The sequence below is a fragment of the Haliaeetus leucocephalus genome, unplaced genomic scaffold (assembly GCF_000737465.1).
Source record: "Haliaeetus leucocephalus isolate CR32 unplaced genomic scaffold, Haliaeetus_leucocephalus-4.0 Scaffold566, whole genome shotgun sequence".
Taxonomy (NCBI): Eukaryota; Metazoa; Chordata; class Aves; order Accipitriformes; family Accipitridae; genus Haliaeetus; species Haliaeetus leucocephalus.
In genome coordinates this window covers 5,534,452-5,604,412 of record NW_010973002.1, presented here as the reverse complement: position 1 = coordinate 5,604,412, position 69,961 = coordinate 5,534,452, and the positions used below count along the sequence as shown (strand labels likewise).

Below are 69,961 nucleotides of genomic sequence, written 5' to 3'. Positions count from 1 at the left end.
GGCTCCCGCGGCAGGGCAGCCCCGGTGCCCGGCGGCCCTTCCTTCCGCGGGGGCCGCTTTCTTTCTTGCCTTTTTATGGCATCGGTCTGTGGGGTGTTTTCTTCCAGGCAGGAAAAGCTGTTTATTCGGCCAAAGCGGCGGAATAAAGCCCTGCTCGTGTCACGGCATCGCGTCTCCGAAAGGAAGCGGGCTTTGATGAATTGGGAAGGGAAACAAGGCGTTCGGGGTGTTCAGAGCGGTGCCTTTTGTTAGCGCCTTTCTAAAATTAAACCGTCGGTGGAAAAATGATCTTTGTTACGGATCCAACTTTCCGCTCCTCCAGTTGAAGCTCGGTAGGCACAGGGATGATCCTGCGGATCCCCGGCAGGGGACAGAGGCAGAGGTTTAACATCCTTGATTTCTGCGTGTGCTTGTAGGAGAGAGAAAAGCAGAACCCTAGTACTTGGTGCTGACTTTTACCCTCCTTTGTCCAAGTCTTCAGTGTATATTTTTTGTATCCTTTCTTTTAAGAAACCTATTTTCCCCTGTAACTAATTTTTTGAAGGCATAGCTTTATCAGCAACCTGATTTTTTTTTCTTAGGACATGCAGGTCATCTCGTTGCTACTTATATATCGGAATCTCTCTCTCAAATACTAATCTCGTTCTCTGTTTTCACGTTTGTTAATTGCTTGACTCACTTTCAGGTATCGTGAAACCCTGTTGTTTCCTTCCTGGCTCATAGAAGAGCATGCTCTCTGAATGTAGTGTATCTTCATAACTATTGGGGTATGAAACCAAAATGTGATGCAATTTTATTTTAACAAAACAGCCAAGCTCTGTATGTTTTCCTGATTTTAAAAATCATGGAAATACAGGGATGTACCACCATCTAGTTTTACTTGAATCAACAAGTGTAAACAAGAGAGATTGCTTTGGACTTCAGATTATAACAGATTCCCTTGACTTTTTTTTGTGGGAAACCAAAAATGCCTTGAAGGAAATGCCCTCAAGACAAAAGTGCTTTTTATATTCTGGTCCAGAAATATATCCCCGTGTAGTGCTACCAGAAGTCTGTCACTGGCTCAACTGTGAAGGCCGAATTTAGAGTTTAAGTGGCCTTTTGTTGGTTCACTGTAGGGTCTGAATTTTACCCGCTGTGAACAAATTTTGTGATATTATAGTACGCTGATAATCTCTGTGGCACTATTAAATAACAAGAGCCTACAAGCTTCCTTTCATATTCCAAAAAAAACCTGTGAGGCATTCAGTGTACGAAAGCATGCATATTACGTTCCTTTTTTTTTTTTTTGATGTGAGAATGTCAGTACTGTCATTGCACCCTAGTTCACAGAGTAAACAGGCAAACACAATTTTTCCTTGGCAGCCTCACTGGAGCTCACTTGGTGACTAAGGCTGCAGGAGTGCTTCATCTGCAAGGGTAATAAAATACTTTAACACTAGTTAAAAGTGTTTCTTACTCTTACCTATGGAAGGCTTCTGTATGACCTTCAATCCTGTAGTATGCGGACATTTCACAATCTTTGGTTTATCCTTGTGAGAATGCGATGAGGTAATGAAATGGCATTGCCTCCATTTTATGTATGGAATTTGAAGCATGGAGGCAGCAAATGATTTTTCCAAGGCGGCGTAGGGACTCTGTGGCAGGCTGTTATTCTGTACCTTTGTGTCTTGCCCCTTAATACATTTTCTTTTATCTGCTGTATCTGTTTGTTTCATGTGTTTGAGTTGTGGTTATTACTGTGTGGTAATTAGTAATTTAAGTTTCGCGTATTACAGAGGGAGAAGGAAATGTTAACCTCACTGTGATTCAATATATTGTTTAGATTTCAAATGATAAGTATTACATAAAAAAAAATTCCCTATTTCCTCATCAGGTGATACGTCTGATACTTTTGATTTGTGAAGCAGGTACCAGGGGTGACATTTTTCCCCCGCCGTTTGCTGGTTCTTGTGTGTGCAGGTGTGCTCCTGGGAATATATGATGGCTCTTGTAATCAATGTATAGGTGATCCTAAACACCTGATGTTTTCTGCAGTTGTTGAGAGCAAGATTCAGCAAGAAAATAACAAGTATTTCTTTAATTGAGTAATACTCAGTTTTGGTGAATGTACAAAACAATAAGCTTTTTCTTGGGTCAAGCTGGGGGAAAGAGAGTGCCTTATGCCTTGGAGAGTGCACCATGAAACTCTCAGTCTTTGGACATGGAAGAGTGGAAAAGGAGACGCCGAACTGGTTTCAGGCTGTTTTCTCTCAAATGACTAACCTTCACTTCTGGAGGCTTGCCTGAATTATGGCCATGTACTCTGCTGCTCTGCTAATGGTAGCATGGGTCAAAGATCCTATAGCCTCTTTCTGTGCCTGGGCTTGGCATGATCAGAAACTTGGTCTGACCCACTACATTTTATCTAGGGAAAAATAAAAGAATAGGTCAAACAAGTACTGATATTCCTATGACTTACTCTCCTAGCTCCCATCTCACTGGTTCACAGCTAAGGACTTCCTCAGCAGAAGGCGGTATCTTTGTGTTTGCCTATGTATTTGATAGCCTGCGGTGGGATTTTCAACTTTAGGTAAACTTTGTGTCTGCAGCATCCTGTGATTATAACTTTCACAGCTGCTTGAAAAAGGACCTCTTTTTATTTGTTTTTGAACCTGCTACTTCATGGTTTCATTTGATTCCCCACCCCCAACCCCCAGTTCCTGTTTTGGGAGACGATGAAGAATTGTTTCCTGTTCACCCTTGACGTGCAGTCATGCCTTGACAGACCTGTGTTATCCCCTGCCGCTGTCTTTTTGTCAAGCTGAAGTCTTAGGTCTATTTAGTCATTCCTATATAAAAGCCATTTCATATGGTTCTCAAGCGTGGTTTTGTAAAATGGTTCTTTCTTCTGCATGGCTTGGGCTGTGGAAAATCTCCTTCACGTGGAGCTGAGTCTTTCAGGCAGACCTCCACTGGGTTTTGGTCCTGCTGTCTCCAATCCTTATAGTTATATGCTGGCTAATGTGAGGAGTATCAAATAGGATTATTAATTTAGATCAATTCAAGTTCATGCAAGTTCAAGGGGTTTTTTTATTGCTAGAAACATCCTCTGTTTTTTCCTCTCAGATCTCACAGATGCTCCTCTGTGGATAGGTTACTCCCTCCCTCAGTTAATGGGCATTGCATAACTCTTTGACTTCCTTAAATATTTTTATTTTATTCTAAGTGGGTTTTTTTTAGGTTTCATCTGTTTTTGGATCTTGGGACAGCCGCTGGATCTGTGATATGATCTGTCAACATTGCTAAGTCTTGTTTTGTACCAGAAGGTAGATTATAAAAAGACCACAAAAGAATAACTGAAAGCAGCCAGGGACTGACAACCACGATACATGTTTGAACACAATAGGTACATGTTTGAATGACAAGGTATTCCTATAGCCAAGGTGCTCATCTGAGACATGGATAGAGATCTCCATCTGCTACCAATTCCCTGTTGGGACCTTGCACAAAGTTAGGCTTTCTCTACACTTTGAAATTTAGGAGCAAATCCCAGCACTTGACTCTAGCTGTATCCGAAGTCTGGCAAGATGAGACCTGTGCTCACTTCATCTTCTCTTGAACCCTGACTTGAAGGATTCTCAAGCATATGGGACAGAAGGACACCAAAGTATCCTCCAAAAGATTGTCTAGTCCAGACTATTGGGTAAGCAGGGTTGAGGTGAGCAGTGTCCTCCAGTGGGAAATAACAGGACAGAGCTGTGCGAAAGTACGGGTTTGGGACCTGAAGGTCCTCCTGACAGGGTTTATTAGTCTGATTTAGCACGAGTGTTGGTGGTTTGCTCCTAGACGTGATCTGACTGAGCAGAACCAGCTTTGGTGTTTTTGCACCCAGAACATAGCCAGCATAGCAGCCCTCAGTAGAGGGTTCTTTAGAGAAAACTGCTTGCAGGTTTTTTTGTATAGGCTGTAAAGTGCATTTTTGAGTATATGCTTTTATATTTGTGTATGTCTTTAACTGCTAATTGTGCAAGGGCAACCCGCGTAATCTTTCCACAGACAGTGAGGGTTAATGGTGCAAAGAAGGAATGTTGAGGCACTTGGGTATTGTGATGATGAGGGCAACGTGAGTGCCTTAGATAAATGTGCATTTGTACTACCTGGTTAAAAGCTTCTTTTCAAAAAACCCCCAGCATTACTGTCATAACAAAAGCAGATATGTATACCCCTTGCTCCATTTATATACTCAACATTGGATCTGTAATTTAGGGAAAAAAAATTAAATTGGTCCTTTGCAGGTTGATTTCATATTCTTTTAATTGTTCTAGATGGTCCTAGTATGAACAACTTGCTCAGACAATACATCTTTTTTGCTTTTCATATGAGGCCTTAAGTCATTACTGTTCTTTTTGATTAAGAGAAATCCAAGCTTTAAACAAATTGTTTTCATGCATATGAATTCCATGTAGGTAGGTACTTTAATTTTTTGTAAGTGTAATAGAAGAAATGGCATACAAGCAGCTTTTTGCTGATAAAGGACTGAGATGTGTTTAGTGACCGCAGAGCAATATGTGTCAGAGGGCTGGCTGAGCACCTTTGCAAGTCTAAGTTCTTTCCCACTTAAGCCTTGCAAGTGTTACTGTAAGAGTTGATTTGCGATGGCTTTTCAGACAGGTGTTGCTAAAATAAATTAAAAACTTCAGAGACGTAAAGTAAATAAAATTACATAAAGCTGCAAGGGAAATACATCTCTGCGTAGAAGGACATTAAAAAACTTCACAGCACATGTAGACCCTGCACCAACTTTGGGGAATCATGAGTGCGGTACCGGGAAAAATGAAGACCCTGGGAGTATCAGCAGCAGTTAGTGACAGTTAAACCTTTTCTCTGGTGAAGAATGGTGGAGGCAGTTAGGTTAAACATATCTAATTAGATCTAATTTGTGACTAATTTTTTAACCTAAGGCAAGTTTATTTAAGCTCTGCTTACAGTCATCTACAGATATATGTACGTGTTTGCAGGCTTAAGGTGATTGTTTAGGACAGAGGAATGAGATGATGTGTTGAATGGGTATGTGCTGTTAAATTCAGATTGCTTTAAGAGACATCATCTTTCACTCCTCAGCTTATTTTCTGTCCTCATTCCTCCTGTTCAAATTCAAGAATTCTTACGGCTGTGTTGCACATAAGGCAATAGGCTGTCACATCTGTCTTGCTGCCTGAGTCTACAGGTAAAGTAATTCCATTCTGATACCTCATGTGCAATAAATTTCAGCTGCGAGCTGCTGTGGTTGCCCATTAAACTGTGTATTTGATTTCTGATACTGTATCTTTTTCCATGTGATCTGTTGTTGATTAAATATGAGTCTTCCCCTCAACTGCAGCAGTACTTACTTGTTAATTTAAAATGGTAATTATCTGTTGAAAGATAGCTAAAATACTCAAGGATCACTCAGAGGTGATGCTGGTGTGTGAGAGGAAAATTGACAAATGGAAAAAATCTATTGCTTCTCCCTAGAGAGAAGTCTGTGGAGTCCAGTAATATTCTGCTGTGCCTGAAAACCCTTTTGAACTTGCTGAACCATACTTCTTAAATCTAGCTGTAGATCTTGTAAGATACTGCAAAAGTCAAAAGCTATTCCAAAATAAAGAGAGTCCAGTGACCGAAGGGGTGGGTACAGTGGTGTGGTGGCCATATTTATGGCACTGTAGTGCTCCTCAAGATTCTTACATGCTGTGAAGCTGAGAGCAGAACAAAACACTTGAGTTTCAGGGTTTAACAGCTTTGGTCTTCTGTAAAGTGTGGTTGTGTAGTGCAAGCACAATAAAGGGAAGTCATTTATTTGTAACATACTGCTGGTAAACCTTCCGACTTGGATCACAGTTTTGCAATGGGGTTGGAGAAATGCAAGTGGCAGCTCATGTAGATCAGACTGCAAGACTAGGATGTGCTTGGTGCATACTTCCTAGGCAAAGGGAAAGTAGTTAAGGGGTAATAAGCTAGTCATGAGTCAGTATGGAAGCTGAAAACCTGGCTAGTGGCTGATACACATGGTAAGAGCTTTTTTTTCCTTTTGTTCAGTCTCGTTCCCAGTCCATCTTTATCACTAAGTACATTTTAATATAGTAAAAAAACTTCCTCGCTTGCCATAGAAAACAAATAATCTTTTGTTGAGTTACGTATTTTGGTTTTTAACTTCCCAGAAGTCAGGAAAATTTTTCCAGGAAGTATATCAGTAATAAGTCCTACCATAATAGGGACTTTGTAGGAGCTGTTAGTTGCTGTGTCTAAGAACTTTTGAAATTAGAAATGTGTTTTTTCCTAGTATGGAAGCTATAGAATTTTCTGTAGGAATTTTAAAATTCATTGAGTACTTCATACATAGGCATGTTTTTGAGTCCTGTATAAGGATTTGCTCTTGAAAATCTGAGTTATTCTTAGGTCAGGTGGAGAAGTTTTGTACAGAGGTTGCTTGCAGTTACTGCAGACTCATAGTAGCAGACAAAGATTATTGCTTTTAGTCGGCCTCTAAGAAGGATGGATTACCTCTCGTGAGAATTAGAATTGAGGGCAGACAGGTCAGACAAAGAAAATGCTAGACACAGTCTGGGACAGAGAGGTTGGTCAGGGACACAGGAAGGAAGCATCTCCTGTGATGTCTTGAATCCCGCGTTACACCCTTCTACAACTCGTTCAACTACTGCAGGCAGAACAATTAAATATGGCTTTGGGGCGGTACTTCATTGTAATAACCGCTATTTCATGTGTTTTCCTTAAATGTGTTTTCTTTTCATGCAGAAAAAGAAGTCTAAGCAGTTCAAGAGTTTGTAATTTGCAAGCTTAAGTGATCCTTTCATTTTAGGTCTTGTTTCCATAAGTCCTCTACTTCTCTAGAAATGTTTTTAAGAGGGAAAATTCATTCAGTGCATTCAAGTTATACATTAGTCATTTTTCTTCTGATAAGGCACAGGGGTGAAATCTTAGGAATGTGTTACTGAGTATTAACATATACAGGCCTCGTCATTTATTCTCACTACCATTTCATGCCTCGAGTGATAGAAAATTAGAAAAACGAAGTATGTTATTTGTTTTAAATACTCAAGGACTAGTAAGCCCTTTAGAAAGAAGAGGGGATGGTGAGTTTCTTTTCAATCTACAACCTTCTCTGTATGCACCAACATTGATAGGAGTTTGGTTAGGGTCTTGTTGCTGGTTTTGTCCCATGTCTCTGCACCTCTCTGAGGGTGCTCCTGAAGCCTGTGCTGTTAAGTCTCTGACTTAGGTGTGCTTTGACTATATTAATCTTAATGCATGGTTTCCTGTGACCAAGACCTAAGGATCCCCAAACCATCAGCCAGTGCTATGGAGGAAGCTTAGTGTTGTGCTGTTGAATGCCATGTTCTGCCTGAGATGGTTTTTTTCCTACATTTTGTGGCAAAAAGAGGCCCCAGTCAGCAGGTCCCTAGGGCCGCCTGCATCCTTGGCTCTGCCCTTGAGATTCATCGATCGTCCTGTGTGTCAGTCTCAGCTCCCTTCCCAGCATAGGGAAACACCTGCTCCTCCTGTGCTTAAGTACATGGATGAGGTCTTTTGTGAGGTTTTGAGTTTAGCTATCTTGTTTTGTGGAACTTTATTAGAAGACTTTTCCTGGAATTAGAGAAAGGAAAACGTACTCATAATTTACTTTTCCAAAGGAGCCAAGGGAAGGGCTTCATATTTTCAGTTGGTTTATTCCTGTTAAAATGTTGATTTGTGTATGCTGAAAAGTGCCTTCTTCCCAGTGTGCCCTGCTATCAATATGTCAGTTTGTTTGCATTGCTGTTGTGCCTCCAAGATCCTTCGTTATGATAGTGGACTGGTTGTTTAGTGACCTACACTGCTAAATCAACTAGGCTTCAGACTGTCAGGGCTCTCCTGTGATGAAGTTGTGAGATTCTTGAACTTTCATCTGCAAGCAGTGGTCCACAGCTCCCTGAAGCCAAATGTTTCAAGCCAAAGCATTTCATGGGCAGCCTGTTTGATGCTAGGATTAGTTAGTTAGGTTCCTGGATATAGGAAGGCCTGATTCTTTCCCCATTTTCCTTTGTCTTGTCTTGTTAGTTTTAACAGTTGTTGACCTTTTCAGTCTGACCTGGCAGGTATCAGTGCAGTGTTATGGTATGAGGAGACAACACAAAAAAATCTTTTGAAGCCAAGGGGGAGCAAGATGTCCATGATGGGGAAAAGGGCACTGTCTTCCCAGTGTAGACCAAGATGTTCCCCACTTATTCAACATCCTTGTTACTTTTTTTTTTTTTTGTAATCCCAGTATAAATTACTTGGTTCCTGTTAATAACTAGTTTGGTTATTAGATTACTTGATACCTACCTTAATTAGTGTTCTCAACAGTTGGTTAATAAAGGTGCATATCAACATATTCTTAATCTGAAATATCAATTCTGTTTTTGCAGCATTGTCAAGAATAGAGGAAAAATACCACCTATTGCAGTGCCCCTCATTGAGAGTCATGTTGAATATCTGCTTTCTTTTATTTTAGATTTTTAAAAAAATAAATTTAGATTGGTGCTTCTGCTACATTTGCATTTTATCTTCCATTAGCAAAGAACATATGCCAGGTTTTCTAGTTTTGCAACTCTACAGAGTGTATCAAACTAGGCAGAGCAACATCTGAGGTAGGATGGAAATGTGTTGGTCTGTGTGGGCTTTAACAGTCAGTTCATTGACTTTGAGAATTTGTCTGTATCCATGATTGAACAGATCTACATTCTGAGATTTAGCATCACTTCTCTTCTTAAAATTAGAAATAATTAATTTTTTAATTTTCCTCGTTGTGTGATAGATGCAGTAGCTGCTCTTTGGCTACTGAAGAGCTTCTGTTTCTTTCAAAAAGACAGGAGGTGTAGCACTGAAAGGTGTATGCCTGTTTTCACTGAAAGTTAATGTATTTTGTACAATCCTTTTCTAGATCCACATTAAAGAGCCCTAGGTTAACTGGCATGTCTTTCTGAAGTCCTCAGAGAAGCCTTTCATTGTGTTTTCTCAGTCCAGAAAAAAAGAAATCCTTTAGCTGTCTCATTAGTAAACCTTTTAAATTCTTCATATCTTGCATCCTCATAGGAAGTGAGTTGTAGAAATCTGACATAATTTTATTGGCATTCTTACTCTCTTGTATGTACATATGTATGCATACGCCTACAGATATACATCCAGCAGAACCTTTATTAGGTTATCTGCAGAAGTAGGTTGCTGATATTGGCCTTTCCAGTGCATGAACAATGATGCTGTAAACAAGAAAATAGATTTCCCTATTAATAGTGTCAAATATCATTGTGCCAAGCTGACATTGATACAGCCCAAACAACTGCAAAGCGGATGTGTGCTTCTGCCGAAAGAAGCCAGACTGGCTGGCATAGTGATGTCTTATGCCCATTTGAAAAGTTGTTAAACCTATTCCAGCTAGAAATCCATAACTCCTGCAGTAATGCTTGGCTTCAGAAACTGGGTTGGGTGTGGGTGGGTGGTTGTGGTCTGATGCTGAGCCTATTCTTTTAGCATATTTGTGGTACGCTGGATTTTGAAACGTCTCTGCCAACAATGGAAATTCTGTGAATCATTTCAGAAAAGATAAACAAGCAGGTCTACTGTATTAACTATAGAACTGAATAATATGCCATTAGTAATTGTCCTGTACTCTTAACTATGCCTGAGATGTTTTTAGGTGTCACTAAGCTATAGACTTTCACACAGGTTGCCACCCTACAGGTATGAATTTCTGTTGTAGAAGCTGATGGAGGAAGTTTGATCTAGTTCAAATACCTAAAAAGTGCCTAAAGCTGAAGCTGTGAAGCTGTGCACAGGAGACTCCCGTAAGATCTCACCCTAAAATGAGCAAGCAGAATGTTTTAGATAAGCTGTTTTCTGGAAAAGTTTATGTTTCTCCATTGATGGTGAAAAGAGGCAGGGATTGCAGGATCAGACTTAGGTGTCTGTTGTCATTCATTTTAAAGTTAGGTCAAATGCACCCCATTTTTGGGTTCTGGCAGTTGACTGTTTGGTTAAGGAAAGTGGATATGGGTTTCAGCTTAGCTGATTGCCTCCTAAAATGGTCAACAGTGAAATAGGTAGTAGTCCTCACAACCAATAGCATCACTTAAATTGTTGGGGTTTGCACTGAGCTGAGCTTACCGACAGCTCTCCGTGCTTCCATTTCCAGTGCATGGGCACAAAGCGCTTCAGGAGCTGCTGCAGTGTAAACTGTACTGCCCGCAGGTGGGATTTGCTGTCTCTGTGATGGAGAGGGGTAAAATGTTATATACCTGCTCTGGTCTACATCTGGGTGAAGCGGATGTCTCTCACTCAATAACTGCTTTGAGCTTTTTGTGATGTGATTATGCTGTTAGCACATGACACTAATACTGGAAAATAGATACAAATTAGCAACAGGCTAATTACTTTTTTTTTTTTTCTTTTTTTTTTTTTTTTTTCCTAGCTTGGGTGATTTATATTGCTACTTTATTTGACTTCCTTTTGTGGCAATGTTTCTTAATTCTGAGATTCTGACCACCTGTGTATATAAACGCATTTTTGAGAACTGAGTTTTCATCTGATTGCAATTATGTTCAAAATTGCTTGTAAATATATCTTTTTGAGGAGCAAAACTATCGGGATGCATTCATAGCATTTGTAACAGCTATTGCTTGCAATGCTGTATTTATAGATAGACTCTGAATTCTTTGGGTTAGTTCGATGGACTTCAAAGTCTACTGAATCTGGATTACCAACAAAGACATACTCTTGGGTTTATGCATTTATATTTTCAGATAAGTGTTGTGTTTAGTGTCATTTCTGTCCAGATAGAGCATGGAAGCAGACTAAGAAAAGGGAAACTGAACTGTTGAAATTGAGAGAAGATGTGGTGTTTTGAGCAATTCTGTGACTGTGTCCGTGTATGGTATATCAAAAAAGAGGAAACTTTGCCATACATGATTGCTTAGCATTTCAGCTTTTTGGTTACCAAACAGAGACTGATTTCCCAGTTTGTTCTGATGTGTGAATAGTCTTGGAGTCCAATACTCTCTGACCAGCTTCTTTTAGATATTCCACACATGGAGGGTGTGATGTTTAATATCTTACTTACTTATGTGAAGATAGTTGATGTTACATGGGATTTCTGATTTAGCAGAGTGATACAAAATATACTGAAAACACAATACAAATGTAAGTTACACCTAACAAAGTAAAGCAGTTGCAATGCACAGTTCAATCACAATACCAATGTGATTCCTATTACCAGCCTCAACAATATGCTCGTCGTCACGATGCTGGGCATCCCCAGTCACTGGGAAGAAATCCGTGGGCTGAATCACAATATTCTGTACAGACTGGCTCAAAGCTTTTTGTTTTCATCACTGAAGACATCTAGTTTGAATGTTTTCCCTCATCTTAAAAGAAGCAACCTAAAGTCCTCCTACAAAATTAGTAATACAACATGCTGACCCAGGTCAGTCTTCTCCTCACCTGGCCTTACTGAATTGCCGCCCAGCTCTCAGTGCTGTTGTCGTCATACTCCCAAGTGGAGTATGCTGTCATGGGTGAGTAATGCTTGTCTTGTGTGTTTGTGGATTTAAGAGACAGCCTTTCCTGAAGTACAGAGCGAGAAGGAGCGACATGGGATACATGATGCCTATAAGTTATCTGACCTCATAGCAAAGCTTGACTTACTGGAGAAATTGGCTTTTGTTCCAGACCCTGGTCTCTGAAAGCGGCCTGTAGAGTTGGATAGGTGTGGAAAAAAAACCAAACCAAAAACCAAACCAAAAAACCCAACAAAAAAAACCCAAACAAAAAAAAAACCCAACAACGAAAAAAAAGAGGGGAGGTGTTTGAGGTGGGTGGTAGAAAGGAAAGGATGTGGTGGTGTAAAAATATAGATAGATGGGAGTGCTACATTTCTTTCTTTCATGCTCTTGTCATACTTACAGCAATTTTCAGCTTAGAAGGTTGTATTATCCTTGTGCTTATTAGCCCCTGATAGACTCTTCTTCCATGAATTCATCTAAGAGCTTTCAGGCTTCCACACAGTGGTGAAGAAATGCCTTTCTGAAGTAAGGCTGAGAGTGCTGGTATGTGAGCTGCCAAGCAGTGGGTAGGATAACAAGTGTGTGCCCCCTCTCTGCGTGTTCAATCTGTAAATGCTATTTTTCTGACTCACCTAGGATAATAGTTGATTGTGTAGGCACCCCATGCCATACACTGTTGGGTGGGTTTTGGGTTTGGTTTTTTTTCAACACTCAACTTGTGGATGTGAATCAATTTCTATTGCTATAGAATTATTTTGGCTTGGTTTGAGAGGAATTGTATCCATCACTGCCTAGAAAATAACTATTTGCAGGTTGGAGCAATCCGAGTGTTGACTACTTTTATCCCCCACGCCAGGAATTTGTTCACCAAAACTAGTGTGTTCTGTCAAAATGTTCAACCTGCTCTGAGGAGGAGAAAGCAGCTGTAAGGAACATGGGACTGGTTTTGGGATGCAGAGTGGTACAAGTCAGTTATGGACTCGTTTTTGATCCAAGTGAATGCTGCTAACAGCATAATCAGTGTTCACTGGTATGTTTGGAATAGTTGACATGGTGCAAAGCGTTGTGCATTTCCACTGCTTGCTTTTTGTGCCACCTCTTTTTAGCCAGAAATGTCACAATTCAGGTATCTAGAAGCTGCTTCACTGTCCTGCAGGTAAAAAGCCATGTCTTAGCTTGGTGAACTCCTTTCCCTTGCACATGATTTGAAGAAATAATTAGGGAGTTCTAAGCTAAAACTTGCTTTACTGCTTACAGCAGTTGTCGTTTTATTAAAGCCAAGGCCTTCACCACTTGCAAGTGTGTAGGAGGTGCTGGCTATTAATACATCCCTCCTCCGATTACTGTTTTTAGTTCATGAAATAATAAACTGTTAGCAACTGGGAGGCATTGCTTTCTGGAGAATGCACACTTTGTATTTATTTTTTTTAATTTTAAGCTTAGCCCTTGTAATTTTGAGGACAATTTATGGATTTTTAAATGCTGCAGTGCTGTGTCCTGGAGGCACTGGTGATCTCCTGTGCTTTTGCTGCTGCTCAGAACTTTGAGGTAGCTAGAAAAATGGAAGTGGCACATCTTCTGATTTTATTATTTGAGTTGTATGAGTAGGGTCAACACTGAGCAGAGGAGTGGTACTCTACACAGGAAAGCTGCTCTTTCTGCATTGGCCTTCATTACTGAGCTGTTCTTGTGTTGTCCTGTGCCTGACAGACTTAATTGCTGGGAATGAAGCTTCTGGTAATTTTTTTAGCACATTTTCTTCCAAATACTTGCATTTATTGGTTTATTGAAGACCTGGTTCAGGGGGACCTTATAAAGTAACTCCATTAATGATTTCTTCCAAGCGTACTGTGAACAGTGTCTAGTACAACAGTCTGCCAAACATTAATGAAGGATTGAACTAAATTGCAGCAGTACCTTTATAATCAAGTTTTTGCTGAATTTCGGCTACACCATTTTTCCTTTAGCAACATCATCTCTTACAGCAATTGCTGAGGTGGTTATATTTTTCAGGATAAACAGTGCATCCAGTGTCCCTCCAAATTCAAGAACCCTGTTCTAACATCTGCACAGTCCATTGAAAGTGGCGTTGTACAAGTAAAAAACCTTGTTAGCTTTGGAAGAGTGCTTTTTTCTAAGTTCACCCAACCCTGATCTCTACCAATCCTTTTTATCCCCTTCTTTTTCTAAGAGATTTTCCTGCTGGCAAGGCATGCAATCTTGGAGTTGGATGACTTGCCATCACCTTAAAATAAATGTTAATTGGGTATGAACTGATCTGTAGCAATACACCGTCTCCATTATCTCAGGGTACTCCAGTGAGGGGCACAGCAGCCTAAGAGAGCTTTCAACAGTCTGAGAAAAGCTCCTACTAATACCTTGTCCTTGAAGAATTACATCTAATTCTTCCTCTTAGTTGCTGAAAGAAACCTTGTTACTGAAAGATAAGTTTTGTGTGTGTCAACCCAAGTGTACGATTTCATTTTCTTGACTTGTATTTTCACCTGTTAATGATTAAGAATTCTTTTCTCAGGTTTTTTTTTTCACTGACTGTGCCATGACTCATGCGTTTTTCATATGGTTGCTGATTATGAGACAGAGAGGTCTGTTGCCTTGGTGGTTCAATTTACAGTTTTCTTGACCTTGTGAAGTGCATCTGGAGTGCTTTGGTCATGGAAGGTTTCTGTCTTTCTTTTACCTTGTTATTCAGCTGAGCTGCTTCTGCAGAAGTTCTTGGTTAGTGACCTAAGAAATACCCGCTCTCCTGAAATACGTACAGTGATTTAGATCTCTAATTCAGTGTGTGATTGTATATTAATTGGTGGCAGTGGGGTTTTTTTGACTATTTTTCAAGAAATGTCTTCATATTTAGCAGTTAGGTGATGAGATTTATGGTGCAAATTTTGGTGAGTTTGTCTTCTCATTTTTTTCTGGGCTTACTTATTTCTCAGCTGGATAACTACTCACAGGTTTTATGCACAATTCTTGGCTCGAGAATCTTGCATGAGCACAATTTTTTAATTTTTTTATTTAATGTGTGGTAAGTTTCATTCTCTTGTGGTATTTGTTTGTACTTGCTGCAGAATGACACCAATTCCACTTGCTTTGTCTGTCCCACTAGGCATACTAATAAAGGACAAGTACTTTTATTGGAGTGGACACTTACTCCTTACTGTGGAAAAACACTGTCCTGTGATTAAAAAAAAAAAAAAAAAAGAAGATTAAGTGCCTTAAGAGCTTCTGGAAGGCTCTTTTGGGAAAGACAGGGCATTCAGTGCGTGTCGAAAACCTGCTACAACACTATCTTAAGGTACTACACATGGTAGCCAGTGGTGACTAGGGCATGCTTCCAAGTATGAAATCAGAGGTCAGTATCTAGTTGCTTCGTGTACTGTAATGCCATAAGCAAAATTAATCCATAACAGAAGATGTATTTTTCAGCAATAAACACATGGATTAGCAGTATCCTTTTTTCATGTAAATATTAAAACATGCATTTGATTGTATTTACCCTGTGCATCGTTATGTGACTGCTTAGTCCTTGCATGTTGCCATTGAGGTCATTTGTGCGATAAAATCAGTGAGGGGATTTTAACGTGGCAAGAACCTGGCTCTGGCTTTACTGTTTGTAATGAATGGGACTTTTGGGATAAAGGTTTCATAAACATTGTAACTCTGCTTGTGGCTTCTATGGGCAAAATAGAAGGATAAACCTGGCTGCCAGTGCTGCTCTTCCTGCTGATTTGTACCATGGTTGAAGTTACAGACCTCCAGGTTATTAGTCACTTCTTAAAAAAACCTATGTTTTAGGAACAAAGGGCAAGCGTCGGAAAATGGTGATGAAATAGCACAAGTCAGCCTACATAAAGAAAACCTGGCATGTCTCACTAAGTGTAGGGGCTTGGTCTTGCCGACTCCCCAGATGTGCAATGAAGGAGAAAGGAAAAGCAGCTTCTTAGCACCTCTCTGGTCCCCATCCTCAGCACTTGGCACCCTGGGAAGCAGCAAACAGAGCTTATTTCCTTATTTTTCAACAGTACCAAAGTGAGCTTTAGCAGGAGGTAGGGAGCGTTGCTGCTGCTCTTCATGTTGCAGGCTGGCCATCATACTGCCTCAGTATAAATATAAGTAAATAAAGCGCTTTTCCTTCACACTGACCGAACCTGGGACACGTTGGCAGCCAAGGTGGATTTCATAGCCTTATGAAGGTGCGAAAACTGTGTTAAAGCAGAAGGCGTTTCACAGCAGTCGCGGCAGTGAACGCTGCAGCAACGGTGCGGGCTGCATGACCAATGTGCATTGCGGTCACTCGCCCCTTGCAGCGTCCAGGCGTTGGGAAGTGCCTGTGGAAAAGGAGGAGCTGCCAGAGTCCCCACAGGGTGGGGGTGGAAAGTGGGAAGCCTGATGACGATTTGGTGAGAACCAGCGGCTGCATTGCATCCGCTCTGTCCTGTTGTCCCCTTACATCGTTCTGTTCCTCTGTACTGGTAATGATTTATGAGTTTTCCACCTACAGATTTTGTTAGCTCATAATCTAGCTGCCTGCTGCCTTCCTGGGGAGTGGAGACAGCTGCTGGCTGTGTGCTGACATGTTTCCTCTCCAGCAGAAGTGCAGGGGCAGCTCTTCCTCCATGCTGCTCAAGTTTGGTAATTTGCTTTTAACATAACTCCTTGGCTTGCTGCTGAAAGAAGAGGAAAACCCTCTTTAGGTTTTCATCCTAAGCCTAGAACTGTAACAGTGAGAGGATGAAAATGCCTAGTAACATTGCTGGGTGAAAAAGACCCAATAAAGCCTTTTAACGTCCTGGATATTCCACTTCTTGTGGGGAAAAAAAGATCGACCTTGATATTTGAGTTGGGTTTTTTTCCTTCATAGAAACTCTCCCTATCTATGCTTTTATTTTAATTGACTTTGTGATGAGTGCTCCTGTCTTGCATGATGTCTGAGCAAAGGAATGAGATGGAAATAATTCCTGCCAAGCATCTGTTTGTGTGAAAGCTGGTGGTGCTGTGTTGGTGCTGCTCTGGCAGCTCTCTCCAGCACCCTGTCAATCAAACGCCACCGGCGCAAGTCCCGTGGGGCAGTGCCGCTGGAGCCCACTGTTGGGCTGCCCAAAGGGTCATTGCCTGCTCCCGTGGGCTCCCTCGCTGTTATAGTGCCCTGCGTACATAGAGCCATAAAGTCTTCATAGGGAGTTTTATTAAACAGTTGTTCTTTTTTTCGATGTTGTCTGGCATTGATTTCCCTCTCCAACTAAGGCATTGACGTTTCGCTGCTGTGAAGCAACTGTTCTTGAATTCATCGTGAGCATGTTAATGTTTGAAGAATCTCAGATGATTCTGAGATTTCAGTTAAAAGAAGTGTAAAATGATGCTTAGAGAAATAGTATTGGTTTGGATAAAGGTTTTCAGGTTTGGGGTTTTGTTTGTTTGTTTTTTGGTTTTTTTGACCAATGTGTTTCCAAGAACAAATGTTTCCAGTATTTTAGCTTGGTAGAAACTTCAGCTTTGTCAAGACTTTAAATAATTTAGGAGTTAATCATTGTGAGAATTTCCCTGTGGTATGGATAAAAGACTGCATTTTTCTAACTTGTTAAGCAAGTTCAAACTTGCAGAAGCTCTGAAGTAACTTTTACTTCATCTGTTGCTGGTTTTATAAATTAATTTTATTAATTAATGCTGGTTTTATTAATTAAATCTATTACAAATAAATTTTCATTTATTGTTTGAGAAGGATTGGTCAATTATAGAAACTGCTATATCATATATGTCTAAATATCTACAACTGAAGTGTATCTCAGCTTTATTTTAACTGTTTAAGGTTTTCAGCATGTAAGTGAGAAGCAGCTGTAGAGAAAGCTGAACTTTTGGACTTCAAGCAGTTTTAGGAGACTTTACCAACTCAACAACTTACATATATTTTAAGTGTGAATTGGTTTTGTAGAAGCCTATTAACAAGAGTGGGAGTGGAATTTGGTAAACTGGTTTAAGTCATGCATTTTTTTAATTTTTCTGATGAATTTTGTATCTGCAAGTTAGTTATCAGCAGGCTTAGACGTTTTGAGGTTTGTGCAGAAAATGAGCCCCTTCTGGAGTGTGGTGCCTGGTTCTGTACTGCTTTCTGACATCTCCCGCTTGAGTCAGCCCAGCCCAGCTTCTGACTTACCTGCTTATAAAATAAAAAGTATTTGGGTGTGGAATTTGAACACAGGAGTTTTCTGCAAGAGGTTTTCTGGATACTAAAGGTAGAATCAAGAGTAAAGCATCTGTTGCTGAACTTCTCCCATCTTCTGCAGAAGAGTGGGGTCTGTGGAGGGAGTATGCTAAGGAGCGATCATTTCCACATCTCTTTCTCTCTTTCCTGCTGGCAATTCCTGTGAATCCTGGAGGATGTTGGGCCACACAATATAAGTCTGACTGGTGGTTTGAGTTTTCTTTTTGAGGCTATTTCCTTCCTACCTATACCCATACCTATCCTTAAGATCTTTACTTCCCTGAAACCATTATGACTTCTCTAGCTGGCATTTCAAAATTTGCCTTTGGCTTTGACCTACCCAGATCCTGTACCTTTCAAAATGGAGACTATATGTAATAGTTCAAGGTCTTTTATGATTTCAAGGCTTTATAGATACATGACACCTGAGAAGCAGGCTGCACTGTGATGCAATCAAATGTACTGTGCAAGTTTATATGCTGCCACCCTGAATATGCAACCTTCAGCCATCACTTTTGTGCTGTGGTTGGTGTGTTCTTGATAAAAACAAAAGTAGTTTTTGCATTACATTCATTTTTTTAAATTTTAAACTATCATCCAGGCACCTGTTATGGTGGCAACAGCACATTTGCAGTTGCTAGTGTCATTTGTAGTAGAAATACATCCTGGGCTGGCATATAGATCACTGGGTTGGTTTTGCTCAGGGTCATGCTGCAGTTTTTTGATGAAAGTGCCTGTGTTCTCCCTGGGCCAGTGCTTGAGGGAGTGCCTTATAAAGCCTGACCCTCACTCGAGCAGATTAGAGTGCAGAGCATTTAAAGCTAAATATAGAAGAAGGCAGATCCTGTGTTCCTAGTAATTAACTATTCAAGAGTCTCTTCTGTTGCACTGAACTTCTGGTCATTAAATCTGCCACAAGTGGTGAGTCTTACTTTAACTGCTTTTTTCATCTTTTTCTGAGCTGTCTTAAAGGGCATATTTTATATTCACAGGGAACAGTTTTAAAATCTGATAGTCAAGCTTCAGGTGCGTGCAACTCTTCTCACAATTTAAAAAGACACTGCATCAAAGGAAAGGAGAAGTCTAGTGCTAGAAACTTAGCATATGCGTTTATATCTTTTATAGCAACTGGGAAACTGTACCAGTATGGCTGGGTTGAAGGTCAGGTGTCATTCATTTCATTGCCCCCAAGGCTTCTATGTGTTCATTAAGGAAGTAGGCAGTGTCGATCCCAGCCTGGTGGCATGTCTGTGCTCTGAAAGAGCTGTGACAAGAGGATTAATTCTTACCTGCTGCGTGGCTTGCTTGACACTTTCTTCCAGACCTCATGGGCTCCTCCTGCAATCTCCTGAAATGAACATTTTTAGACCCCGAAAAAGGCATAAGGTATCAGGGCGAAGCATAAAACCAATCAAAAATACCTGGGCAGATATTATATATTGTAGATCAGTCTCTTACAAATAACTGAAGGTCGGAAAGACAAACCAGATAAATATGTCTAATCTAGCTGGTCACTGGCTAGAGGCTGGGCTGTTGCTTATCCCTGTTGACTGCTAGATTATCTGCCGAATTAACTTGTAAAGCACCTCCTGTTCCTCTGCCATCTACACAGCTAAGTGGGGGAAAGAGACTTTTGAGCTCTGCTGTGAAGGGAAGCTTGGATCCTACAGTGCTTTAAAAGATCCTGTGATATGATGGTTTGCCATTTTTAACTCTCTTTGCAGATGGGCAAATCGTTTTTCCAGAAGTCTATTTAGTGTTGCAGTTGTTTTGAAATGCTCCTTGGTCTGTTAAAACCGTAGCTTTAAATCTCAGTGATGAATGTGAACCTCTCGGTTTAACTGCTTGTTGCATCTTTGTATTTTTTATGACTTGCAGAAACGAAAACCAGTCATGACTCTGAACTTTCCTGTCTGTTTCCAGTGCATGTGGGCAGTTTTTGACTGCGGATAAGTGGGAGACCTAGACTAGATGCAGTGGTTTGCCAAGTTAAACATTTGACATGCTGCAGAAGCGGCCAGCTGGCCATGCTGCAACTAGAAGAGGTAGTCTGGTGAATGGGAATATATTGTATAGCTGGAGCATTGTTAACAGAGTGGTTAAATGAACTTGCAGGGGTAGAGAGAGCATTACTAGGATAGTACCGTGTGATTGACGGCATCTTTCTAGCCATAGAGCTTGAGTTTCTCCTCGCTCGTGGTAGGAAGAAGTGTTGGCAAATGTATGTACTTTTAAACTAGATGTGCAGAGTCCACAATGAAGAAATACAAATAATACAATTTTTTTAAAAACTAAAGTTATTAGAAGAACATCCCCAAAGGACAAAGCTTGCATGGTAAGGCTTAATTCTGGATGAGCAAATCATATGTAACAGTGACCTAATGACCTGCAGGGTATGAAGTAGGTGGCCTGTCTTAGCGCTGGCACTTGCTGTTGGCAGGACAGGGGAATGACCTGTGATGATTGCCACATGCTGCAGAGCTTCCTTGTGTTCACTGCTGTTTGCATTCAGCTGTCGGTTCAGCCGAATTAGCTGCTCATTGCGCAAGTTGTGTCTTGTGTGATTAAAGTAATTATATCCGAAACTGAAAAATAGTTTTGTTTTCTTTGGATAAAATGGTATTAATATATGATCGCTTCCCCAATTTTTTAACATTGCATTGAGATTTGCTGTTAAGATTTGAAGGAGTATGAGCCCAATATTTTTTACTGTTGTTTTTACTATATGATGTGCCATGTAGGTCCTTAACTATGTGTTTATGCACAAAGTTGATAGGGGTAGGGATTTGTTTATCTTCTATTATTTTTACAACACCTACATGTTTTTAGGAACTAAAAGTTATTAAGATATAGTGATGCTTGGAAGAAACATTTGAGTGGGATTTGATGGTTGAAACATTGTCTTTGTGGTTAGACCGCAGTCCTGTCTTCAGCAAGACGGTGTGTAGCCCTGGGAGTCCATCTGCACGGTGAACTTGCTGGGGGGCAACACCTGTGCCGCGCGGAGCCCCACCAGGATGGTTCCCAGTCCTGTGCCCTGCTGGCTTCTGTGCCCCCAGCATCCCCCTGAGCTGTGCGGGCAGCGCTGCTGTACCCCTGCCCCAGCAGTGAGGGCAGAGGCTTCATCACCTTCCTGCTCGGCTTTGAACCTTCAGGGTTTTTTACAGGGATGCTAAGAGCCAGGTTTTGAGAAGCACATCTTATCAAATTTATTCTTAGATCGTAGTGCTCTTCATCTTTAATTCACATCATCTTATTCTTTAAGTATACATCAGGAACTATCTTTCCCTTTCACATGTTGGGATTTTACTACACTGAATGTTTATTTTGCCTTTAGGTTAAACTGTTGCCTGTAAATGCCATAGTAAAAATATATCTTTATCTTTTTTTTTCCCCTCCAGAAATTTTATGAATAAGAATCAGAAGCCGGTGCTAACAGGCCAGCGGTTCAAAACTAGGAAGAGGGGTAGGTTACGTTACGTTTTTTACTTTACTTTCCTCTTTGTTAAAATGACTAGAAACAGGGCAGGTGGAATAGCTGAAAGTTCAATAGGATTACGGTTTTTCTCCCCTTCTTTTCAGCCATGTTAAGAGTGCAGATGTTATTTTTAACTAAGCTCTAAAATTTTTATTATTTTCGCTGTATATCTTAGGACTTTCTGTAAAATTTGGGTTCTGTAAAATTGGGTTTATTAGCTGTTAAGTCTTGTAGAAGCCTCAGGTAAAAAAAATAGATTCTAACTGAGTTTATAGTATTTTTACATACAAGGAAGATAACTTATGTTTGTTTCAGGTGTTTCTTAAAATGTCTTTTCAACTAAGAAAGCAAAATATGAGCTTTTATTTAAAGGTTGTGTAAAGAAAATTATCTCACTTTCTTGGTTTTGATTTTTGTTTTTATTTCTTTGACTCAAATCAATGCCATCTCTATAAATTAACTTTTCACATCTAAAAAGGAATTCTCTCATCTTCTTTCTCCATGAGATGGTCAGATCATCTCACTGGCCCTGCTTTCTGCAACAACAGAGGTCAGAAAGCTCCTTTTTCACAAAGATTTATTTCTGCTGTGTTAGTGTAGTTTGATTTTTTTATTGTTAAAATAAAACAGTTACTGTTGTGCAAGTCCCATTTTATTCATTGTGATACTGGTTTTCTGTAAACATAACCAATACTCTCTTTCCTTATGTACAATATTGCATCGATTTTTAAAGAAAGCTAAGTGGTGCTAATTATACTGATCATCCAGGTATTCTGTACAGCAAGTGTCATCCTAACATGCTCGCTCATACTATACTCAGAGTTCATTTGTCATGGTTTAGGTGTCTGAAATGAATGCCCAACACTTGGAAGCAGAGAACAAAAATACATGTAATAAATTATTTTTTTTGTTATTATTATTATTGTTATTTTTTCTGAAAAAATAGTCTTGTTTGTGAAAAAGAAGGCTTAGATTTTTTGCTGTTGCAATAGCAGATTATTATAGCACACACAGGTGGGGTTCCTGTCTGTCGTGTAACAGACTTTTTCCATCTTGTCTTTCCTGTTTCTGATCAATAGCTAACACCTGGTCTTAAACTCTTGTGACAGAAAATGTACATAAGAACATTTTCTCAGTGTGAATGAGAGAAACAAAAAGAGTTGATGACCCTTCTCAGAAAATTACAAATTCTATCACGAGTCTGAAGAGCTGAGTGAGCGTCTTAAGATCTAGGATGATCGTGAAGCTTGGATGAGAATTGCAAAATAGTTTGTTTTCAGTCATGTTAAAAAGCAGTGCCAGCTTTCTCTCATCTTTCCTCCCTTGCACACATCACTTCCTCAGATCGTTTGACTGCTGTGGTCTCTTAAATGGAAAATGTCCTTTCTGTGATGCACATACAACATTTGTAGGTAAACTAATTAAAAAAAGAAACCTATATTGTCTGTGATTACATGTCACAATGCTCCAGTAATTAGTTGGATTAACTTTCTATCAGCATGGTCCAGAACATTATGCAGTAGGAGCTGTACACTGCATTAATTACCAACAGTATAGATGTAGCTAGAGGAGTGGAATTAACAATACTTAAAGAAATACCTCTGTCAGATCAACCAATAAAAGCAATCAGATATGCATACTGCTGGCTTGATCCAAAGTATTATTCAGTCTAGGTCAGTTAGTTATGGTACATATGTTGTTTGATTAAATTGTCTTAGAAAACGTTCTCGCTCTCATAAAGACTTTCTTTTCTGTGCATGTTTTACACTGTATTTGGCATAATGGGTCCTGATACAGATTTGGTCTTCGACTCCTATTCAACAGAGGTAATAATTAGAATAAATAAAGAGGTTGTATTTGTAATTCTGTGCCTGTCTCTTGAATTTCTGTTACAGTGATTGGAAGTGGCACTAGATAACTCGACTACATGGAAGAAGGAAAAGGCTTGGGGGCAGCCTGGAAGATTAGGGGGGTGGGGTTTTTGAGAGATTACTTAAATGGGATTGGGGATATTAAATGGCTTTAATATAGAAATTTTAACATGCAAACACTTCTTTATGTGCTTAAAGCATAAAATCTCTTCTTCAAATATGGTTGGATCCTGGTTGCCTTACAGATACCTGTTTTCTTTCTAGAGGCAGAGGGCCTGAGGAAGAGAAATAGCTTCCTAGCATGTTTATTCCCTTCTGTTTGTATATACTTTTTGTATCATAGCAGTGTCACAGACTGTTGTCTGGGACTTAAACTAGAAGATATTATTAGGGTTTTTTTATGCTGACTTTCAGTGTATCAGGGAGTTATGAAATTTCACCTAGGTAAGACAGAATGCAGTGGCTGTGGTTTGACCATGGCATTTCAGTGGTCGAGACTATTCTTCTGTGGGTAACAGGCAGGCAGGTAGGGGGTCTGAAACACGCAAATGCTGGGGGGAGTCAGCTGGTTGAGAGATGACTGCTTGTTCTTACCAGTTGATTTATGTCCCACAATACTCTTTTTCCCCTTCTGCAGCTCCCAGGAGCACTGCCATCTGAGGAGACAGCAAGGTGTGACATGGCAGTCAGGCATCTAATAAAAATAATTGTCCATGTGAACTCTTATCACTGGTCAGCTAGCTGCAACTAATCTCTGAAGGTCAACAATTTCTGAGCTTTCAGAGAGAAAAAAAGGAGGAAGACAAAACATGGGTTTTTTTTTTCTTTAAAGTTTGAAAGTGTGCTTAGTGTCTAAAATATTTTTGAGAGAGGACTATGAAAGAGGAGCTTGTAAATCCCACTCCTTCCAGTTCTATTAGCTGACCTAATAAAAGGTATAAACCTTGCCTCCAGCATATATAGCAGCAGGCATTAAAATCAATTTTAAAATATCTGAAGGAAGAAAAATGATGTTGTAAAGGGAAGAACCTTCTGAGAGAAGGGGGCATCTCACAGTTCTATATCAAGTTTTTAGCAATCTGGGCAAAGAAAATAGTTTGGTTAGTTCTTAGTATAGTCTCTGTACCTGTTGAATACAGCTTTTTTGCATCTGGCCAGTATTTGTGCTTATGGTGCAGATACACAGGATGTGGATTGTATTGACTCCATGCATACAAATTGATGTCTTTGTGTGTTCTGAAATGGAAGAGGAAGAAATAGGAGTAGCAAAAATGCTATTAGGTAGTAAGGAAAAATTATGTATCCAGACAGTTGACAAATACCTACAGGACAAAAAGCTTCCTGAAGCATTAATAGGAACAGTGTGTATTGTTTAAAGTAAGCTGACAGGCAATACCTGAGACCCAAGTTTGTTCCCATGGTATAGATAACATAGAGTTAATATCTGCTAAAAAACTGGTGCAAAAAGGTAAATGGCAGCATAAAAAGAAGCTAAGCAAAACGATGCATATTACTTTCAGGAAGAAAATTATCTAGTAAAATGTCAGTTTTAACACCTTTACATTAACATGATGTCAGAAGAGGGGCCAAACAGGGCATCTCATTTTTGTTCCACAGAAATACAGTTGTGGGCCTTCTTTTGAGGAGTTATAATTAATTCTTAAGGAGAGGGGTACAAACCTACTTCGTGATTTCCTTAGAAGCAAAAGAAAGGAAGTAAGGATCTGGGAACATGATGAAAATTAAAGCTCTGTATAGCACTACTGCATTGGATATTGTGTGCATCACATCTGCAAGCTACACCTGCCTCCACTAGCCTGTGATTGATACTGTGCTTGTTTAGTAATAGTGTACTTGACAGCTCAATGTACTGTCACCACTTCTTGATGATGGCTTCTTACTCACCCTGTTGTACTACATCAGCATATTCCTCTTCAGTACACTAGCTTGGTAGGAAAATGTTTCAATACAATTATAAATAATTTTTCATCAGTGAGTTCACTTCCTCTTCCTGTGTAAATTTTTAGTTTGTGATAGACAAGAAAATAGTAGGGTACTGCAGATGAGAGGAGGACTTCTGGGGCAGGAGAAGAATCTCTTTAAAATAGCTAAGAAATACTAATCATAGTGTTTGTTTGTACTGAGCACTGTGTACCCATGATACCAAGCATATAACACCTTTCAGTTTAGACATAAACATCTTAAATTTTTAGACAAAATACATTTGAAAAGGTAAAATAGGATTGCTTTTTTTAACTCCTCTCTTAAGACAGAACTCTGTCTTCTTACTGGTTAATGAGTCATCAACCATGTTTTTTACCCTGCAAATAATACATACTTATCTAGTAACCCGAAAGAGAATAATTATACTCAGATACTTGTTTATGGGTGGAGCTGGGTTTCTTGTGCGCAAATAAAACTGCCTGAAGTACACATACTGAAGTACTTATGCTTTCAGTAAAAAGCTTGTTTGTCTGTGGGTTGGTTGGTTTGGTTTTTTGTTTCGGGTTGTTTTAATACTTCAAGTTGGAAGAGAGCTGAAACTGGGTATTTGGTAACCAATCTGATAGCTCAGATGGGATTTCAGTAGTATGCTTCTCTGTAGGCATTCCCCCAAAGGCACGTTCTTCAGTTTTCCCACTTGACCCTCTCAGGCATGCCCTGCAGATAGGAGAGATGGTTACTCAAACAGCAGATTCCAGACCTTCATCACAGCTGAAAGTTGAGGTAACACAGCTGAGACCCTGAATATCTCCAAGGTCTGGGGTGAAGTAAAAGCCTGGGAAGAAGATGCCTGCAGTCCAGAGAAGGGGCATATTGAGTAGTTTATTGGATTACAGGAGCACAGTAGGGGAGAAGCTAGGTTGGCACTATGGGGTTGTGTCCATTGCTTCAGGACGAGCTGGGGTTGGGAGCAGGTGGTTTCATGAGCATATATATGGGTATCCATGGAGTTGAGTAATCCTCAGCTTTGGTCTGAGGTCAGTTTTGGGGGATGGGGCAGCAAGCCATGTGGAGATGGGTCATAACATCAACAAGCCACTAAAAGCTAGGTGTAGCATGGGATTTCTGAAAATAAGATGATGCTTCATTTTTCCAGTGCTTCTGAGTGCTTGACAGCCAGCCCTGGAGCTGCTGTTGTCTGCGTGCTGCCAGGCTCTTTGGAAGGACCAGCTGACTAGTCCCCTGAGCTTCCCAGTGGCCTGGGACACTGAGTGGAAGGGACCGCTTTGTGCCTTTCAGATACGATTGTTATGGGGGAAGGGGGTGCATTGGAAGAGGAGGAGAATGTACAAGTGATGCACTGAAGATGGTAGAATGAGTGCACCCCAGGTACATGCAGGGGAGCAAGAAGAGAGAGAAACTTTTCTATATTAGAAATAATAAAGCCAATAAAAGTAGGCATTGTGTGTAAAATAGTTATTTAATTGCCATAAGACTATTGTGGCAGGAGGAAAGAGATTGGAGGAAGAAAGGCTATCAGAAACCAAGGTCCTCTGGTTAATGACTGGGATAAAAAGCTGCACTATGAGTTCCAGGGAAAGAAAACTTGCAGCCAGAGGATGTGTAAATTCCAGAACCTCTTCTCCCAAAAAGTCTGCAAGAGTTGCAGCTGGCCTGTTTCAGACTGCATTAGCACATGTTTAGACAGGAATTTTACCAGTCCTCATTCATCTTAGTAACTAAAAATCTCCAGATTTATCCTCTTGATAATATAATATGTGCAGGTTTTTTAAGAACTTGTATCAACATTTGTGTCAGCAGGTGATAACAAACTAGCTTTGCTTTTTGAGCGCCACAGAACAGCTCACAGTTCTGTTTCTGAAGTTCAGAGTTATTTTGATGGTAACAAGCATTTTGTATATGCCCTTGTACAAAGCCAGGACTTGTTTTGTTAAGAAGCTTCAAGTGTCTGTGGTAAGCTGTTAACAGCCTGCAAGAAGAAGCAGCAGGAGGTATGGGTAAATCTGTCTAGCTTTATGTGGAGGTTGTAGTTACATCTGTTGTGGCTAATGGCCTTGACATACATAGGGATGTTGTCTGGGGGTCAGACTGTACCTTAATTGAGTTCAACCAGGGACAGCTGTAGAAAATGCAATGTGAGCACTGCTTTTCCATGTTCCTAGTGCTGCTTAGGTCTGTGAATGTGAAAGATAAAATTCTTGGTTACACGATGTTGCCTGGTCCTAGATGTTTATGCAAAAACTATTTTTATTAATACCGTGATCTTATCCTTTCCTGAAGACTTGTCTTTTTGAAAACATTTTAGATACGTGACCATAGTTCTTTAAGGAAAAAATATCAAGAAATGAAAAATGGAGTGTTCCTACAGTGAGATTATGTACACATAACTGACATTCCCTTTACTGTGCTATCAGATTTAGCAATGTATAATGATACACACATCCAATAATATCTTCAACAAGAGAAGTAAGAGTATGAAATTTGAAAACAATTTCAACAGTTGCTTTTCCTCCCCTTTATTTATTCCCGTATGTTTCTGTGTCTTTTGGTGTTTGGGGGATGAGGAGGAGAGGGAAGTGAGGGTAAACACTGCAAAATTTCCAGAGGTAATAAAAGCCAAACAAGCAAACTTTCAGTGTGTTGACCACAATGGGAAGAATATGTTTAGGTGCCATGATCATTTCAATTGCTGGCTGATACGGGATTTTAACAGAAAGTTTAAAAACTGACTCTCTCTCCTTTTCCTTATTTATCTCTGTTCTAGATGAAAAGGAGAAATTTGAACCCACAGTCTTCAGGGATACAATTGTCCAAGGCCTCAATGAAGCTGGGAGTGACCTGGAGGCTATAGCCAAGTTTCTGGATGCAACAGGCTCACGTCTTGATTATCGCCGCTATGCTGACACACTCTTTGATATTTTGGTAGCTGGCAGCATGCTAGGTAACCTGCAGTGTACCTGATACAGAATTTTGATGATCAGCCTTGCTTCTTTTAAGATGCTGTTTTTTCCTTTACAAAATGGAAATTATAAACTGTATTACAATTTTCCTTATCTAGATACTTGTTGCATCTCAAATCATAGCATTGTTTATTGTTTGTAGTGTAGTAATATCTAGGGACTTGATTGTGTGAGGCATTCTGCAAATATTACAAAAAATGGATGCTGCTCTGAGAAGCCTTCAGTCTGAGCTGAAACAGCATATAAATGCAACCGCAAAGAAAAGAAGAGAGATGCTAACTAGGGGAAACAGAGGAATTTATTAGCATAAAAAAGTGTAATACAGCACTCCAGGTCATTAGGTGTTGCAAAGCTTGCTTTGTAGACATTGCAACAAAGGCTAGCAAAGAGGAGAAGTGAAGTATAATGAGGAATGCTTTGTGGATGTTCATGGGGCATTTCCTCCAGGTATCAGTGGCAGCTTAGGCAAAAACATGCCTTTCACCTTCCTCTGTGTTTTGAATAAATTGACTCTTTTTACTGGTCACATTGGTTTGATTTCTGCTTCCTGCTCTTTGGCATGTAAGAAGAAAAGATGTTTCTGTAAGACCTGAGGTAATGCAGGAAACAAAAGCCAATGGAAATATCTAGGAAAAAAGCTCTCAACAAAATAAGCCAGGAGAAAACTTTTGCAGCAGTGTTTTGAACATTTACGTGGGCCTGGTAAGCATTAGAAGGGGTTAGGAGGATGTTCCAAGTCCTCAAATTGCTAACAGAGTGCTAATACTTTTCTCTTTGGAAAGGATTTATATTATTGTGGTGTTTAAAGTAGTAGTTAAAATATGCGCAAAGGTTATGCTCGTACCCATATTTATTTGATCACACTCAGTGCTCTCAACACCAGCTAAGATTCCTTAGTGTGAACTGAATCTCTCAGTCCTGTGAGGTCTGTGTGATCTAAGGTGCAGCGTATCAGCCAGCCGTCCCTTCTGACAGTTGCCACCACAGCCTCGCAAAGCTCCGTCTCTCTCTGTAACCCCTTCTCCCCTGCTAACTAACCCTTGCCTTTTGCCTCCGTGATACTAAAATAAGACTTATTAGACTTATTAAAGCTTGTAATTATAGAACATTCTCTAAAGTGAGAAATTGTTTCTTCCGTTCCCCCCCCCCCCCCCCTCCTTTCTTTTAGCTCCTGGAGGCACACGCATAGATGACAATGACAAGACCAAGATGACCAACCACTGTGTATTTTTTGCAGATGAAGATCATGATGCCATTCGAAATTACGCTCAGGTCAGTAAAGGCGTGGTTGATTACTGTTTTCCATTTGTGTATCAAAAGGGATTACAGTGGAACATGTGCAGACTGTCTAGGCTGCAGTAGGCTAGTTAAGGACAGTTGAAATTCCAGTGAACCAGTAATCTGCCCTAACCTATAAATTTTAGGTAAGAAAATAGGATATCTAAGATAATCTGATCACAGCTGGCAATGCTTTCTTTTACAGAAAGCAGTCTTACTTATTTCAGTCTGCTGTTGGTTCAGCATATTTTTAGACACCATCCTCATTTTTTGTTGACCTTTTCTGTATGCAGCCTGAAAGATTTGTATGAACATATTTTTAGAAACACATGAAGCATATGAATGACAAAAAATATAAAGCTCATGCCTCTAACCTTTAGTTGTGTAACTAGCTAGGAATTGGGCATATAGTCCAAGAGGTTTAATTTCTCCTACGTATGTGATATATAATTTCTTTTTTCAGGAATAAGGCTTGCACAAATAGGCCTATGTGAAATTAACAGAAAAAAGCAATGAAGCCTAAAACATTATTGAAGAGAAGCTAACATTGCATAACTCCTTAATGGAAGATAATAATTATATGAGAAAATACAATAAGAATTCTATTGAAAGTTCAAAGCCACCATGCAATTCTGGATACAAGTAGGATTGCATAAAAATGCAATACCATTGAAACTCCCATATGTCAAAAGTCTGTTGTTAATTAAGTAACATATTTATCTTTTAAAATAACTAGTTATTATTGGGATGCTGGAGACAGTAAGTGAAAGCACAGAAGTCGCTGTCCCTGCTAAGGTGTTGAGGGTGGTCAGTTGCTGAAAAGGTGCATGGCTGATTTAAAGGGTGCTGGGATCAGAGTCTGCGTCGGTAACAAATGTTTGCTAAATAGCAGAAAGCTCCTTTAAAAACACATCTTTGATAATCTGAAGAAGTGAAATATACTTATTTCTGGAAAGGAAGTCAATATATCTTGTGTATCAACTTTATTATCTTTTAAAAACAGGGTGTTCTACTTAAGGAAAATCTCTGTTATTGGTAAAAGCATTGATTCTGTCATCTTGAATTTTAATATTTTACTGGTTTGATAATAAGAATTGGCAGTACCAGTCCTCCAAGGAGAAATTTAACTTTAAAGTAAAAGGTTGCATGTTGGAAAATGGAAATGAAAGCTTCAGGATTTGAAGCAGTGGAATTCTCAATGTATTCTCTGTATTTCAAACCAAAAGCCACCAAAATAAGTCAAGATTTTGTAGTTAATGCCTGAAAAGATGTATCCTTTTATAGACCTCACCAGTTTTTTTCATGAATAATGGGAAATAGAGCACTTCCTGTATTATGAAAAAGTGGAGTTAGGCTAAAATAGTGTTTAGAGGTTCCTTATTTTCTAGGTAATTTCTTAACTTTGACTCCCAAATGAACCAGTAGTGTGGCTATTTTTGTGGTTTTAGTCATGGAAACAATTCAAAGAGTGAAAAGTCTTCAAGAAAAAAGGCTAAAGCTAGTGTTGTATTTTAGCAGATTATTTGCTTATGAAGTGTACTTCTGTCATTTACAGGGACTTACAAAATATACAAAATTTTGTTTGGAAATATGAACAAGATGCTAGCTTACATTTTCATCTTAGACCTTATTTTACACCTTATTTTATTGGAATTCTGTGTGTGTCTGCCTCTCAGCGTGGCCACAATTTGTTTTTGCACTTGTTCTGAGCCAAAATACTACCATTTAGGGTGTTTGGGTGTAGTTTATGTTCTCTGAAAAGTGAATTGAAACTTTCTAAACTTAATTTCTCTCCCCACCACTATCCAGCCTGACAATAATGTCATTTGTTCCCCATATAAACCTTTTTACCTGTGACAGTGAGTCATATGTTTTGTGCCCTTTGTCCAGTAGTGAGAGCAGTGATTTGTTTATTTAATTTCTTATCTCTCCCTTCTTCCATCTGAATGCACCCTGCACCTGTGCTGCTTCTGCTTTCATAATCTGTGGTCACATGATGGGAAACAAACGGTGAAAAGTGGAGAACAAGTGCTTCCAAGAACATACTTGTTGTAAAAGCTTGTCAAATGTTCTTTCTCTTTCCCTGGCAGTAGTGTGTTTTGTAAGCATTCCTGTTAGTGGATTTGACAAAGATCCTGCATCTACTGAAGATGCCCAGCAGTGCTACCTGACTGCCTCACTCCATCGGCTTACACCTGACAACGTCCCCAGAGAGCTGCTTTACCAGGGGAAGGGTGCGGAGTCAACCTCCTGCTTCTCCTCCCCTTTCCCCTGCTTTTATCTATGGATAGGGTGAAAAGTAGAGTAGGAATAAAATTTTGAGAAATATGAAAAAGACGACTCAAACTGCAGTAAATTCTCTGATTCAAACATTGCACTATGAAGCAAGAATTGCAAAACTTGTATTTTTCCACTTGTGAACAGACTAATAGAGAAGGATGTTTCATGGTCTGCCATGAGGCAGAAAACACAACAGATAACTGCAGAAATATCATTCTGCTGGCTGCTTATTTCCTGGAAACAATGTCTAAGGAAAAACTGTGCAGTGGAATATTAGAGTGTGAGAAGCCAGCAGTGCTTCCTACTTTTTATTTCCTGCTGTGGAGATACTAAAAAGGAAAAATTGTCTTATCACGGATTAGTCAAAGATATATTTTTATGGATTCAGTAGTGGCAGTCTTGTTTCCCTTTGCCTTTTTTGTAAAGAAGGGTGGCTGCAATTGTTACATTTTTTAAGTTAATCTGTGTTTATCTTTAGGTCTTCAATAAACTTATCAGGAGATACAAATATCTGGAGAAGGCATTTGAAGATGAAATCAAAAAGGTAATGTTGGTGGCAGTCTCCTCTTGAGCATTAATATTTTTTACCCTATGTCTAATATAATTGTATATGTATAAATGTGGTGCTGTTATGTATTTTATTTAGCTCTACTGGCAAAGAGGATGGAACCTACAGGTGGCACCTTTAGTCTGCAAATCTAGCTCTTTGGGAATGCTGCTGGCAGCACTTGATGTAGCATAATTCTGAATTAATGCTTCCTTTGGTTTCTTTGGCCAAACTCGCCTTCTATCCCAGGCTTTTTTGTGCAGAACTTTGATATGCTTTGGGGAGTAGTTCTTAATGAGAGGTGGTTTTACTATCCTGCTAATAGAACAGCTCTCTGTGTTTTTTCCATAGAATAAATGCAAATCTGCTGTGCAGAATGTCACTTGATGTATGACTATTAAACTACTCTTGCATTGTGGAATGAATCCTAACCACAAGTTTTTGTATTTGAGGCCATAGATATGTGCAAGAGAAAGTCATCACCACTGGCAGAGTGCTCAGGATTTGCCTGTTAGACTGTAGTGGATATTTGTGGGTACTGTTTTGCATTGTGATACTGAATTCTAAGGAGACAGGAGAAAACTGGGTAGAAATTTTTGAAAAACAAAATACTGATTTATTTTGTCTATTTTGAGTTCCTAGTAACAGATGTAAATATCTTTTTCTAATGGCCTGAATAAGTAATAAGCGCTGTGCTGTAAGTTAACAGGCATGCTGATAATGGCAAAACCTGTCCTGTGACTAAAATACAATGTTTGTTAAAAGTGTGTTTCTGTATTATTTAAACATTAGAAAGATTGCTGCAAGGGTCAAATGAGGGTAAGTCTGGAGTATGATGCTTCACCACCACCTCTTGTGGCTGAATAAATTTGGCTCCGATTTATACATTCTTGCTCATATAGGAAATTATTTTTGCACTTGTGGCCAGCATGCCTATTAACTGATGCTGATTGCTCAATACATCATTCTAAAGACCTAAATTTACCTCTATTCCCACACAAATCTAATGTTCTTGCTGTTAATTACTATAATCATTGACATGAGAAGCGCTGACTCATAGCATTCAAGTTTCAAAGAGTGTTCAGCATATTGAGCAAATGCCATGTCAATTCAAGCCACCTCCTCTCTCTTCTGTAACTTGCTTTATTTTGAATTCTCTAAGTCTCTAAGAATTCACTTTGCACACTTAGTGACAAAATGAGACTATGGTTAATATATAGTAATTTAACCCTTCAGTTGAGGAACAAGTGCCTCTGATGTGAAGTTTAGCCATACGTTAGCTTGAGAGAAAGCAGTAATTTGAGGTACGGTGTGACTGGAGTCATGCTACTCATTTAAAGCCATTGGAAGCATCCTAGCCATGGCAGTGTGGGGTCAGAGTGGGCTAGTTCACCTTGCAGACTGCAGATCTCAATTTTTTATGTACATGCTCTTTGTATAGTTTTCAGTGTCAGATTGCATCTTTTATGACAAATCACGAGATTAGTTTTGCATAGTGGTCCTAGGTTGAGGGGATATTTTTCCAACTACCCTTCTATTGCCACCCTTAGCGCTGGTGCAAATCTTGGTGTGGCTCCTGGGGACCTGGCCTTTTGCTGTGGGTGCCAGGTGTGCTCTCTTCTTCAGTTAATGCACTTTTTCTGAGAATTAGAAACTAGGAAGGTGATTGTGAAGGTGTTTGGGCCTGTGTATTGCACCTGCACTGTCATTACCTTAAAACCCTTGAGGACTATTCATAGATGCCTTTTGCTTACCTTCTCCCTCCCCTTGCGTGTGTGAACCCACCAAGTAACTGTCTTCTAGCCGATGAGGCTGCTGGGTTCTTAACTATTTAATGCTTTTATCCCTGTGTGCAGTAACTTGTATGAGAGCAGCTGCTGATAGAGGGTCAGATGATAGATGCGTTAGTATTTCTAGGTTTTTATGAAAGATTTAGTAGTTCAAAGACTACTGCAGTTAGTCGGTGGTTAGAAGAGCAAGAGAGTGACTCCTTGATGTTGTTTCACGTGTCACTGTCCCGGCAATGGAAGTGATTTTTCTGGCAGATTCATTAGGCAGCTAGAGCACTTGGAGAAAATTAGCTCTTCTCACAGAAAAAGTTGTGCTAAGAAAACCAAGGCAATACCAGCAGTTTCACTCTAAAGAACCAGATGGTGTCAGTGGGACTTCTCTTTCAAGAGGGATTGTCTTAAATGGCAGTATTTGTACAAGTACTTGCTTTATGTCTTCTAGTTCATAACTTTGTCATTAGGACTTCATTATTTCCCAACACCTTTCCCTTTTTCGTCTGCTTCTAGCTTTCAAATGTTTTATTTCTTAATTCTCTCCCACCAAAATCGCCAATTATTCTTTCTTCTAGTGACATAAGCAAACCATACATCTAAAGTTTTACATCTACGTTGTTTTGTGCAGGCAATTTAACAGAAGACAAAGATGTTTAAGTGCATTGCTCACCTGCTGTTTTTTGATATAAGCAGTTTAAGTTCATATGAGCACTGCCCACTGTACTGGCATAGACCTATGACAACATTTTGCAATAATTGCAGTAAAATTCTCAGTTCCAACTTTGTGTTCATCTTTCTTACGTATGTATTTCTGTTCAGGTCAATGGATGAAGAATGCAATATTAGCTGTCTATATAGTGTGTTTGCATGTTTAAGTAGCATTCTATGTAGGTTTTTTTAATTATCAAAATTGGGATAAAGTACAAGTAAGTATATTTTTGGTCTTAACAGTGGTAAATATTACTGAGTCATATGAGGATGTCTGAAGTACTGGGATATGTTATAAGGTCCTTTGTTTGTGTTCCAATTTTCCTAATGAAAGAACCCCAAATCAAGCTGGGAATTATAAAATAAGAGGAGACTAACATTCTGAGATCAAATGGGGAGTAAACAGAGATGCTTTAAGTCAACTAAATAAAAGGCAAGAATCAGTCAGTGGGTATCTGTTGTTATGCTAGCTGCCTCTTCCATTGATGATAATTCAGTGCTGTCTACAGATGTGACAAACTGTCAGATGCTAAAGCAACAGACCATTTCAGATAATGAAGATATAAAAAGACACCACACTCCCTGTGTGGATAAAATTCCCTAATTTTTGCTGTTAAGGTTTCCAGATCTCAAGAGGAGAGCAGAAGCACTTGTTTTTCTTGTATGCTTTTTAATGTTGCATTCCTGTCTTTACTTTGTGAGTATCTTTTCTGCCCAGAATTTGTGCCTGAAAGACTTTTTCTTTAAAGACAAAAATAGCATGGAACAGCACATTAGGTCTGGTCTTGTGCTTATTAGGCATTCTGAACTCCCACTTAAATAGGTGGGAGTTCTTATAGCTGTGAGAGAAATACAAAATTGTGAGCCAGAACTGCGCATTTTATGCCTGGAATTGGTCTGTATCTGTAACAAAAGCAGTAATGCCAGTGCTTGGCTAACAGCAGGGAAGCATCAGCTTGGAGAACTTTCTGTGGGTGGTTTGGTACTATTCTGTGACTTGGACATTTTGTGACTTCCCTGCTGAGGTTTGTAATCGTGATGGTAAAAGAAGAGCTCTTAAAATAATCAACAATAAAAATCTGAAACAACAGCTTTGAACTGAATGTTTTGTTCTTTTTGATTGTTTTTAAGAGGGTTTATTAAAGGTTTTAATTCTTCCTATCGCCCAGTCTCCCCCTAAATTAGGCTATGTTTCACAATTGCTTGAAAGTATGGAATAATATCCTTGAACAGCAGAAAATGACATGTATAAGTTTATTTGAGCTGCTTTTAAAAAATATTAGTAAAATAAAAATTATGCTAGTAGCATCAACAGTACTTTAAGTAGTGAGAGACGTGTAGAAGATGAGGTTCCTGCTCAAAACGTACTGCAGTGGGGTACAGTTCAAGAACGCCATAATTCAGATTCAAGCTAAGAGACTTGCAAAAAGCATGTTTCAAGGGAAAGGGAAGAGGATGAGGCTGTGAACTTCATAGATATGTGATTTCAGACCTTCCAAAACATTTGAACAAATACAGATTTCTCAAAACTAGAGTTGATAAATATTTAGATGTCTTTCTTTTAGAATCCTTCTCTACCTTGGACTGCATAACTCTGGCTTTTCAGCTGGATTTCCTGCCGTTGTTGCTTTCAAGACTCAAATCTGACATGAATGATTATAACTGCTCATGATCTACTCATTACTGACAAAACCCAATGGAAGTTACAGCTCAGAAGTATGTCAAAACCTGGTTGGTCATGTTAAAGTAGTCAGTGTGACCACTTTCTAATCAGACTCCTCATCTGTTGCTTATATGGGAGCAGAAGGAAAAAGAATTAAGCAGGCTACACAGAAATCTAAAGCTGTTTCCTCTTTGTTAACAGTCTCAGTCTCCGTACTTGCAGTGAAGAGCAAAAGGTCTAATTTCAAATTTTTTCTTGTGCAAATCTCATTTTGTTACAGTATTGTTGATAAAGCTTGTATAAAGAAAGGTTTAAATCCCCAGGCCTCCATTTTACACTAGGCTTATATTGAAATTCTGTAAAAATGTTTTCAGTTTTCCCATTAAATGTGGCCCTGGAGTTCCTTTACCTGCACCGTTATATATACACCAGTTAATTGCTGCATTTGGAAATACAGCACGCCATTTGTTTCTCATCCATATGTTTAGAAATAATAATTCCATTCATCTGTATCCCAAATTTTCATACATTTTTTGGTTGAGTCACAGTTTGTTGAAACAAAATTACACCTTGAGACTTTATAGTTTCATAATTTTTCTTTTAAGCTAGAACTGCATGTTGCAATCATTTGGCTGAAGCCCACTAAAAAAAACCCAAATGGTTTGTTTGTGGTTGAATCATTCAGGCCTGTGTAAGCTGTAATTTAAAGCTGATGTTGTTATGTAAGTACTACTGTATAAATGAGGTTTTTTCAGCTCTATTCACTGATACAGAGCAGAGTTATTCATAAAACACTGCATGAATTTTAATGACTTAGTTATCTGGATTTTTAAAATATTACTACATCTGGAAAGCTTTACAGTTAATGATGAGCTGTTTAGATATCTTGGAGAAGAGCTCTCACTGTCCATGGTAACAAACAAGCACAGGGACATATGTGATATTCTGTCCCTTTGTATGGGTAAGATTTGGTAATTAAGAAATACCCTTAATTTGGAAATGGGGTGGGAATTTTCCATCAGAATGAGCTGTTCTGCTTTAATTGCACTTATTGCTCATTCAGAGAAGGAAAAAGGGTGTCATGACAGCAGAAGGTAGCTGAGTAAAGTGCTGGTAGCTGAAGAAGTAAATGAGAATTCCTTTTTAACTCCAGCAATGGATGTCTGCAGTCTTTTTTTTATTTTTCCTCTCTTTTTTTTCTTCTTTTTTTCTTTTTCTTTTTTTTTTTTCCAGTGATGATAAATTTGTAAGCTAGCTTCTGATGGAATCACCAGCTTTTTGCAATGAATGAAGCTGCCCTTTGCTGTTTAGCCTCCTTTTTCCCATCACCCCTATTGTGATTGCTAACAACATGTTAAGAATACATTATTAACAGTAATGCTATTGACAAAATCTCATTTTGCACTTTTTTTCCTGGTGTAAAGAGGTGTAATGTACTTCTTCAATATGCTTTCAAGTCATTCATTTTAACATACGAAATTAAGATATTTAAAATAGACTTAATTGCCATTTTTAGACTTCTAAGAGGTAAATATGTAGTTCAGATCAACTAGCACTCAAGATGATGAGATCTGTAATTTCTTCTCAAGCTGTTTGTTTCCTCTTGTAGTTAGTAGTGGGAATGGTGAGGTCTTAAAGCAGCTTCTGTTCCTGTCTGTCCTTTGTCAGCTTTATCAAAAATGTCTGAACTTGAAATATGTTATTTTAGCCAACAGAAAATCTGTTGTAATTGTGCTGTGTTCCCTTCCGCAAAAGGAAAACAGGAAGCTTTCTCATCCTTTTATTGTTTGCATGAGTAATAGTTTTTGTAAGCTAGAAAATGAACGGCAACTGCGTGGGGCTTAGTCTGAACTCAGAAGATGTGAATGAGCAGGCTCCTGTCAGCCTGTTGAAATCAGCAAGTCTGTGATTCTAAAATTTCTGTGGGTCTCAGGCCTTTAACAAACACTTTTATTTTCACACATATATACATATATTTGGGGAACACAAGCCCTGTCTCCCTGAGTAAGGCCATATTCCACACGCTTGTGTCCTTATGGAAAGTGAAATTATAAGCAATCAGTGAAATGTCACTGCCATGCTTCAGGACAGATTTTGACGTATTTCCTATTAATTAGAATAGGACTTCTTCAGAAATAAGAAATTAAAATGTCTGCTAATATTCGTCTCTACCTGTTACCATTGTCTGGCTCAAATTTTTTTTTTTTTTTTTTTCCTTCCCCTTTCTTGTCTGACCCACAGCTTCTGCTGTTTCTTAAAGCCTTTACTGAGACGGAACAGACAAAGCTGGCAATGCTTTCTGGCATCCTGTTAGCCAATGGGACTCTTCCTGCTACAATTTTAACAAGCCTCTTCACTGACAATATAGTCAAAGAAGGTAAATTTCTATATATGATCTTTTTTCTTACCTTAGTTTTAATAGGAGATGTATTTTATTGCAATATATTTTATATGTTGAAAGCCTGTAACTGTACAACAGAAATGGGTATTTTAAAGCAGAAGCATATACAGACAGCAATGGCCAACATACTTCATGAAATCTAATAAAAGGGCAGTCAAACATAGGAAAAAAGCAACAAAAAAGCAAGAACAAACTCCAAAGGATTTATGTTTTTTGGAAGTTATACATGTGTGCAAATTGTAGAATATATGTAGCATTGCGATACTATAAAAGTGTGAAGTATAGCATCTATTCCTGAGACATGTCTACTAGCATTTTTTCAAGTGTTGCCAGTATCTTGTGCATGTGAGTGTGAAGTAGGACAGAGAGCACATGCAGGCCAACTGGATATTGCAGAAGAAAAAAAAAATTCAAACCCTCATTCTGCCTTCATACCAGTAGTGATCAGTGATTGATACACTTTCCCATGGACTTGTATTTACCATATGCTGAGTAACTGTTCTTTCAGTCTTAGGGTAGAATGCCTTTTTGAGATTACTTTTTTCCTCTTTTTCTGAGGGTTTTTATTTATTTATTTATTTATAGCCATCTACTTGGAGTCCTGATTTTCCAAATGCTTGCTCAACAATGTCTTTCTCTGCCAGTTACTGACTACCTGGAATAATTGCAAATAAACTGTCAGTGTTGAACAGTTTTCGTGAAATCTTTTTGGTTTTGTTAAAGACTTATATTTTAGCTAAAATGTATTGTAACTTTCATTAAAAAAAAAGTATTCTAACTTCACGTTCTCATTTGCAGCATGCTAACCATTAGATTTGTTTTCTAAATGCTGCAGAAAGAAAAGCCACAGCTGCAGCTTTGCTCTGTCATCACCCACAGCTTTCGGAATCAGAATTAAACTAGGAGAAAATTCAAACAAAAGCACTAATCCATGTCTTAGGGTGATTGCCTGAAATGTGTTTAAATCAAAGTCTGTTCCTAGTTATGGGAAGACAAAAGGCATCTGAAAACTCAAATTTTTAAAACTCAAGTAATTTGTTATATTTTAAGTTTAACACTTTAGGAATACAATTGTTATGTACAAATTCTAGAACAAGTTCCACTTGCATTATGAACTTCTGTTTCTAGGAGCCCTAAGCTTTTGTCAGGAGCTTACATATACTTTTGGTTCTTGGTTTATATGTATTAAAAGTGTACCTGTATCAACATTTGGGGAAATGGTTGTTCAATCAGTGTTCTGGAATAGATCTTTTATGGAAGAATAATTAAAGATGTGAAGGTAATTGCAAAACAGGAAAAAGAGCAAGGCTTAAAACAGGTAGATCATATAAGAATAAGCTTGATACTTTCCTTGATTTACAAAAAACAATGCTGCAGGCAGGTGAGGTTAAAATACATGAGGAAACAATTAGGTGGCCTGAGGGAGTTGTTGATCGGCATGTTTGTATTGAATTGTAGCATTGGCAAAGAATCGACTGAAAGTGAGATAAGGGTAGATTGTATGGTCAGGAGATCTGTCAAGTTTGAGGGCAAATACCTTACTTTAAGATTACCCTTTTTCAGTGTTGTCATTACTTTTACAGTGATGTATAGATGGAAAAAAAATGTCTTTTGGGGATGGCTGATGTATTTCTAGCAGAGACAGAGAAAGGTCTAGGCAGTGGTGGAACCTCATCAGGGTTAAGTGTACCCTTCTTGTCACCCATGCTGAAAAACCAGTGCAAATGCAAAGAGCAGCTAACAGGTTAATCAGTAAAATGAATGGCTGAAGTTACTTTCTGCAAATAGGGGGGAAAAAAACCCCAGAAAAATAGAAGAACTATTTAAAGGAAAAGACAGCGGTAGCACATGAATAGAGTATAGGAAGTGGCCGATGATAAACTTGGGCTGTAAATTAGAAGTAAGTTTGAAAACATATGCGGTTAGTGAAGCCCTAGAACAACCTCCCTCTAATATTTGTATTGGCATAAAACTTCTTTTATTTTAAGCTAAAACTTGAAAAAGGGTTTAGGACATGGGTATTGGGACAGTGCTTGGTGACAACAGAGACCAATCCATTCAATTTTGGTATTGAACACATAAGCACGTGTTGGATATGCTGAACTTTGTTTGCAGGTTCAGAAATGACAGGTGGAAGTTATGCCTAGCTTCCCTGTTGGTTGACCAGGCTTTGTCAGCCTTGACTAGTCAACCTGCAGTACTTAAGACTGCTGCATCACGCTGGTTTCACTTGGAACCTGCTGTACAACATGTAAAACAAGCCCAAAGTAGTATTTGCAGGCCTGTCTTAGTGTGGCATTGCGCATCCATGGTTCCATGTAGTACTTCACTAAGGATCGCGCCTTACGACTAAGCTCTTGAAATAAGGTTGCCAAAACTGTCATAACAGTCAAGATCTGTAATGAATGTTAAAGAAGTTTACACTGCTCTGGGAATAATCTCTTCTGTTCTTGTTTGATGACTCATTTAGTCAATGTATCCTAGAAATAAAAAGAATGGATATCTATCTATAAAGTGACTAAGAATGACGAACCTACTTCCTCCCAGTAGGTCCCATCTAGCTCTCAGAGCTTCAGGACTGTTTGGAGGTGAAGCAGAAAATTATAATGACTGGCTGTAGCATAGTATACCATTATCATTGTCACCACCCTCAACAGCACTGTAAATGTTGATATGAGAGTAGCACGGACAAGCATAACTGGCCTGCTGGCCACAAGGATGAGCTGGGTCTCCATCTCTGAGACCTTTCAGCTTCCTTCAGCTCCCTGCACTTGCCACTTGCAGCCAAGAAGCTGCAGCAGAGCTGTGGTGGTGCTGCTCTAGGAGATAGGTGTGGGGCTAATGGTTTCTTAGCTCCCCTGGGAAAGCTACAGCTAGCAGAGGTAGAGTTTGTTTGATTTAACGCACAAAATACTAAGTTGTGCCTTGAAGGAATTTTTCCCCTTAAAATAGTATTTGTGCCTGGTCCTGCCAGCTACTAAATGCCTCCTGGGAGGATGGGGTACCATCAGTTACCTTGAAGTTGAAAAGTTATTTCACCCTATTCCAGGACTTGCTAAAAAGCCCTCTGAAGATACACTTTTTCGGGTCTTATTCCTGACTATCCTTTATTATTTTGTGCCTTCATCTCCTAACTGATTTAACGCATAATTTTTTTCCTTTTGCATTGGACTTGCTCTGTAAATTGGGGAGGTAGGAAAAATAATTGCAAAGAAAATCTTTGAACAATTGAATGGAGATGGTTGACACAGAATGAAAAGATTTTCAAACAATCTAGCATACTTCAGAAAATTAATACTGCATTAAAGAAAAAAAATGAGCATTTCAGCTCTACGTGTTTGGTCCTGTTGCCATAAATGTGTTTTTGTTCCATATTCTTGTAACCATTTTGTAACCTTGAAATTCTTATAGCTATCTCTAATTCATGTTGAAAATTGCTGAAGCATGTTTTGTGTTTTTTCTCAACAGGGATTGCAGCCTCTTTTGCTGTAAAGCTTTTTAAAGCATGGATGGCAGAGAAAGATGCCAATTCTGTTACCTCTGCTTTAAGAAAAGCCAACCTTGATAAGAGATTGCTAGTAAGTACAATATATTTTCAATAATCCTTTTCTCTCCTTGGGAAAGAGAAGGAAATAAAATGTAGATGGTAGTTTGTTGTAAGCATGTTACTCCCCCTCAGACTGTCTTAGCATTTTTTGAATATTTTGAATCACAGCAATAGTTATGGCCGTAGCATTGATATGGGTTCAGGAATATTAAATATCACATGTTTTCACATTCTGTCTCTATTTTTCCTGTAGTTAAATGCCTTCTGAAAGACTGTATATAGGGGGCTTGGGAATTACTTAAACGTTTGGTTTTTTTCTAACCACTAACAAAACACACACCACCAGCAACTGTGCGTCAGGACTTTTATTTTTTTGAAATCTGGTTTACTTTTGTAAATAATAAATAAAGTATAAAGGGTTATGATTAGAATGTAATTTTCCAAAGCAACAGTGTTTAAATAGTACAGCGAAAGCACAGTAAGCTAATTTTCTGCAGCAATAGCCATCTGGGTAGCATAAATGGTCCTGCAGTGGTGACGGCAGACCTGGTAGGAGCAATGCAGGAAGGCTTTTCAGCCTTTGGACTCAAAACTTGTGTTCTGAGTTTGTAGCAATGGCCTGAGGTAATTACAGTATATATGAATGTGCAGCAATGTCATGTGCCTTTCTTTCCCAGTGTCTTTCTGAAGATCAATAGGTTTTTTTTAATCCTCAAAAAGATCGCTGCTGTGATAATCCAATCAAATGCACTACATCATGTGTATTGCTGTCTGGAGAATTTCGGCAGTATTTCCTGTTTCTACCTCAATAATTTATCATTAGGCAAGAATCTTTCCAAAGTGAAGCAACCTCCCACACCCCTTCATCTCTTCAATTTGTATTTGATTTTAAGAGTCCAAGTCATAAATAATTTGCCATAAAGCTGGGAAATGGGCTAATAACACTTTTTATTAGAGGGGAAAAAAGCAAACTGCATCTTACTTCTATTTCAAACTTGACTGACTTAAGCTTTCAGCTGTTGGCTGTCATGATGCTGCTGTATTAAAGAACTATTAAGTATCAGATAATGTTGCCTAGTTTAGATGCCTTCATGATAGTTTCCTCTTAATCTCATTTTCAGTAAGTAAACAGATTGAGGGTCTCTAGCTGCTTTTTAAAAAAAAAAAAAAAAAAAAAAGTGCTATCCATCCCACAAATCATTGTTAGATACCAAGAACTGGATGGTAAGCAAATGCCACTCAGTCCTTGCCAAGACAGGGCATTTGCTCTAGCAATTTTTAAGAATAATTTTGACTTTTCTAAATAGCTGGACTTTCATAAATCATAGATTGACTGTGTCTTTGAATTAGAAATGCCTACAGGAGCTAATGTTAACAGTACATAGTGGATTTTGTGATTTTTGTTGAATGATGCATTAGTGGTAATCATTGCTCAGCAGAGTAGCAACATCAGGGCAGGGTGCCTGGGCCGTATATGTATTGCTACGTGTATTTTTCTTAAGACGTAAATGTGTGGATGCACTGTGAGGGCATGGTGAATGTGCTTTGCATATAATGGCTTTACCATCTATTCCTTTGTACTTTACCTACGAGACTCTTGGAATCTGGAAAAGGTATAGTTTCTCTGAGGACTATTTTGAGCGACATGTTAAGCTCATAGCTGTTCATAAGTACATGCACTTCATGTGGAGAGGGTGTTAGGATTTTTGCGTAACTGGCCATGATTTTGCCCTCCACTATAATAAAACACAACATTGTGAATGAAGTGTTGACTTTCCCAGTGTTAATAGAAGCATTGACTTTTTTTTTTTTAAGTGCAGTACTAGGTAATTCCCACTGTTCATTCTTAAAAAAAGTTCTTTCCATTCTGTCAAGAGTCACAGTTGATTATTTATTTAATGGAGAGCATTCCTGTCTTTTTAGGAACTATTTCCAGCCAACCGGCAGAATGTGGACCATTTTGCCAAATATTTTACTGAAGCAGGTCTAAAAGAGCTCTCAGATTTCCTTAGAGTTCAGCAGTCACTGGGGACTCGTAAAGAACTTCAAAAAGAGCTACAAGAACGCCTCTCTCAGGAATGCCCAATTAAAGAGGTAAAGAGTGCAGTATTTACGACTTCTGTTTATATAATAATAGGCAAAGACTTAAATCAACAGTAGGTACAAAGGAACACATAAGCACCTCAAAGATTTCCTCTGTTTTTCTTTAAATTATTTTAATTTATTCATCAGTTCGCTCGGTGCTTAAGACTAAAGCAACAAAACATCCTCTGGATTTGCAATTGCAGCTGACTATGGGGTTTGGGGTTTTTTGTTCAGTTATACTTGATGAGAATGTATTTCATTTAACTGCATTAACTGCTAGGTTGGAGGGGAAGGACAAAATTTGTAGTCAAGTAATACTAATGTCACTAGATAAAAACATGCTATATGATTCCTTTTTATTATTCTTGTTCTGATTTTGTTTCTTATTACTTCAATACCGTGGTGTTATTTGTAAATGACTGCAAGTATTTGGTAAGTCAGCATCATTTCTGTTTGATTGCAAATGTTGCTTAAGACAGCAGTTTATTTCCTGCTCCAGGTAGTGCTTTATGTAAAAGAGGAAATGAAAAGAAATGAGCTACCAGAACCAGCAGTGATCGGTCTCCTGTGGACCTGTGTCATGAATGCTGTGGAATGGAACAAGAAAGAAGAGCTTGTTGCAGAGCAAGCCCTCAAACATCTAAAGGTGCGTGCATGGGTGAAGAGGGGAAGGGCTGCTGTGAATTGACAGAATACATTCTACAGCTGTCAAGTTTTTCCCTGTTTAAATCCAGGAGATTTAGAGTTTTGAGGGCTGACACTGAGCACACCAAGCATTGTGCATAGTCCCTTCTACTTCAGGCAAATGAATGCAAAATTGAGGTAGTTCAGATTATCGAATGCCCTGAGGCTTACAGTGCAGAGAGCCAGAGCAAACTGAGGCGATCATAGCCCGAGCGCCTCTGTGTTGTGCTTTCTCAGTGCACCGGATCCTGAGAGACTCCTTGCATTGGGGACAATGGTAAGCAAATGCTTAGACTCAGCTCTGCTCAGACCTGACTAGTAAGCCTGCAGGGAGTGCCTTTGCAATGTCTTTGCCAGAAGCAAAGAAATTTTGGGAGCATGGTGAGGCAGCATCTGTGCTGGCTTTACACAGAGCTGATTAGATCCAGGTAGGACTGCTGAGCTCAGAATCTGTGAAATGGTTATTGCCGATGTTGACTGTGGGAGCTGGATACTCAGCAACTTGTCAACTAATAAGCCAGGAGCCGGCTTGAGAGCATGTGCACTGTATAGTGTGGTTACTCTCTGATCCAGGTACTGTCCTTGTGGATGAGAGAACTGAATGCATAGAAAGACAGGCTGTAGTTTGCGAAGTGATGACAGATTGCAGTATAACAGTTGCATGTTGGTACAAAAACTCTTATGACTTTGAAGTGGGAAGAAAACCCAAAACCTAAAAACAATGCAGAGGCATCGGAGCCGTTACTGCGGTTGGTATTCCTCATCTAAGTCTAAAGGAATTGTGCAGTGCAGGACACTTGAACTGAGAACAGAGGCAGAGAGGCTTTCCAGCAGAATTAGTCCTTTTAAGCTGGTAAACCATGAGCAAGAGAATACTCCCGTATAGCCAGGGCTGCGAAGATTTGCCCTAAGACAGAAGAATATCTTTACGGTAAATTCAATCTTAAGCTTCATCGAATTCCTTTCTTCTTCATATTGGATGCCTCTCCATACTTGGAGTTCCCACATTGGTTTAGCTCCTACTTCTGCTGTCCTTTCATCTGAATTTGGTTTCCCAATCAGTCATCCTAGAAATGTAGCTGCTTGGGATCTTGTGTAGTCTTTGATGGTAAAACTGAATGCCTTGAAGTCTTCTCAAGCAACCCAAATAGCAGTAGAAAGATGAGATAGTTTCCAGAAGGAGGAGAGAAATTGTTTTTCTTGTTCTTTTGATGGAAAAATTGATCATATCTCTTTGACTTGTAACAGAGTATCCATTGACATTTATTGCCTAGTACTGCAGGGCAAGTTAACAAACACTTTTTGGAATGTTTGAACATTGGGAAAAGAGAAACATAGCTGGCTTTGTGCAAATATTGTTGACTGGATGCTCAGGTCCATGCATCTCACTGACCAAAGCCATCAGTTATGTATGTAGCCCCACTAAATTAGGTAAGGTATCTTGCCTATGTAAAATGGGCATCTTTCTAGCTACATCCACTGTCTAAAAACAGGACAAATTTGTATGGGGTATTTACTATTTGCCCTTACAGGTAAGATTTTAACAGAAGCAGTAGGAATAGAAATTTAGACTTTGCTAGCTGCTGCTTTACATTTCAGTGTTCAAAAATGAACAGCATTTGTTTCACATCCTTCCTCTATGGATAGGTAGAGACAGATCTTGGATTCCTCTCTTTGGTCTCTCAGCTGACGCAATGTGTGAGCCAACTCCAGAAATCAGATTAATGCTGTTAGCATGACGCAGAGTGTAGTTCCTGTGCCCTCCTGTGTGTCGACATGCCCTGAAACAATCATGGATTTGTTTCGCCCTAGTGGCATGAGTCAGGATGCGTATGAATACATACGTGACATGGGACATGCCAGGGGGTGGGATTTATTCTTGTATGGCTGTACCTGACAGGTAACTTTCACAAAGCACACTTCCCAAAGCTTTGACATCTGGGTACCAGTCTCTTGAATTTATTAGATTTCTTTTGGTAAGCTGTATACAAGAGACCCCTGAAAAGACATGTCAAGGCACAGAATATTGACCTAGTTTACAGTTCTTAATGAGCTTAACTGGATGAGCGGCTTCCTAATGGATGTGGTCGGCAGGCATGGACCAGTAAATGCCACGTGTGCCATCCGCGCGGCAGGACTGGCAGGAGCTGAGCTCTGGAGGAGACAGGGCGAGCTGTTGAACGCTGAATCTTACAAGATAAGCTCTTCATTGTCCCAGTGACCTCACTCTGACACTGGGGCTTAGCCCCTGGGCCACCTCCAGCCCAGAGCCGAGACTGCCCTGGGAGGGGAGGATCCTCCAGACAATTTGCACCACAGGCAAGGCTGTGGTGTGAGCTTTATGACACTGCGGCTGCTGACCTGCTGCTACCAAACCTGAGGCAAATGGAAAATAATGCCACTTAGCTCAGCCAGCAGTGAGAGGAAGCTAATTTTATGGTTCCTTAGTCAGACAGACACTTGTGAAACTTATGACTGTAAGACTGTACCAGTTGAGGAGTGAGAGGGGAATGGGAAGGGAGTCAGTCAGATGTGGCAAAATGAAGGTATCTTACTTCTAAACCGAACAGATAGGGGGTTTATTATAAATTACTTAACGCTTACAGACCGCAGCACTTGACAAACCTGTGGATGGGAGTGGGTTCTGCTGAGGCTATTAAATAAACGAGCTGCAATGTATATTGCCCTGCCTCCCTGCAACTTGCCTAGATACCAGCAGCATGCCTTTAAGGGCCAAAAGGGGAAAAAGAGGGAGCCTTGCGACCCAACGCCTGCACAAGTTTTGCAGTGTTTTTACCAAAACAGTAACGTTGTTTCTAAAGATGTGGCTATACTTGCCAGAAGTGGAAAACCTCAACCTCTGGTGTTAGCTACATCTAGTAATTTCGCATAGTTACTTTGTAAGGGAGTTTCTTCCAAAAGTAACAATACTGTCTGCCTGCCTAGCTGCTCTTGTTACAGTTGCTGTGCGGTTTCTTGCTCTTTCTTTGAATTAATAGCTGATAATTCTTTTGGAAAAGAGATTCTGGACCAACCTTTCAAATTTCAGTTGATTTTCATGCTTTTTAACGTTTTTTTTTGCATGGATCATGTTGAATAAAAACCTCAGGATTTAGCCTCTTGTAGAGAAGTCCTGAAGTGTATGTGCTTTTGAACGTGTCCTTCAGTGCTGCTGGTGATGGATGGTTGGTTACCTGGCTGCGTCTATTGGCAGCCCTGGTCGCACAGACCAGAACTCTGCAATATGAGGCCATTGCAAATCCAGATGAAAAATGCCAAACTGAGAGCATTGCTGAAAATGATGAAGAAAGGCTGAACTGATCAGTGCAAGAACAATTTAAATAGCAACCTTAATGTACATTTGGCTGGGGGCTCTGAAGATCAAGAGTAATTTGTCTTCCCTTCAGCTCTGAAAAATGCTCTTAATATTACCTTAAATTTAAGATTGCAGTCTTAGCTGAACTTGTCACAGGCTAAGAAGAAAGGAAATTGGAGAGATATGGATACAAACACTGTAGGTTTTTAAGGAGAGAGTGAACAGGATATGGTTCCATAATGTAATTTTTAATGTGAAGATCTGAACTAAGAGGAAAAAAATTGCATAACAAAAAAGTTTTTGCTTTATCTTTTATTATATTAATAAATTCCAGGAAAAGACAATGAAATGTACTGCTACTGTCTTGTCAGAATAACATTAGTAGTTAATGCTGTGCTTTGAAGACATTGCTGTTTACCAAAGCAAAGGTTGTCATGATACTCTGATGGTGATAATGAGAAAAAATAATGATGATTGATCACAGTTAACCTGAAATAATTAAATTTAATTCAATTTCCTGGGACTTCTGAAACCTCTGTGAAACTAGAGATTTGTATTTTCATGCACTTCATCCTTGGGTGTCTTATGTTATGAACATCCATAAAGCATCACTCATGAATCAGCAGCATACTACCTTGTGAAATGTATGAACAGCAGTATTCTAAGATATGGACTTCATAAATTGATTTTACAAAATCCAGTATCTATAAGTGGTACTGAATTTTAGCTCACAGCATGCAGCACATCTTACAAAAGCGCATAGACATTTATGTATATGCATTGTATGTGTTTAAATACAAGCAGCAAGTAAATCTAAGGTTTCAGTGAAACAGATTTTCAGGGGTGAAATTCATGATGCATACATTAAAAAATGTTATTTATTTTCAGTATACTGACATGCATTTTGTTTTTTGCCCTCTCTTCCTTTCAGCAATATGCCCCCCTGCTTGCTGTGTTCAGCACTCAAGGCCAGTCAGAATTGATTCTTCTCCAGAAGGTGCAGGAGTACTGTTATGACAACATCCACTTCATGAAAGCCTTTCAGAAGATAGTGGTGCTCTTTTATAAAGGTAAAAGTCTCTATCCACTGTTGTATATTATGCGTGGATTCTCTATGCCAACCACTCACCTATGATATAATAGGAAACAGACATTCTCTGGGTATTGCATATGAGAAAGTTGTGTTGGAATTGAACTCTGAAATACCTTATGCTTTGATAGTTCAAAGGAGCATGTGGCAGCAGTAAAAGCCGAAACAAGCCCTTCTCTCTCTGTTGCATTTATCCTGTAGTCAAGAAGCACGAGCAGGATCCAGGCACCATCCACAGTCTGTTCAAGTGCAGTTTAGTCCTTGTATAAAACCAGTTCTAGGAAGACATTTCTATAAATTGCCACCAGATTTGAAAAGTAGAGTAGAGCTTAGTTTTAAGAAACCTTGGAAGTGCAAACCCTCTTGGCAGGAAGATTTTTCAGGGTTGGTTTGGTTTTGGGTTTTTTTGTTACTCCCTCCCTGCCAGAAGGAGCTTTCCTTATTCTTCTTTCCCTTTTCCTTTCCCTGCCAATTTCTTGCAGGTGCCATAGTTTGAGGGATTTAATTTTATTGTGAAGTTGACTCCTTTGCAAGTTTATTCTGATTGGGTTGTCATAGAGACTAATGGTCTTGCACTGTGTGTGATGGGTGGGTGCCAAACAGTTTGTTCTGACATTCTTGCTATAAATAGTTGAAAGACAAAAATCAGCAGGAGTAGAAACCCAATAGTGATCTTTGTTCACCCTGTTGTGCCCAGGTACATGTTCAAGGCAAACAAGTTCAGACTGTTAAAATAATTTCATGGCTTCAGAAGGCAGAAGTAAGTGAATCATGTGGATTTATTTCCATCCTTGTGTCAATGTAGTGTGGCCTCAGTGATTAAACGCAAAAGCAATACACCTTGTCCCTCTGTCCTCAAATTCTGCAATTTGTAAATGCTATTAATGACTGAGGACAAACTTGAAACTTCAACCTGCAGCAAGCACTTCATTCACTTTTCTTTGGAAAAGAAAATTCACTTTGGACATGGTGAATGAGTGCCGTAACTGCTGTGCACTCAGACCATAAGTGACGGTTAAACCGGAAATACTCTTGTGTAGGCCTCCCTTCAAAATTTTTGTAAATTCATTACTGTGTTAGCCTGCAAGAGCAACCCTGACATTCCAAATATTACAAAAAAGAAAATAAATCACTAAATTGTATATTAAACTTAATGTGCTCCAAGAACCCAGTTCCCATCTACTCTGCTCACCCCACATGCTCTTGTTCTGACTCTGGAGATGTACTCGGGCAGGCTTGTTAGGAAGGATGAGAAGCCTCAGCACTACAGGTGCTGCAATATCGTTTAGGATTTGCATGATGTCTAGAAGAGTGTTTGGAGCTACCATATGGCCTGTTGGTGGAAGCCGTGAGTTCAGCATGTCCAGCATGTGCAATACTCACCATGCCCGTATTCCTGCCTGGAATATCTCGGGCAGGCGTGCTGGAGCACCTGCCTCTGCCATCTGATGCAGTCAAGCGGTGGCACAGCTGCCAGCCCTTCCTGGCCCTGTTTAGGCTAAAGCTGGATCTGCCCTCTTTGGCAGGCTTACTGCTGCCTACTAACAACTGCTCGCCTAACTTTACAGCTGCTAGCTACAGGGCCCTTCTGAGTGCTGGACGCAGTAACGACGTCATCAGCTCCATCTATTTAAGGCAGCTTTGGAGCTGAACAGTGTCTGTTAGGTGAGGACATGCTGCTGTGTCAACCAGCGAAGATTCTGGGAGTGCTAGTCCTCCAATTCCTGTTTCTCCCACATGATGTTAACATGCTTTAACAGCTCATGGCTTTGGCTTGTCCAGAGCCATGCTGCCTGCCTCTGCTTCGTTTCAGTGCTGGTAGATCCCACCCTCTCCTTCTCCCTAGTTCATACCTATCCACTAGAAACAAACCATCAAGGCTTTTTAGAGACATACACTTTATTGTAGATAAGTTGCAGATGACAGCATTATCTTCTGTTTCCTAACAGTCAAGGAAAACAGCCCCCCAAAGCTATTAATGACTGTGTCGGTGGTGAAGGAACAGCAGATGCCCATGTTCCCCTTTCTGTTGTGCTTCAAGTGTAACCTGCACAGGATCTGGGGAGGTTTCAGGGTACCTGATAAACTTTTTCTAGTGACAAATAAAGGCATGTGAATTATCTGTGGATGGGCAGACAGAAATCCAGCTAGCTACCAGCATGAATGTGGACAGTTTATTGCTTATTACTCATGATGAGGGAGTGCTTCCTGGGCATGAAGATAGTCATCAGTGATGATAGGCACCAAATGCCACTCATGCTTTGACAAATTTAGTTCTATGACTACTCTCATCAGCATGTCCAACATCTTGCATTTAAATCCTTCCCATATTTCCACCATAAAATAGTCCTTGGATTACTTTCCTGGGAATTACCTAGAAATACCTAAACTTATTAACAGGAACGGTGGGGCTTATTAGCACCTAGACTGTCTTGAAAGTCTGTGTTCTTTTTTTAATTTTTTTCTTATTCTGTCTCTAAACAAGGAGGAATATCCACTTTTCCCCCAGTGAAAGCCCAAGCCCTGGTTTCCCTTGCATGGTAGCAGCTTCTTACCGGCTTGTAGGTATAATCTGCAAAAGCAGTTCTGTAGTCAGTTAAAGCTTGTTGAAATTATTATTATTACTATTATTATATCATCTTTGTGTTCCTGGTACAGTATAGAGAAAAGTAAGCTGTACAGTTCTTTTCTGATTCCTGGCTATGATGTTGCTTCTCTGGTTATCACTTAAAGCCAGTGCAATTGTAAATCCGCCAGCTGCATTTTGACCAACAATCTAAAGGCCAATTGCAGAATAAGAATTACTGAATTCTTCTGAGTGACACGTAATAAGTTTGCCAGCCTCCTTGCTAGTTATGCTTGCACTGTAAGATGTATGTTGGTTTTTAGTCCATTACATGTTGCAGTGTGTCCCTTAACTGTGGGTAAAATAAGCATTATTAGATTACATGCAGTATATCATATTCACTTGCAGAATCTCTTTGCTTTTAGTTTGGGTCCAACCTGGAAATTTCAAATGGGAAAACTTGATGCTATTGAAATTAACAACCATTCCTTTCATAAGGATCAGAATTTTACCCTTTGAACAGCAAACACCCTTAGCAGGCACAAAGCTTCTGTGTACTTTTGCATTAGAATTCAAGACAACATTTACAAAATACTAAAAAAAAAAATAAATCACAAGTACATATGTAGTAGTACTCTGGTTTGCAGCAGCATAATTAGGCCTCAGAGATACTCTTCTGCAGTACAGAGATGTTGTAACCAAACAATGCAGACTGTCTTCTCAAACACTGCAGGAATCCTACGCTTACGAGAACTGAATCTTCAAGTTCCACTCGATACACAGGTTTTGTTTTTTGATGGAACACAATTATCTTTAAATATCTTCATTATTCAAGTACTTTCTTTTGGTACTGGATGCAAAATTTTCCCAGAAATACAAACAAACAAACAAAACCAAACCATGAAGACCGTAACTGTACTGTGGGTGATATTCCTTGCATTGAAAGAGCCCTTGCCTTAAGGCTCTTTCCTCCCAACAGTTAGCTGCAATAGAGTTGAATTTTGCAGATTGATGGACTGTGATGGCAGCTGACAGGGTGTACTTTTTTTTCCCTTTACTGCTGATGGCTATGCAGTTTGAGTTGAAAGCAGAAATTCATTCGAACTGGGTGATTTGGTACAAAGCTGAGACCAGAACTTCAAGTAACTTTCTAGTCAACCCTGTAGTAAAGGCACTGGGTTCTTCAGTCTCTCTGCTCTGCAGCTTCTCCCTTTCATGAGGGACGTCCCTGGAGGCTCTCACCGTGGGTGGTTTGAGTGGCAGTTGGCTGCACCTGCAGGAAAACCAACTCTCTCAGGCTAATGTCACCTGGGACTGCAGTGAAAATGATGTGCACATGCCCACAAACCACAGTGTTCAGCTTCAGCTGTTAAAATATATCTATAATCAACTTTAATGAGGAATAACTATATATATATACAAAATGAATCATTCCTTACCTCCTGCGGTCCCCCCCCAGTGTTCCCATTGCTTCAAAGCAACCTAGAGGTATGATTAACTACACCCTGTCCTGCATGATTGTTTAATTGAGCATGTCTGTGCTGACAGGAGAATATCATCTCTTATGAGCACTGGAGGCATGAATGTATTACAAATAATATTGCTTATAAATGAAAGGAGAGTTGCAGTTGTCCTTTTTGTAGTTGAATGCATTTTGTTCTTCTCTGTTAGTGTAGGAGGCTTATTGCTATGGAGTTATATACAGGCAAATTTTTCATCTACCTAACTTGAGAATGTTTTAATCTTCAAGGCATACAGTGAGATTACATGCTGCTATTACCAGGTTTGGGGTTTTGGGGAGGGATTGAGAAGTTCCCCCTTCCTCTTTGGCAATAAACCCACTGAGCTTACAGTCTGCAAATCAAAAAAAAGAAACTTAAATCCTATTACTCTTGGACTGAGATATGCACCTACCTGGAGGCACTTCCTTGTACAGTGGACTGTAATGCAGCAACAGGCAGCTGCTTCTATACAGCAACTTCGTATTTTTAAAAGTCCACAATGCCCAAGAGCTAGCTTGAGTCCTGGGAGGGGATTGCTCTACTCTTCCTCCCTGCCCCCAAAATCTTTCCTGATTTTCTTTGCCTGTCCCTAAGGATCATCATAAGTGTCACACCCTGAGTAATTCTGCAGATGTAGTCATGTGAACTTCAGGACTCTGTGGTGAATGTAAGCTTTTTACATGCAAGGATTAAACTGCAGTTTTGTGAGAGTCCGTGTGAAATATTTTCATGTTTGCTAAATGAAAATCCTGATTTGTTAAATGCTGTAATGTGTTTGAGCTGCTGCTAAAGACTACTGGCAAGTATTTAATAACATGTTTGAAACCTCTTCCTAAGCTCCAGTGCTTCTGTTACATTGGAGGAAAAGTTCATTGTGGTGGGTTGTGATTTCAGGAAGATACGGCTTTATGTGCCACTTGTAGGGTTCACTAAGTGCAATTTTAGGTGTACTGAAAAAAGCCCAGAGCCAGTGCAGTCCTGTTTTCCCTGCGTTTTCAGCTTACCAGGAGTTGCAGAAAACTGCAGAAGAGGTTTTATTTTGGAAAAGTGCCTGAGACAAGGTAACTTCCAGTCACACGCACTCACTAAATTCCAAATTTTCAGGGAGACTTCATATTCAGTTACTGTTGGATGTCTTGGGATAGTTTTGATTAAGTTCAAATGTATCCCTGATTGCTTCCATCTGTTTATTATTCAACAGCATATGTGAAATGTGTCTACTCTCTCATTTGATCAGATGCTTTGGGGTTTTGGTGCCATTTATTTCAGTTTGCCTTCTTCCCTGCCACATCTGCTATAAACTTTAGGCTGAAGTGAAGGTGGTGGTCAGGGTTGGCACTTCAGCCAGCCAATACCCAGTGGGTGAGAAGGCACTGAGGAGCTCAAGGAAGCAGTGAAGAACTCAACATAAATGTGTTGATTTTGCAGAACAAGGGAGAGTGGTTTGTTCAAAGACAAAAAGAATGGAAATTTTAATGGGATGTAGGAAGTTGTCTTTAGTCTTTTTATAGAACAAATATAGAAGATTTTATTTTTTTTGTTCTTGCCTCTTGCATTATGTAACTGCCAAAATGCTGTTGTGGATCCCAGATTTTGCCTCCACAGCCATCAATTACTGAGATACTTGGCTTGGCTGGATCGCAGGAGCTTTGTTCCTGGGGCTAGAGATCTGTTGCTAGACCTCAATTTGCAACTGTTGGAAACAATAAGTGTCCTTGCTGTTTATTAGGATTTCTTTATTCTGAATCATACTCAGCCTTATGTTCCCTCACTGACAGTTATTTTGTTCTTGATGCTTGACATAAAAATGTCAGCCGTGCTGTCCATCTGAGCCAGTCCCTTAAAATGGGTGGTCGGAATAGTGACCTTAAAACTTATTAGCTAAAACCAATATAAAACTTTAGGGACAACTGATTGCAAAAAATCCCTACTGGCTGTCTTTTAACTGTTCAATCAGGAGGTGTCTGTCACTTCAGATTTCTAGAACCATGCACAGTTCTGTGATCCAACAGCAAGAAAAAACATGGTATTTCTTATTGGGGTAATTTCTAAGATGTGCAGACCAATTTTTTTATCCAACCACCTTATGTGGTGTATTTAAAGCAGATGAATAGAGAACTGTCCTTTACAGAAGCACAATATTTGGTACTTTATTTTAAGTTTAATGCATTATACATTTTATTGCATCTGGAATCCCTTATATGCATCAGATATTCTGTAGTTATAGCCTAATACAGTTCATGCAAAGCTTGTTCCACTGCGATCATATTAACTTACTTAATGCTGCCTTTAAAAAAAAATCTTTCTTCTCTCATGTTTAAAATTTGCTAACCTCTAAAAAATACATTGATTTTTTTACAAACACTGATCTGTATTTCAGCTGATGTTCTGAGTGAAGAAGCTATCCTCAAGTGGTATAAAGAAGCGCATGTTGCTAAAGGCAAAAGTGTTTTTCTTGACCAGATGAAGAAATTTGTGGAGTGGCTGCAAAACGCTGAAGAAGGTAAAGGTTCATTTAAAGAACTATGGTAGTGTCTTTGCAAATCAAATTTTTTTTTTTCAGATTTTAGTTGTAATAGGCATATGAAGTGTACAGACTTAGAATAGAAAACAGCAGGTGTGACTGCTCCAAATTGTTTCCATCCATGCCCAAGCCTAACAACACTTGCTGCTTTTTAACGTTTGTGGTGTCCTTATGAAGTCCTTAAGCCATCAGGTACCACTTGTCTGTAGATAAATTCTTTAAGCTTCTGCAGGGAGGAATGCTGCGCTGATGACAGCGTGAAGTACCTTGGTGTTAGCATATGCAACCTAACAGTTTTCTGTATCAGTGCCTTTTCTGCTATTATCATCTGTACCAGTGACATGAACTGACTTGAACATAGCAGTAAGCCTTCCTGTGCTACTGCAGTTGAAATTGCTTTTAGCTGAATGATCAGGCTAAGATATCTGGTCTGTATTTGCTGCTTTAAGACCATTACTGGGGATGGAAACTAGTTTCTTTAGTCCCTAACTGGTTTTTTCTTACATTCTGCATAGAAAATTAGTTTGGTTTGTACTGAATATATAAGTTATCTTTTTTGGCTTGAAAAGGAGTTCTAAATCAGTTGGAAAGATCAATCCATGTGTAATAGATACGGATATAATTATTAGTGTTCATTTGCATCCATTTAATGTAATTGATTTTAGAAATTTGGAGGGAACACATAGTAATGCCAAGGAGCAGATAAGACTTTGCAGCAATTCACATATGCAGGTAGCAGCATAAAAATGGTAGCTAATTTCATACTTGAGACTGGACTAGCAATCTTGGTCTAATTAAGCATTTTTTTCCCCTTTTAATCTTCTGCTTGTATGCCTTTCTGTTGCTCTTTATTTTTATCCTTTCCTGCCTGTCCCCTCTGCCAGATGTCCTTAATTACAAAGTCCAGTACAAATGGAGACAAAATGTTGCTGTAAGAACACGCAGATCATGTTTGCTCTGAGAAATCTGATCTAATGTGTAATATTTGTTGGCAGCAAGCCCTTTCCTGTCAGGTGAACACAGAGAGAAATACAACATGATGCAAAGTAGCTTTAGGTGACAAAAACACCATGTATGTTCCTATTTCTAAATTACTTCTGCTTCTACTTCAAAATTACTTTTATTGTATGCTATACAAATCATAAAAAAATTTGTACGGACTTTATACCTGCTGTAGGGATATGCCTTTCTAGATAGGCTGTATGATGCTGATGATTGGTATTTGCAGAGCAAATAGTTTAAAGGGTGCTTCCTGGATGATAGCAGCACAGCCTATTCATAGAGATTAGAAGAGAGAGCAAATAATGCTGATCCTCAGCTCAGATACGCATTGCATGCCTGTGCAGATGAGGACCAGAATAATTCATAGTGATCTGGTTAAAATTCTAGTGACAGATCTGTAAATGAAGACCTCCACCAAGGAGAGTAGCAGAGTAGATCTTTGTCTTCTGAAGCACTGTATTTCTTTCCAGCTAACTATTTAATCTGCCAACCTTTCCTAGGAAATACTAGGTGTGATGAAAATTTTCATTTGAATTTTGGAAGGATATCTTGTTATTTTTATAGAATTGCTTGCATCACTGTCCTTGTGCAACCTACATGAAGTGTTTTACTTTCTTTTTCTTCTAGAGTCGGAGTCTGAAGGAGAGGAGAACTGAGACGGTTTAACAAAGCACAGTCTCAATCTAGGTTAATGCCAAATGCGCTTGGGAATGCTGTACTGTTCAAGCAAAGAGGCTTTACTTCAGTGTCATACAGAAAACTATAGGCTAGGCTTTCCTTTTGTTTAGAAGAATAAAGGTTTTTAATGGAGCCCTGAGGCATTAGATGCTTTACTTGGGACTCTACCTCTGGCTCATTGTACACTAACTTAGGCAAAGACATTCAGCAAGGAGCCATATAGAAAAAGTGAAATGAAATACTTATGGACTCCTTTTTATTAACGGTCTTTTTCAGGTACTATGGTATATGAACACTCCAATTTCTGTTTATAGAACCGTTTGGTCTGTGTTTGTAGCTCAATATTGGCTTGTGTATGTGATTTGACACCACCACATTTTTTTGAATAAATGGCTTTTATATCTTAGTTTCATGGTGTTAGTGTGTATCTTTTCTAAATTTGTTCTGCCAAAGTTTTTATGATTCTTCAAGTGAAAATTACACAAGAATGTCAAGAGACTGTTTTCATACTTCTTAATCACAAAATCGGCATCCATAGTTAATTGGATCACTGTTAATCTTTATTCCCATATTTCTGTATAACTTTGGACAGATTAACCAGATTCCGTAGCAAATGTTGATTCATTCAATTTATTAAGTCAAAGAAAATGTACAGCAACAAATCTGTAGAGTCCCAGTTTTGAATGTACAAAATTGATGCAAACGGTAAGTAGAATAATATGCTGTTCTTAGTTCAGACTACACTCAGTTATTGGTGATGACTAAATTTTGCAAGAAAAAAAATCTCATTTTAGAAGCATTAGCTTCAAAACACGCATGACTAGAAGTCATTACATGTGAAATCTGAAATTTATTTACATCAGCATGATGTTACAATTAGATATTTGACTGAAATACATAAATGAATATATAAACTTCTCAAGACTCATCCTACTTTCTTTAGTATTCCCCTTGTGCCTTGATGTGATGCCATTTACAATTCCAGTGCCTGGGACCTGGTTAGGATGTTGCATAAATAGAGCCAGTGTGCAGGTTTGTACATGCATGCAAGTCTCAAAACCCAAGCCGGGTGCTAGAGGTCTGATGTTGTGGGAATACTCAGCCAGCACTCGGGATCAGAGTTCCTGGAATCCTGGGTTGTGCCTCATGGATGTGAACTCAACAGCAAAGGTCCAGTGCAGCACCATCTCCCAGCTTGCACTTTTTTTCACACAGCAGTTGATCAGGTAACAGTTGCTGCCATTTTATTTCTCATAGGTCTGGTTACTTTGGAAGTAGTCTTCTCCTGCCCCACTCTCCTCTTTGCTGTCCATGCCTCTGACCATGCTGGTGGCCCTGAATGACTAGGGCAGCGAGTCAGCTTGCTGATACATCGCACCACTCCAGTTCATCTTCTCTTTAAGAATATGTTACTTAAAACACTCTGCATCCTTCCCTTAAGAGTTAAATCCACATGAAATATGGGTGATTGGATGAGTAAGGTTTAGAAAAGACAGGCTTGTATTCTTACGGGGGAAAAGCATGAAACAGTATAATTAACTAAAGAAGTGGTATATTTTGTCACTAGAAACCAGTAAGTTAACAGACAGTACAGATTTTTCTATGGAAAAGTCAACACTTCAGGCAAGCCACAGATCATATGGTTGTAAATGTCTTGTCTCAATATGTATCTAGCTTTACTGGAAACAGCACAGAGCAAGTGGAAATCAAGTGCTGTTGAATGCCAGCTTTCCATCTAGAACAGCATTTATTTTTGTAACAGGTATTGATCTTTGGAAGGGGAAATACGTCATGTGGGTATTTCCAGTAACTTAGAGGAGACAGTAAGATAGTCATACTAAAAAGCAGAATTGATGCATTAGCTGCATGGTTTCCATTTCAGTCTTTGTTACTACAGAAAATAAATTTGCCAGGCACCACTGACCTGGGACCCTCTGTTCACAAACTCTGCAGCTGTGAAGTGGTAGTATTGAGTTGTCATTGATACAGAGCCACTATTGCTGGAAACATTTCAAATTCAAAATAGCGGTTTTCTAAGGTACTAATGAATATTCAGTTGGGTGTACGTAAAACTCAGGCTGATTTCAAAGGTGCTGATCTAGAACACCATGAACTGCGTCCGCGGTGAGACTGCCAGGCCATCTGCTGGAGAGAGAAATCATCGTCAGCAGCAGGCACTTTGCGGCAAAAGGCAGCAAGTCTTGGATGCTGGATACCTCTGTGTCCTCAGCATACAGCAGATATAAGCAAAGCTCTCTCATGCTCAGTGGGATCCCCTTCACTGAAGTTCAGGTACCTACAAGCCAGGCACCCCTCGAGTTGGGCTCAATGATTCTTATGGGTCCCTTCCAACCGGAGATAGTCTATGATTGCTGATGCGGTTGTCCCAGGTTCCATTTTATAGGTGATGTGTTGGAGAGAAATTCTGTGTTCGTATCATGTCTGATGTTTAGCTCCTGGGAGCCCCTCTTGGCTTGCCCTCCCCCAGCAAAAGGACTTGTTATTTTGCTTAGGCACTAAGTGTTTCTAAATGTAGTTTTCAGGAATTTTCCACACTTAATCTTTGAGATCAGTTCAGATGGGGACTTTTCATGCACGCTTGTATTTTCACCCAGCATTTCACATACATGCTGGTAACTGAACTAGGTGGGGGCATGAATACAAATAGACCCAGTCTGCATCAGACAATTTCAGTACAAACACATGTAATGATGAGGCTTTTCAAGAAATCCATAGTTTAGAAGCTGGGCAGGTCTTTTTTTATATGACTTTCTTCAGGCAAAGTACCCTTCCCTGGAAGCGTTCACAGAGTCTGCATTTCAGTTAAAAAATGTCCCCAACCCAAAGCATTTCTTTAACACTGTATTGGTTTTATGTGGCAAGGTTTTGGTAGCGGGGGGGGTTACAGGGGTGGCTCCTGTAAGAAGCTGCTGGAAGCTTCCCCTGTGTTCGAGAGAGAGCGAGCCCATACCAGCTGGCTCTAAGACGGACCCGCCGCCGGCCAAGGCCGAGCCAATCAGTGATAGTGGTAACGCCTCTGGGATAACATTTTTAAGAAGGAAAAAAAAAAGTTGGGACGCGGTAAACAGCCACCGGAGAGAGGAGTGAGAACATGTAAGAGAAACAAGCCTGCGGACACCAAGGTCAGTGCAGAAGGAGGGGGAGGAGATGCTCCAGGCGCCGGAGCAGAGATTCCCCTGCAGCCCGTGGGGAAGACCCTGGTGAGGCAGGCTGTCCCCCTGCAGTCCAGGGAGGTCCATGGTGGGGCAGATATCCACCTGCAGCCCGTGGAGGTCCCCACGCCGGAGCAGGTGGGTTCCTGAAGGAGGCTGTGACCCCGTGGGAACCCTGCGCTGGAGCAGTCTGTGCCTGAAGGACTGCACCCCGTGGAAAGGACCCATGCTGGAGCAGTTCATGAAGAACTGCAGCCCGTGGGAATGGCCCACGTTGGAGAAAGTTCATGGAGGACTGTCTCCCGTGGGTGGGACCCCACATTGGAGCAGGGGAAGAGTGTGATGAGCCCTTCCCCTGAGGAGGTGAAGCGGCAGAAAATAACATGTGATGACCGTAAACCCCATCCCTGTCCCCCTTGTGCCGCTGGGGGGGCTTGGTGGAGAAATCCGGGAGTGAAGTTGTGCCCGGGAAGAAGGGAGGGGTGGAGGGAAGGTGTTCTGAGATTTCGTTTTATTTCTCATTTACCTTACTCTGGCTGATTTGTAATAAAAAGTGAGCTAATTTTCCCCAAGCTGAGTCTGTTTTGCCCGTGATGGTAATTAGTGAATGATCTCTCCTGTCCTTATCTCAACCCGCAAGTTTTTTGTTATATTTTTCTCTCCCCTGTCCAGCTGAGGACGGGGGAGTGATAGAACGGCTTTGGTGGGCACCTGGCGTCCAGCCAGGGTAAACCCATCACAAACACAAACTTTGAATTAGTGTTTCTGTGTGAGAGAAATGAAAGTTACAGTCAACACCAAATATATTCTTCAAACATAGAATCAGTTGTTTTATAAAAATACAAAGATACTTCATAGAAAATGTGCTTCACATAACATATTGCATTTAATTTTGAAACATCAGTGGAATCTAAATGTCAGGCCTGTATGTATCTCTTTCACTCAACAATAAATTGCAATAGGATGCACTTCAAAATGGGGATTATTGAATTTGAAGGTGATTCTTCCCTTCCGGCCTCTCCCTTCTGAAATCATGCTGTGGTGTTAACTAAGAGAACCATTTATATTGCTTTAAAACATTCTTCTAGCATGCAGGTGCTCTCCAGGAGAGGTACAGCATCTTCCTTGGTTATAGCACTGGTTAGAAATCTGAAAGATGTTGATATAGTTCCTATTTCTTACTGCTTCCATTACCTAATTGTGTTGCAGGCTTGTCTATCAGGGTCAGGCCCTATACAAAGGGGGTTCCTACCCTGCAGCAGTTGTTAGTAATCCTACAGATAACAAACCATCATCAAGCTGACACTCCTTTCAAGTGTTTTCAGCAGCAATCCTGCTTTCACCCTTACCGTGTTTTGGGCAATAGAGATTCACCCACAGGACGTGTGGTGATGACCTTCCACGCCAGCACCCCTCTTACCTGCTCGGCCAGCACATCCCAAACCCAGTGGCCAGACCTGTGCCAAAAGTCCCTGAGCTCATCCCTGGGGCAGCTCCAGGCTGGCTGAGTGAGGAGGGCACTTACTACCTGGAAAAAACAGTTTCTACCAGGTGAGACCCTCTGCTGGGTCCCAGGGTCAGGTCCATGACCATGCTTGGGAGAGGGAGGGATACATCGGGGGTGGGGGTGTGGAGGTGTGTATGTGTGCGCACGCGAGCTCTTCTCTTTGTTTACTCTTCTAGTGTTTAAAAATTTCAGATGCTGGTGACCCGAGGCATATTTTCATTCCACAAAGAACCTTGAGCTGTAGTAATGACTTCTTTCTGATTAAGGCCCTGTCCATTGTCAAAACAGATTTAAAAATGAAAAACTATTTTTGAATATTCTTTCTGAATTATAAATAAAATTATTAAAATGCTTGCTATAGTATATTCAATATAAATAACATTTATAAATATGTAATATTAGTAAACATCATACATATTTAGAATTATTACATTATTCAGGCATTATATTTAAACATTAAAATATCTTTAATATACAAATACAATTTTATAAAATGTTAGACTATTTTTTAAGAAAACTATTGAAAATGTACACGTGCGAGAAAGTCAGTGCACTAGTACAAGATATGTGTGTAATCCTAAAGGGAAGATAATTTGACAACAACTCAGTTTCAGTCCATGAGAGAAGTTATTTGTAAATGAATAAACTACTTCGTAACTTAAAACTTTTAGAATACATTTTAGTTTTGTTGAAAGTATTATTGGCCTTACTCAAAAAGTTTGTTTTTAATAAAAATGTTCAGAAAATTCAGAACACCAGGATTTTGAAGCATTGTTTATACATAATGCTTTTAGCCTGAATGCAATCCCTTGCTGCTTGGAATTTACCCTAATCTGTACCAGTAACTGAAGTGAAAACTGGACAAACAAGTGATTCGTCCTTCTCCCTTCCTGTGCTGTAAGAAACAGCTGGGCAACTACTTTAAGAAAACACACACAATTGATCATCTAGCTGCTAAAATTGCTTTTAGATTCCTTTTAGTACCTCTAAGGTATGCATTATTCTACCCCTGCAGCTTTCTTAATGAAAAGATTCAAAGGCTATTCAAAATCCCTTAAAAGATCAATTCTTACCTCAGGCATAATTCAGGACATGTTATTTATTAACAACTTTCTTTGTAATGTAGGAATGCCTTGAAACCCTAGTCATGGCCCAGAATGAACTGTGCCATATGGATGCACATATGTGCAGGAGAAGCATCTACACTTACCACATCTTTTGGGGGCTTGAGAAACACCTTCCAGAAGGTCTCCGATTCTTCATTAAGAGATACGAGGTAGTGGGTTCTCTTATGACTTACTTACCTAGCCAAGTTCCTGGGTAGGACTTTTAAGTATCAAACACTTCATGCCTGTTGCTTGGCATATAACGGAGAGCTGGGCACGTAAACAGAAAAAAGTGAGCAACTTGCATCATCATTTTCCAGCTCTTGAGAGCAGGCCAAAAGGGGTTAGCAAGCTTAAGTATAAATACAGGGAAGTGGTTTAATGTAAAAAGCAAACTACGCTAAACAGTGCTACAACATAAGCTCTCAGCACTACCCGCACCCGCTCTCGCTATAGCATCTTTAAGCCACACGCACTCCTTGGCAATAGTGGAGTTCAGCTTTTCCCACTCTCCCTGAGTGATTGTCATAATTTTCACAAAAGCTACGTTTTGGTTTTTCTTGAGTCCCATGCAGTTACGAAAATTTTTTGCTGAAAATGCTGAAACCCTTTTGTTTCTCAAATCATCACTTGGCAGGCAAATCAAGGGTTCAAGTGACAAGGAGCCATTTTCTCAAATCTTTAAAAGCCCCCCCAGGGTCCATTTAGAGGCATAAAGTAGTGTTAAACAAGGTCTCGTAAGTGGGTGGGTGGGGGAGTCATTTCGTGTTTACCTGCCACGCAGCCATAATTCACAGTTTAAGATGCAGAACTTCTTTGTTCAAACACCCTGAGTGGCACTGGTGGGACTGGAGAGGGATGGAGGCCCTTCCTCCCCTCCCTGGTACAGCCCCATCGTGGGCTCCAGCTCCCAGCACAGCTCCCAGGTGGTGGTGCCTGGGGCAGGGCACTGACAAGCAACTGTGGTACTACATCAGCAGCAAGAAGCAGGCTTCTTAGCATCTAATATTTGAGCGGCACGATTTTATTTCAGGACAGCTTGTGCACTTACGCAATGACAGACCAGCACTTCAAGGCAAGCAAAGAGAGCAAGAAAACGCGGCCCAATCCCTTGCTTTCGGTGTTGTAAGGGTGCAGGGTTGCTGAACTCTGGTTTCTGTTTTGAACACCTTCCTCAAAACATGCGCTTTCAGAACCAGCGGGTTCAGCCCTAGTGCGGTGGTGGCTGTAGGGCACGTGATGATTCAGCCTCGCTGGGTTTGTCTGAACAGTGCATGGAAAACAACAAAACCTGTCACTCTCAAACATGCCGCCCTTACTGAGGCACTGGTAAACTGCCTGGTAATTGTAACGGGTCTCCTCTGGCATCTCAAAGGCTTTGCTTTAAGTTCCCATCATGTTCACGGACAAGAATAACTACCTTTAAAAATCACATTTGCACTTAAAAATTAGGCTTTTTACTATCTACAATAAGGCTTGCGGGCTAAGACAAACCAGTCCTTTCACAAAAAGAATCACAAATAATATTACACAGGTTAATTGCAGCCAACCATTCAGTGCTGGCTGAGCTGTGCTGGTTATTAAGGACCGAAACAAGGACAAATTACATAAGTATATCTCTTCCAAAAAGAGCCACATCTTTCGATTTTGGAGGGGAAAAAAAGGCAAATCTTCAGGGCTGGCTTCTTCCACTTCTCCACCAGGCTTTTGGTTTTGTGCTATGATATTTAAGGAAAAATTAATTCCTGCTCCTTACCAGCCACATGGGCCTTTACTGCTTCATGTAAACAGAAACAAACCCAGGGAGGGGAAGTTATGCCAACACCTGCAGAAGACAGGATTCAGGCCGGCGAGCACTCCCAGGCTGTGCACGTACCTATATTTGGCCCTTGGCACAGAGCTGCTGTGCTGGCGTCCCGGATGACCTGCTCTCACTTGCTATTTTTTCCTGGCAGGAATCTGATTCCCAGCATGACTGCGGCCGCAGTTTCCTCCCACGGAGGCCTGGCAGCTCACGTCACCCCACGCACTAGCCGGGGTTTCAGCTTGGCCCCTTCTGGGTTTCTCCTTTCCAGTTTACCCACGTTAGTTATTCTCCGATGAGAAAGAAGTCCCAAGCTTACGGGGACCTCAGGAGCTTTGGTGGGAGCTGCGTAGGTTGGAGTCTCACCTCGTCACTGCTCCCTGCTGCCCTGGGGCACCAGGGGCCATGCTGGGAGAGCAGTGTCTTTAGTAGCCACCTGAGGCGGTCCAGACAAGGAGGAGAGTGAAGAGTATGTGCTTGCTTTCCCACTGCCTCTCCCACAAGGGACGCAAGAGAGAAATGCCCTTGTTGGTCTCGGCCATCACTGAGCAGGACCGCACGGATGGCTCTGTTTTGCAGGCATACAGGACACGTCCCCTACCCACTGGAGAGGGTTGCTGGGCTGTATATGCCAAGGTTCACCATCTTCTCCCAGTCAGCAAAAGGAAAGAGGCCAGTGCTGGAACTGCTAATATGACACAGCTGCAGACTGACAGGTAACATTTTGGTACTTGGATCTGTCGCTCTCATGGCTGCTGGCTGCCAGAAACCCAATTACCTCAGTCCAAGTGCCCAATTTAACAGTTCAACATTAACGACTGCCACAGCGTCCTACACTCATCACTAGCACTTCTACTGATGGCGCTACAAGACTCAAGTGCCTGCTTCCATACTGTCCAGCACCTCTCACCCTACGGGTCTGCAGGGAAAGTGCAAACTGCTCTGGAACTCCACTAGCAGTGAGAAACACACCCGTGAACACCAAATTTCTCCAATTTAGGAATGCACAGGAATAAAAAAAAATAAAGATTCGACCCAGAATGAACACATGACTGTATCATGGCAACTTCATAATAAGAAGATGCATTTGCGTTGCAGTCTCTTCCAGTACACCAGTTGCCTGAGATTTTTCTGTTTATTTTTCCCGATGACGTTTAGGAACATTGCTGACAGGCCAACATAACTCTCTCCGTATCACTACTAGTTATTGCTGGGATATTTGCATAACACTGACAGCCATAAATTACACCAGAAGAAATAACAAAATAGTATTGTTGAAGTATCCAAGGATATGACCAAAATAAGGTTTGTAGGCAGACCTATATTATTAGACCCACTAGTCTAGCTGGGAAAAATCAATAAGCTTTCAAGTACATCAGTCCTTCTCCATGTTCAAAATAGAAGCAGCAGCCTTGAAAAAAAAAACAAACCAATTGAGAACAACTGCTTTAAAATTTAGTTAGATTTATATCAATAAGACCACCCGAGAGAAAATAGGTGGTATGTGTGATACTGAAGGATATTCTAAAGGGAAGTGGGCAGGCAGATAATTTATAGTTTGTGGAATAAGTAGGACATGTCAGTGGAAGAAAAGGTTAAAAGATGTCACAGAATCTCTCTCTTTTACTGTGTTGATGACCTAAAGAAGTTCAAATACAGGAGATTCAGACTTTTCCACCTTTGTTCAAGGGTCACAGACAGCGCTATACTAGCTGGGAAAAAATGGTATTTACCATGTGGCTGGGTGCCTACCCCTGCATCAAGTCTGTCCTTTTCTGTCCCTATGATCCAGGCCCTTGGGATAATGCCAATGCAAAGACACCTTAAAGGGCCTGGAGATGAGACTACACTTCCAGAACCAGAAATTTCTCTTCTGTCAAGAGATGGAAGCAGTGTATAGACAGACAGACCTGGAAGATCACACTTTTCCCACTGTCCCGGTTTCAGCTGGGATAGAGTTAATTGTCTTTTTGAAAAAAAAAAACCAAAACAACATTCTTCTGTGGTTTTATCGAGACAATGGGATTTTGGGGTTAACAGAAACATCATTATATTTCTTCTTGCTATCACAGACTTCTTATCTCTTACATTTTGCTTTGAGCTTAAGACATTAGTGAATCCAGAAATCTCTGAAACTGTAAAGCTGTTTCAGATGAAACCATTAAGGCTGATTTCTAATCAAAGGGTATTTCATCCTGTACCCAGCTGAAGCGGTCCTGAATGCTCTCTCGCCTCAGAAAACACACATAATTCAATAAATCCAATATGGAAACACCTTCTGCTCCCAGACAGATCACCTCTCACTTACCGCAGTATCTCACCTTCCTCTCCCTCACAGGTTGGCCCAGGTTTCCAAAAAGACTGGGAAAACATTTTGTCACCCTCAGCTCAACTTCTGGACCTGCAATCAGAGCCATCCATCCTCCCGCGCTGCTGGCTGCTGAAGTGCCTCTGCAGCGGCACCTCCGGCAGCCCCTTGCCTCGGGGAAAGAAGGGGGATCCCCCCTTCCCCAGGGGCTGGGGCAGGAACCAAGCACCATTGCTTCGGACCCCCCTTGGTGCCCCTCCAACCTGCACACAGCCTTGCTGCTGGGCCCTGGGGAAGCAGAGTGCGTGAACCACATCTGCTGGCACAATTCCTCTGCTCCTTGGGGAAATCTGTGTCGAGTGCTAAAATAATCACAGCAGCCAGATTCATAGGGATGCAGTCTCCAGAGATCCCAAATAGGCCAGTAGCTTGTCAGGGGAAATGCCAGCACCTGGAAACACTGCAAAGACAGAGAGAGAGAGAAGTACTAGTCCTGAGAGAAGTACAGGATACAAAAAACAGGACAGAAAGACAATTCAGAATAACTGCATAAATCAAGGTCATGTGCTGTCACTTCTGCACCAAATAGCATCTATGTACTCCCCTCTCATGTGCTGCTCCCTCTTACAGTCACACCCAGGTCCCTGTTACCAATGAGCAGAGATTGCTTTATCTCAATTTTTTTCCTTTTACTTCAGCTTTTAACTGCATTTTGTGCATAACCACTTTCACAGTTTCCTTTACATGTTTTCTTAGGGTTTTTTTGTGGGGGTGAGTTTTAATATTTTTACAACAACTGATTATAGTTTAGTGATTTATATAGCATAGTCATTATATTTATGTTATAATTTAGGGGCTGTTAGAGCAATTGAAATGATTTTTTTTTTTTAAAGAAACCTTCCTGAAACAGCAGCTGATGGTGCTCCTTTAACTGAACAGTTCTCAGGGCAAAATGCAGCTCAAATGATACAGGCACACATCTGGATAATTTATTTAAACTTGAATAACACCATCCTCCCTTCAAGGACTAGAAAAGCAAATAGCCACTTGTTTATCCTCTGCCTGTGTGCAAACTCACCTTTATATATTACTAAACTTGAGTAGGATAGATGAAATGCAAGAATCAGATGCAGGCAAGGAGAACTGGCATGGATAAATCAAAGATATATGAATATATCTACTAAAGAAGTCCTAAAGCAAATGGTTCTTATGACCCTAACCTCCAAATGGTTTCCACAGGGTCTGGGAGAGGTCTGAAAGCTGTAAGTGGATATATGGATAACTGACTGAAGAAGAACACATGGTGGTGCTAATGTTGCAAAGCAACCCTGAATTTTTAACATGAAAAAGGCAGAGGAAAAGCGTGGTGGTCTTGGGAATACTAATCCTCAGAGAAGAAGAAAAAGGACAAGTTCTTCCTGTATCAAGGGAAGAATCCACTAGGGACAACTTTAATAGTATAGATGGGAACCTAAAAGTAAACTAGAGGAAAAGCACAAAAGTGCTGCCTTCTACAAACATAAATGAGAGAGTGACAGCAGAACAACAACCTGCCAGTTGAAGTCCTGCAACAGTGGGAGGGTCTGAACCATGCTGTAGATGACATTTAAGCTGGAATTTTGTTTCCATGATGAAATTCATGCTAACTGTTCTCACAAGAAATCACTTAAAATATCAGGAACCCAGAGATATTCTGGAATTCCCAAGGGTTCTTACTCCACCCCATAAAATGGAAACATTGGAAATCCAGATATTCCCCAAAGATGCAGGCATCAGAACCAGAAACTCCTCCCCATTTTGGAGAAGGTATTTGGAGAAAGTATAATTATGTTACTGACCCACCTCTCACCAGCCATCTTCCACTGCTGTGGTAACCTGTAATGCGCAGAAAGATATTCTTCTTCAGAGGCAAACAAAAACCCAGAAATCACCCAGCTCAGTAAAATAATATTAAAAAGATCTGATAAAGCACTGTGAAAAAAACCCAACTATAGAATAAAAATATCAAGTGTGTGTCCTGGTTTCAGCAATGTGCTCTGCTGCCTAAATGCAAAGGTAGTTACAGCATTTGGTTAGTGCAGGGCACATGCCTTTGACACAGGAATGTCAAATAAAAGGAGCATACAATTTAAAAGAAGAACTGTCTTCGCAGCTTCTGCAGTGTATTGGTTTTGTGTGGCAAGGTTTTGGTAGTGGGGGGGTTACAGGGGTGGCTTCTGTAAGAAGCTGCTGGAAGCTTCCCCTGTGTTCGAGAGAGCCCATACCAGCCGGCTCCAAGACGGACCCGCCACCGGCCAAGGCCGAGCCAATCAGTGATAGTGGTAACGCCTCTGTGATAACATTTTTAAGAAGGAAAAAAAGT

The 69,961-nt window shown here is 40.1% G+C and overlaps 2 protein-coding genes across 3 annotated transcripts in view; one reads left to right on the top strand and one right to left on the bottom strand.

Annotated features, from left to right (window-relative positions):
- ANKMY2 (ankyrin repeat and MYND domain containing 2) overlaps window positions 1-391 on the bottom strand; it is a 24,871-nt gene extending 24,480 nt beyond the window's left edge. Inside the window, exon 1 of the mRNA XM_010577666.1 lies at window positions 299-391. Coding sequence (XP_010575968.1) covers window positions 299-391 — 93 coding nt within the window. The remainder of the gene's footprint in view (window positions 1-298) is intronic.
- Window positions 392-9,736: 9,345 nt separating this feature from the next.
- On the top strand, window positions 9,737-58,107 carry BZW2 (basic leucine zipper and W2 domains 2). Of its 2 annotated transcripts, XM_010577634.1 has the most exons (12): window positions 9,737-9,741; window positions 21,174-21,238; window positions 27,851-28,027; window positions 29,215-29,318; window positions 32,083-32,148; window positions 38,548-38,683; window positions 42,176-42,285; window positions 44,178-44,348; window positions 44,839-44,985; window positions 49,271-49,409; window positions 55,878-56,000; window positions 57,651-58,107. In XM_010577634.1, exons 2-12 carry the CDS (start codon window positions 21,181-21,183, stop codon window positions 57,677-57,679), a joined length of 1,260 nt encoding a protein of 419 aa, XP_010575936.1. In that variant the 5' UTR covers window positions 9,737-9,741; window positions 21,174-21,180; the 3' UTR covers window positions 57,680-58,107. The 2 variants fall into 2 exon arrangements, with proteins under 2 accessions (XP_010575936.1, XP_010575937.1); XM_010577635.1 differs by lacking the exon at window positions 9,737-9,741 and having other exon boundaries at window positions 21,172-21,238; window positions 55,878-56,006; window positions 57,653-58,104.
- Window positions 58,108-69,961: the final 11,854 nt, after the last annotated feature.

Bases quoted from the DNA above. Each gene is read 5' to 3' on its own strand.
- BZW2 (XM_010577634.1), top strand. From the start codon at position 21,181: ATGAATAAGAATCAGAAGCCGGTGCTAACAGGCCAGCGGTTCAAAACT. The intron at 38,684-42,175 runs GTAAATTTCTAT...TTTTCTCAACAG, and splicing joins TGACAATATAGTCAAAGAAG to GGATTGCAGCCTCTTTTGCT. The intron at 44,349-44,838 runs GTAAAGAGTGCA...TTCCTGCTCCAG, and splicing joins AGGAATGCCCAATTAAAGAG to GTAGTGCTTTATGTAAAAGA.